General features: G+C 35.9%; 2 protein-coding genes across 4 annotated transcripts; one reads left to right on the forward strand and one right to left on the reverse strand.

The window, feature by feature from the left end:
- Window positions 1-34,025: 34,025 nt before the first annotated feature.
- On the reverse strand, window positions 34,026-46,425 carry LOC132547293 (arylacetamide deacetylase-like). Of its 3 annotated transcripts, none has more exons than XM_060211060.1 (7): window positions 46,397-46,425; window positions 41,500-41,653; window positions 41,192-41,302; window positions 38,096-38,216; window positions 36,849-36,912; window positions 36,340-36,461; window positions 34,026-35,515 (listed from the first exon to the last, which is right to left on the reverse strand). In XM_060211060.1, the coding sequence occupies exons 2-7, from the start codon at window positions 41,641-41,643 to the stop codon at window positions 34,875-34,877; spliced, it is 1,203 nt and encodes a 400-aa protein (XP_060067043.1). In that variant the 5' UTR covers window positions 41,644-41,653; window positions 46,397-46,425; the 3' UTR covers window positions 34,026-34,874. The 3 variants fall into 3 exon arrangements, with proteins under 3 accessions (XP_060067043.1, XP_060067041.1, XP_060067042.1); XM_060211058.1 differs by lacking the exon at window positions 46,397-46,425 and adding an exon at window positions 44,995-45,023; XM_060211059.1 differs by lacking the exon at window positions 46,397-46,425 and adding an exon at window positions 43,692-43,775.
- A 1,125-nt stretch (window positions 46,426-47,550) lies between these two features.
- LOC132547337 (arylacetamide deacetylase-like) lies at window positions 47,551-60,037 on the forward strand. The gene is made up of 6 exons (XM_060211102.1): window positions 47,551-47,694; window positions 48,743-48,859; window positions 56,528-56,651; window positions 57,540-57,603; window positions 57,901-58,022; window positions 59,397-60,037. Exons 1-6 carry the CDS (start codon window positions 47,551-47,553, stop codon window positions 60,035-60,037), a joined length of 1,212 nt encoding a protein of 403 aa, XP_060067085.1.
- Window positions 60,038-60,948: the final 911 nt, after the last annotated feature.

The following is a 60,948-nucleotide window of genomic DNA, read 5'->3' on the forward strand; positions in this document are numbered from 1 at the left end:
AAACTGATGCCAGAAACAGTACATCAAACTGATGCCAGAAACAGTACATCAAACATCTGATGCCAGAAACAGTACATCAAACATCTGATGCCAGAAACAGTACATCAAACTGATGCCAGAAACAGCACATCACACAACTGATGCCAGAAACAGTACATCAAACTGATGCCAGAAACAGTACATCAAACATCTGATGCCAGAAACAGTACATCAAACTGATGCCAGAAACAGCACATCACACAACTGATGCCAGAAACAGTACATCAAACAACTGATGCCAGAAACAGTACATCAAACTGATGCCAGAAACAGCACATCACACAACTGATGCCAGAAACAGTACATCAAACAACTGATGCCAGAAACAGTACATCAAACTGATGCCAGAAACAGTACATCAAACAACTGATGCCAGAAACAGTACATCAAACTGATGCCAGAAACAGTACATCAAACAACTGATGCCAGAAACAGTACATCAAACTGATGCCAGAAACAGTACATCAAACAACTGATGCCAGAAACAGTACATCAAACTGATGCCAGAAACAGTACATCAAACAGATGCCAGAAACAGAACATCAAACATTAGATGCCTGAAAAAGTACATCGAACAACTGATGCCTGAAACAATACATCAAACTGATGCCAGAAACAGTACATCAAATATTAGATGCCTGAAACAGTACATCAAATACCTGATGCCTGAAACAGTACATCACACAACTGATGCCAGAATCAGCACATCAAACAACTGATGCCAGAAACAGTACATCAAACAACTGATGCCAGAAACAGCACATCACACAACTGATGCCAGAAACAGCACATCACACAACTGATGCAAGAAACAGTACATCAAACAACTGATGCCAGAAACAGTACATCAAACATTTGATGCCAGAAACATCATATCAAACAACTGATGCCAGAAACAGTACATCACACAACTGATGCCAGAAACAGCACATCAAACTGATGCCAGAAACAGCACATCAAAGACCTGATGCCAGAAACAGTACATCAAACAACTGATGCCAGAAACAGTACATCAAACAACTGATGCCAGAAACAGTACATCAAACTGATGCCAGAAACAGCACATCAAACAACTGATGCCAGAAACAGTACATCAAACAACTGATGCCAGAAACAGTACATCAAACTGATGCCAGAAACAGTACATCAAACTGATGCCATAAACAGTACATCAAACATTAGATGCCTGAAACAGTACATCGAACAACTGATGCCGGAAACAATACATCAAACTGATGCCAGAAACAGTACATCAATCATTAGATGCCTGAAACAGTACATCAAATACCTGATGCCAGAAACAGTACATCAAACAACTGATGCCAGAAACAGTACATCAAACTGATGCCAGAAACAGTACATCAAACTGATGCCAGAAACAGTACATCAAACATTAGATGCCTGAAACAGTACATCGAACAACTGATGCCTGAAACAATACATCAAACTGATGCCAGAAACAGTACATCAAATATTAGATGCCTGAAACAGTACATCAAATACCTGATGCCTGAAACAGTACATCACACAACTGATGCCAGAATCAGCACATCAAACAACTGATGCCAGAAACAGTACATCAAACAACTGATGCCAGAAACAGCACATCACACAACTGATGCCAGAAACAGCACATCACACAACTGATGCAAGAAACAGTACATCAAACAACTGATGCCAGAAACAGTACATCAAACATTTGATGCCAGAAACATCATCTCAAACAACTGATGCCAGAAACAGTACATCACACAACTGATGCCAGAAACAGCACATCAAAGACTTGATGCCAGAAACAGTACATCAAACAACTGATGCCAGAAACAGCGCATCAAACAACTGATGCCAGAAACAATACATCAAACTGATGCCAGAAACAGTACATCAAATACCTGATGCCTGAAACAGTACATCAAACAACTGATGCCAGAAACAGTACATCAAACTGATGCCAGAAACAGTACATCAAACATTAGATGCCTGAAACAGTACATCGAACAACTGATGCCGGAAACAGTACATCAAACTGATGCCAGAAACAGTACATCAAACATTAGATGCCTGAAACAGTACATCAAACTGATGCCTGAAACAGTACATCAAACAACTGATGCCAGAAACAGTACATCAATCATTAGATGCCTGAAACAGTACATCGAACAACTGATGCCGGAAACAGTACATCAAACTGATGCCAGAAACAGTACATCAAACATTAGATGCCTGAAACAGTACATCACACAACTGATGCCTGAAACAGTACATCAAACAACTGATGCCGGAAACAGTACATCAAACTGATGCCAGAAACAGTACATCAAACTGATGCCAGAAACAGTACATCAAATATTAGATGCCTGAAACAGTACATCAAATACCTGATGCCTGAAACAGTACATCACACAACTGATGCTAGAATCAGCACATCAAACAACTGATGCCAGAAACAGTACATCAAACAACTGATGCCAGAAACAGCACATCACACAACTGATGCCAGAAACAGCACATCACACAACTGATGCAAGAAACAGTACATCAAACAACTGATGCCAGAAACAGTACATCAAACATTTGATGCCAGAAACATCATATCAAACAACTGATGCCAGAAACAGTACATCACACAACTGATGCCAGAAACAGCACATCAAACTGATGCCAGAAACAGCACATCAAAGACTTGATGCCAGAAACAGTACATCAAACAACTGATGCCAGAAACAGCGCATCAAACAACTGATGCCAGAAACAGCACATCAAACAACTGATGCCAGAAACAGCACATCAAACTGATGTAAGAAACCACAAAATTAACACAAATTTGGCATCAGGATATTAAGTAGAACACGGTTCTTGGGGTTTTGTAAAAAGAAGAGCAAAACATGAACTTCGAAGACATATAACTATGAAGACAGAATGAATACACAATTTTAGAGACAGTTTACAAGTAAATCTTTTTGAGATTAATGGGACACTGGGGTATGATCACAACAACAAGCCTGTAGTGACAGTAGTGAGAATATTTCATGGCACAAAGCTCGATGGAGACAAATCATTGAAAGTGTTTGGGACAACACAGCAGAGATTTGGAAATATCATATTACATTACTACATATGTTTAGAATCAGCACAAAAGACAAATTTATTGCAGGCTGCATAACCCAATTTGCAGACAACAAAATAACGAGTTTTCCCGATTTAAGAATAATCTGTACATATGTAATGGATCCAAGTCTTCATGACATTTTAGGAATCACAAAATGGTTTTATCCCATAATCGGTATTATTTGTATTAACACTAAGTATTTTCACTGTTACAAATACATAACAATACCATACTGTCCAGAGAATTCTACAATCTGTTAGTGGACACTATAATGAAATGAAAAGCACTTGAGAAATAATATGTGTATCCCACTATGGACCATAACACAAGATTGGTTTACATTTTATGGTCGTCCTGTCACCGACAATCGAGACATAAACAGAATCCATAAACTCGGAATTCCATCAACAGTGCAGAAAATTGGCTAAACCTCCGACAGAAGTAAAGGATCATCCGTCAGGCTATACATCTTCCTCCCATTTTTAGCCTATCGTCATAGTAATCAAATATAAGTGCCATCCTAATGTATTTCTTCTCTCATTCTCAACGCTACAAAGAAGACAAGAGTGAAGGACAGCTACATGTTGGGAAAGTTATACAGCAATGTAAATGATCTGTCACAATCAATACTGAGGCCAAATGTTCCTTCAAATAGAGGCTACACACAGTGAAGATTTTATCGTAATAATTTTTCTTTATCTCTGCATTTCTGAATACCCAGTTCACTGACAATCACATCTGAGAATTCCGATTGCAGACCTGCAAGGAAGAATTTCCAAAGATTTCCGACAGATCTAGGAATATCAGCGTATATTGAAACTCAATTTTCTGAGTATCAGATCGTATTGGTCCGGCAGAATCTCCTAAATTTATCCCTAAGGTTGCAGTGAAATCTGATGTTGGAATACCACACCATTCTTCACAATCATGGTGACAGATAGCACAAGATCAACCATTCAAATTAATCATTTATATTCAAAATGGCTCCAATTAAGCCCAATTCATAATATGATAGTGTTAATCTCATGGGCTTGCATTCAATAGATTTTACCATACCCATACAGAGAAGATGAACCCACAAATACGGAAACACTTTTGATGTTGAAATCCACAGAGACTCTTGCAATCACACTACAGTCATCATAAATGTTTGACTTCAAACTGAATATAAATAAATCTATTCCTAAAACAAATGTTATGATGGCAACTTAAGGATACAATTGCATTTAATTTTCTATTTAAATTGACTTTAAAACATTATCATATATTCTGGACATTCTGGAAGTTTATATTCTTCAACAATGAATTCCATAAGGCTCAATGAGACACTGCTTTAATCATTAGGTATCTAAATATATATAAATATTTCCTAAGATTCTACAAAAACAGGATAGTGATTAATGTTTTTCCAACACACGGATGTTCAACTTTTCCCCTTGGTACAATTTAAGTTTTTGTGGTGTTTGATTAAATCCAATTGGCAAGAACAACCTAAGGCCAGCTGAGCCACTGCACTAACAATTAAAGAAATTCAGAGAATTAGGAAAGCTGAATTTTTACATTTCTTTAAATAATTTCCAAGTGCCCATCCTTTTGGGACTCTTTGAGGCAGATTAATATCTTTTAATGAGTCTAGGAGACTTAAACACGTAACCTCTGACTCAATGGTGGGGAACTGGCTTAATACTAGACAGAATACAAGGTATATGTTGTAAACATCTCTGTAGAACTTAAATGATTTTGGTTGGACTAAATTGCTAGACAATTAAAAGTGTGTGTAAACAATTAATAAGGGCAAAGTTATTCGAGCTTATTTGGCACCTGGACATAGCTCTATATCAGTAACATTTGCATGACGTTTCGTCTAGACAACAGAGATTGCCAATACAATGCAACAGAGAAAAATACTTTGGCAAGTGGATACCTATAAAGCACAGATGATCCAAACTACCTACAGCTACTGTTAATGAAAAATACTATGATAGCAAATTAGCTTTCCCAAATTTGTGTGATTTACTTTTAATTTTTACTGAACAAGAAGATGATTTTAAACAAATGAAACTGACAGGAATTAACACTTTATTCCTCTAAGTTCCTGGCATGTAACGCCAACCAAATTATCGTTCATTACGTCGCAACATATATACAAGTACACAAAACATCAATGTCCCAGTATTGCACTATCAAAGACTCACTGTAACACACCATATTATCTTCAATTCCTGAAGCACTAATCATCTAACCAAAATATCTGGGTCTTTTATTTTCTTGATACTCTAAACAGAATGTCATTGTGACACAAAAGCTTTACTCTTTCCTGGCATTGCCCAACTCATAATTAACAGTTCACGCATCCAGCTGTCTTTAATAGTATTTATCACGTATAATATTGGGATTTATTTGAAGACCTATAAGCATATTAATCAGGTAACCCATTTGATGACATTCTGTAAAACTGATGTACCAGGTAACACATTTGAGGACATTCTGTAAAACAGGTATGCCAGGTAACACATTTGAGGGCATTCTGTAAAACAGGTATGCCAGGTGATCCATTTGATGACATTCTGTAAAACTGATGTACCAGGTAACACATTTGAGGACATTCTGTAAAACTGATGTACCAGGTAACACATTTGATGACATTCTGTAAAACTGATGTACCAGGTAACACATTTGAGGACATTCTGTAAAACTGATGTACCAGGTAACACATTTGAGGACATTCTATAAAACTGATGTACCAGGTAACACATTTGATGACATTCTGTAAAACAGATGTACCAGGTAACACATTTGATGACATTCTGTTAAACTGATGTACCAGGTAACACATTTGAGGGCATTCTGTAAAACTGATGTACCAGGTAACACATTTGTGTAAAACTGATGTACCAGGTAACACATTTGATGACATTCTGTAAAACTGATGTACCAGGTAACACATTTGAGGACATTCTGTAAAACTGATGTACCAGGTAACACATTTGAGGGCATTCTGTAAAACAGGTATGCCAGGTAACACATTTGATGACATTCTGTAAAACTGATGTACCAGGTAACACATTTGAGGACATTCTGTAAAACTGATGTACCAGGTAACACATTTGATGACATTCTGTAAAACTGATGTACCAGGTAACACATTTGAGGACATTCTATAAAACTGATGTACCAGGTAACACATTTGATGACATTCTGTAAAACTGATGTACCAGGTAACACATTTGAGGACATTCTGTAAAACTGATGTACCAGGTAACACATTTGATGACATTCTGTAAAACTGATGTACCAGGTAACACATTTGAGGACATTCTGTTCTGTAAAACTGATGTTCTGTAAAACTGATGTACCAGGTACACAGACATTTGTAAAACTGATGTAACTGGCATGTACATTTGATGACATTCTGTAAAACTGATGTACCAGGTAACACATTTGATTTGATGACATTCTGTAAAACTGATGTACCAGGTAACACATTTGAGGACATTCTGTAAAACTGATGTACCAGGTAACACATTTGATGACATTCTGTAAAACTGATGTACCAGGTAACACATTTGATGACATTCTGTAAAACTGATGTACCAGGTAACACATTTGAGGACATTCTGTAAAACAGGTATGCCAGGTAACACATTTGATGACATTCTGTAAAACAGGTACCAGGTAACACATTTGAGGACAGTAAAACTGTAACACATTTGATGACATTCTGTAAAACTGATGTACCAGGTAACACATTTGAGGACATTCTGTAAAACTGATGGTGAAGGTATCACATTTGATGTCATTCTGTAAAACTGATGTACCAGGTAACACATTTGAGGACATTCTGTAAAACATGTACCAGGTAACACATTTGATGACATTCTGTAAAACTGATGTACCAGGTAACACATTTGAGGACATTCTGTAAAACTGATGTACCAGGTAACACATTTGAGGACATTCTGACTGATGAGGTGACATTCTATAAAACTGATGTACCAGGTAACACATTTGATGACATTCTGTAAAACTGATGTACCAGATAACCCATTTGAGGACATTCTGTAAAACTGATGTACCAGGTTACACATTTGAGGACATTCTGTAAAACTGATGTACCAGGTAACACATTTGATGACATTCTGTAAAACTGATGTACCAGGTAACACATTTGACACATTTGAGGACATTCTGTAAAACTGATGTACCAGGTAACACATTTGATGACATTCTGTAAAACTGATGTACCAGGTAACACATTTGAGGACATTCTGTAAAAACAGGTAACACATTTGATGACATTCTGTAAAACTGATGTACCAGGTAACACATTTGATGACATTCTGTAAAACTGATGTACCAGGTAACACATTTGATGACATTCTGTAAAACTGATGTACCAGGTAACACATTTGAGGACATTCTATAAAAAGGTAACACATTTGAGACATTCTGTAAAACTGAAGGTAACACATTTGAGGACATTCTGTAAAACTGATGTACCAGGTAACACATGTGATGACAATCTGTAAAACTGATGTACCAGGTAACACATTTGAGGACATGTAAAACTGATGTACCAGGTAACACATTTGATGACATTCTGTAAAACTGATGTACCAGGTAACACATTTGAGGACATTCTGTAAAACTGATGTAACACATTGAACTGGCTTAAACTAGACAGATGACATTCTGTAAAACTGATGTACCAGGTAACACATTTGAGGACATTCTGTAAAACAGGTATGCCAGGTAACACATTTGATGACATTCTGTAAAACTGATGTACCAGGTAACACATTTGAGGACATTCTGTAAAACTGATGTACCAGGTAACACATTTGAGGACATTCTGTAAAACTGATGTACCAGGTAACACATTTGATGACATTCTGTAAAACTGATGTACCAGGTAACACATTTGAGGACATTTGATGTACCAGGTAACACATTTGAGGACATTCTGTAAAACTGATATAACAGGTAACAAATATGATGTCATACTGTAAAACAGGTATCACAGGTAACACATTTGATGACATTCTGTAAAACTGATGTACCAGGTAACACATTTGAGGACATTCTGTAAAACTGATGTACCAGGTAACACATTTGAGGACATTCTGTAAAACTGATGTACCAGGTAACACATTTGATGACATTCTGTAAAACTAACACATGTACCAGATAACCCATTTGAGGACATTCTGTAAAACTGATGTACCAGGTAACACATTTGATGACATTCTGTAAAACTGATGTACCAGGTAACACATTTGAGGACATTCTGTAAAACTGATGTACCAGGTAACACATTTGATGACATTCTGTAAAACTGATGTACCAGGTAACACATTTGAGGACATTCTGTAAAACTGATGTACCAGGTAACACATTTGAGGACATTCTGTACTGAAACAGGTATGTACCAGGTAACATTTGATGACATTCTGTAAAACTGATGTACCAGGTAACACATTTGATGACATTCTGTAAAACTGATGTACCAGGTAACACATTTGAGGACATTCTGTAAAACTGATGTACCAGGTAACACATTTGATGACATTCTGTAAAACTGATGTACCAGGTAACACATTTGAGGACATTCTGTAAAACAGGTATGCCAGGTTATCCATTTGATGACATTCTGTAAAACTGATGTACCAGGTTACACATTTGAGGACATTCTGTAAAACTGATGTACCAGGTAACACATTTGATGACATTCTGTAAAACTGATGTACCAGGTAACACATTTGAGGACATTCTATAAAACTGATGTACCAGGTAACACATTTGAACACATGATGTGATAACAGGTAACACATTTGACATTCTGTAAAACTGATGTACCAGGTAACACACATTCTGTAAAACTGATGTACCAGGTAACACATTTGATGACATTCTGTAAAACTGATGTACCAGGTAACACATTTGAGGACATTCTGTAAAACTGATGTACCAGGTAACACATTTGATGACATTAAAACTGATGTACCAGGTAACACATACATTCTGTAAAACTGATGTACCAGGTAACACATTTGAGGTCATTCTTTAAAACTGATGTACCAGGTAACACATTTGATGACATTCTGTAAAACTGATGTACCAGGTAACACATTTGAGGACATTCTGTAAAACTGATGTACCAGGTAACACATTTGATGACATTCTGTAAAACTGATGTACCAGGTAACACATTTGAGGACATTCTGTAAAACTGATGTACCAGGTAACACATTTGAGGACATTCTGTAAAACTGATGTACCAGGTAACACATTTGAGGACATTCTGTAAAACTGATGTACCAGGTAACACATTTGAGGACATTCTGTAAAACTGATGTACCAGGTAACACATTTGATGACATTCTGTAAAACTGATGTACCAGGTAACACATTTGAGGGCATTCTGTAAAACAGGTATGCCAGGTGATCCATTTGATGACATTCTGTAAAACTGATGTACCAGGTTACACATTTGAGGACATTCTGTAAAACTGATGTACCAGGTAACACATTTGATGACATTCTGTAAAACTGATGTACCAGGTAACACATTTGAGGACATTCTGTAAAACTGATGTACCAGGTAACACATTTGATGACATTCTGTAAAACTGATGTACCAGGTAACACATTTGAGGACATTCTGTAAAACTGATGTACCAGGTAACACATTTGATGACATTCTGTAAAACTGATGTACCAGGTAACACATTTGAGGACATTCTATAAAACTGATACCAGGTAACCAGACATTCTGTAAAACTGATGTACCAGATAACCCATTTGAGGACATTCTGTAAAACTGATGTACCAGGTAACACATTTGAGGGCATTCTGTAAAACAGGTATGCCAGGTGATCCATTTGATGACATTCTGTAAAACTGATGTACCAGGTAACACATTTGAGGACATTCTATAAAACTGATGTACCAGGTAACACATTTGATGACATTCTGTAAAACTGATGTACCAGATAACCCATTTGAGGACATTCTGTAAAACTGATGTACCAGGTAACACATTTGAGGGCATTCTGTAAAACTGATGTACCAGGTAACACATTTGAGGACATTCTGTAAAACTGATGTACCAGGTAACCTTTAAGTGGGCATGCAGTAAAACAGGTACACCAGATAAGCCTTCAGAAGGTATTCCATAGAAGTAGAACAGATAGGCCAGTTCATCTGTTTGAGAGCATTCAGCAGAACAGATAAACCAGTATACCTTTTGATAGCATTGCTTCATCAGATAAACAGTTAACCCTCTTGAGGGCATTAGAACAACCTGTTAACCATTTCAGATACATCAGAAGAATAGCCCTATTGAGGGCATTGATTGTATGGATCAACTTGTTAACATTTTTCAAGGCAATGGTAGAACAAACAAAGCCTTTTTACACAATAGGTAAGCTTTACTAATTAAGCATGAAATTTTTATGTTGTATATTCATATCTTAACTAAACTTGGCTGACAACATGACCATTTCTAGTTTTCACTGGCAAACCCCAAGAATTTTTCAGAACCTTCGGAAAATTTTCCTTAAGAAAATATTCACCAATTTGATTATACCAATAAACACCATCAACAAGAGATCCCAAAGTGATATTGGCACCCAGCATCATTTAATCAGTATTTTTTCTTTATAAGTTGGATCTTTTCCCTTTGTTCTTTTCTCTGTTTTTGCTCGTAATTATATGGAATTCAAATTCTCCTAAGAAATAGCAATGATTATCTTTAACTGCCAAATCTAAGATGGACATCAATCAGTAAGTCACATCTTTAGACCAAAGGGAACCTCCAAATGAAATATGAGAAAGATTCATTTAGAATTGGTTGATTGTCCGGGGACTGCTTGTAATTTTTGAGATTGATCAGACTAGGGAAATCAAGTTACTGAACGATATTTAAGTTTTGGTATTGAAATCAATTTTCTATCGATAGTAACAGTGACCTTGACCTTATTCATGGAATTTTTACTTGAAAAGCAATCTAAAAATAACAAGCACAGCTATCTAAGATAACAGCGTGTGAAGAGTGAGTCTGATTGATCCAAGGCAACTCGAGTGATTGAAAGGAAATAGATTTTCTATTTATAGTTACAGTGACCTTTTAAACTGTATCTTATCACATCAAAAAGAAATCCCAAACAATGTGTGCTGGTTGGGATGCACTATGTAAATTATGTGTTTATTCACTCAAAAAAAATTTGAGTTATTAGGCAAATCCCATGGAAACACTTCTGATAAGAAGCAATCCCATGGAAACACTTTTAATTAGTGCAGAGGAAGTTTTCTGGAATGGTGATATAGACAGATAAAATGACTGACAGATGCAATAATAGAAAGAAAGCAGAATTACAACAACTTAAAAAAAATGGAACAACAAACATCAAGAGACTAAATGAACCCTACAGGTGAATTTCAAGAAAAATTCTTACAATGGTGAGCTAATATTTATCTACTGGATCTTTGGGGATAATGAAAAAGTCACACTGAAATGTTCAAACCCCTTAAACCAAAGCTCAAGTTATTCAAGTAAAACTACATGGATAGTTTGATTCAGTCCCAATAACTAACCTCAAAGGTACATGTTGAATTTAATGACTCCCAGCAGTAAAAATGAAAGCGATGAAAAGCAGAAAAGATTAAGTTTGAAAGAAATAAAGCAATCATATATATTATCTGAAATGGACACAAAACCATAAACTACTTAATAAAACAGCTGGAAATAATTCAATATGGTTGGGTGTTAAAATTTGTAAAAGTTCAAGAGTGCAAGGAACAAGACAAAAATTTTTAAAAGTCCAGTGACTATTTCACCAGAAATCTGTACAGCATACACAACAGATGAAATTACATCTGTATTTATTGAATCAGTTCTTCAAAAGCTGTCTCCAGACAAATGACTTATTTTGAGAGAACCGCTAACAAAGTTATTACCAAAGTCTGGCTAATATCATTTCCAGAGCACTGCTACGACTTTTGTACATATCCCTGCTACAGAACATTAGGAGTCGACACACAGACTTGGTTGTATTATACTCTAACTTGAATGACCGTAGACAACATTGCAGATAATGAGAAACAATTCAATATGTTGCTGTTACAGATGGCTAGTCATGGTTAATCACGTTTTCTGAGCATATTTGCCTAACAACGTCAATTTCTCACAATGAATGTCAATAAAATCATATATGTTGACACATCCAATTGGCCTGGGTTGGTGAACTGTGAAACTTTCTTGCCACCAACCCACTAAGTTTTTCTACCTCCAGCTTTATTTTGGTAAAGGAATATATCTTCCATGATAGATACGGGTTGAATGTATGGCTCCAACACTTCCACACAAAAACGCTTTAACACTGGCTTAAAGTCTGCAACAATATCAAATAGTATGCCATCTTCCCTACCACTTTTTCGTTTCTGATAACATACAGTATAAATACATTGGTAAAGCCTATGGTACGGTACAATCGCTATAATTATTTCACCATCTTTTGCATCACATTTTGACTGTTATTCAGATAGGGTTTAATTCTATACAATTATACATAATTTTGTGTGGTAAATACTTCACATACCTTTGGCATAATATAAAGGTTTTATGTTTCCTGTCTTATGCCATACATATATTCAATATTTCACATCATGTCTCATGATGTTATGTATGTTACACGCTTTCAAACGTATCATCTCGACTGGTTTTTAAACCGCCCCACCATTTTTTTCAAGTTTTCACCTATCTTTTTCACAGCTTTTGTCATTACTAGTGTAAATGAAATGGCCAAGAATGTTGAAAATAAAGACTGATTAATAAATCTGAAGTGATCTACTACTTTGTTTTGTAACTTAAACGAAGTATATGTAAACTTTTCATTTCCTGGCTTAACTAACTTAAAGTTGAAAAAGGAATAATGTTTGAAGTATTCTCAGTGAGAAGATGAAGTAAGGTTATGTGATTTCTGTGAGGTAAGGTTTAATTGTGCATTGTAGTACAGTGGCCTTCTAGCCCTCACACTGGAAGGAATTTCCCTTTAGTCCGACCATCAAAGTGGTGGAGGGATAAGGGTTTGATACCTCCGGGGGAAGGAACACTATAACTTGCTTGTTACATCTGTTTTCTGCTTTTATAACATCATTATCAAGAACAAATTTGTCAACAAACAGTTTATTCATAGTAAATTTAAGTACAATAATTATCCAAGATGTTACAGCCCACTGGCTTTCAGAAAATGATCACCCTCCCTACTTTTGGTTGAGGGTTTATTTGCAGTATAAAATACAATACAGTTCTTTACCGTCCATATCTAAAGGATCACAACATTACCTATCCAGAGTTTCTAGCATCAGAGTTCTGTATTCTGGTATCAAAACTACATGATGTACAAATTGTATCCTGATTGCTGCTAGAACGTTACACACTGACATTTATATACAAGTGCAGTAAGGTGAAACAATGGTGAAAACAAACCACAAAAACTGGCTGTTTACAATCATGTTCTCAAAGAATTAAAGCCGCTTCCCTATATACATATAAGGTCACATCTTGTCATAATGATTGATCTACATCATTTTGGTTGTTGACTCACTCTTTGAATTGCAATTTAGAATTTTTAGAATATCTGATGATAAATGAACTGCACTGTTCTTCACTGCCCTTTAAATATCACATTCAACCCTTTCCCAATGTTTGAAATACCCGATGGACTTTATGTTTGATTTCAGCAAGCCACGGCCAAGAACTTTAATGTGAAATTGCTGAATATTTTCAAGTACAAAAACTATTGATACTTTGAAGAAAAATATACAGCACTCACAGAAGTGCCATGAAAATCACAGCAGATGTCTGTCATTGCTATTGAATGTCTGAAACTTTCCATGTAAGCAGCCAATGACAACAGCTGCATGTTATGGATGAAAGACAGATATAGCAGGAACAACCATTTCCTTACATCTGATCTGATATACCAGCCTGTAGTACAATAATCACTTTTTATTTCTCATAGACAGCAGATCATCATAATTTCATTTGATGCAGATCTCCCAAACTGTAATTTTTAAATCCAGATTTAACAACATACTTTTACAATCTAATTATCCACAGGAATTAAAACTTTACCATAACTGAGGAAAAATAAAGGACAGTTAACCTTAATTTGGCTATGCTTTTGCATGGAAACAAACAAGAGATCCCTGTGAGAGTGTTTTCTTGGCATCCATATTTTTAAATATTATCAGTATGATCTTTGGCTTCATTTCTCTCCATTTCAATCGCCTCCATTTAAACCTACTCAGCTATGGACCAAAAGGAACCTACACAGGGAAGCAAAATCCATGCAAAAAAGAAAAAGTGATACTGAACTGTAACGGTCAAAGATACATGACTGCCTGCTGACCACTTTGCTCTTCCTGTTAGTCCCTAAATACACGATGCACAACTATGTGGGAGCATTATCATTTAATGGCCCTAATGACCTTTTGTGTGTTGACGGGCCGTTAAGAATGTAATAATAATGATAATCTGGGAGCAAGAGGAACCTACATATTAATTTGAGAATGATCCATTCAATATTTCAATAATAATAAGATACTACAACTGGCATAATCCAAGAAAGCCACCTGTCAACCATTTTATTTTTCCCATAAGTCCAAAAATGAACAATGCACAACGCCAAGAGTCAAAAGAAACCTACATCTGAAATATGAAATGATCCATGCCATCCTTGTACAGAAATAGCAGTAACAAGAATTGTTTTAGGACATTGATGGACTACAAGGGAAGGACAATCTGAACTGAAATATTAAATATTTGACCTTCTATCCCATTTAGTCATATAATCTTTGCTGTTATTCCACCAAACAATTTCACCATATATCCATGTAGATTTTCAGTAAACAATTCTCCACTCATTCATACAATGGATTGCAGCAAATAAATGGTGACCTACCAATATAATATCATCAGCAGCAATAGTCATACATCATCCTTCTATCAAAGCTGGGATTATGCCTAGTGCATCATGTCCAAAGGACCGATCCTGAAACTGTTTTTGTTAAGTGACCATCAACAGTTCTTCTGCAATTGTTGTCATTGCTGTTATAGTTATTGTTTAAACCATCAATGTATTATAGCTCTTATAAAAGTAAGTATGGAGAAATGAAATTTAAAGAATCATTTTAGAATGAATTTATAACTAGTGGCATCCAGAAATTTATCACACTCCACAATTTTTTTATCAATTCATTACCGTAAGTCATTTGAAAACTTGGATCTTTTGAAAATGAGGATTATGTCCAAAAAGATCAAGAGCTATTGATGTTATAACCACTATAATCATTATATAAGTTGTTACAAAAATTGTCTCCTGTTTTGACTTCACCTTGAACTGAAGATCACATCAAACTAATTATCATGCTGTCATTTAGAGCTGAGAAAGCACAGGCAAATGTATCAGCACCAGCGGAATTGGAATACATTTATCAATCACCTCAATTAAAAAATATGTAATTTACCCTATTAGTGTCCATTTTACCATGGATTAATTTTCAGTTGCTAACATCCATTTTATTTTGGGATTAACATTAAGTGGTTAAAAAGAGTCATTCAGAAGATCAGAAACAGCACAGACCCATAAACACTACCAGTAAAGTTATATCTCCTTTTTTACAGCAACATCAGTCTTTATTAAGCTAGTTCTTAATGCAACATTATCTAGTTAAAGATTAAACAAAGAGTAAAAAAAGGACAACATCTCATAATTACTGTTAAAAGATTTGTCATATTGTTCTACGAGTCTGCTGTGGATCCAGAGGCAATTATTTCCCCATTTTCGAATTTATACGAGTAACTTTTTGGGTTGAAGCGGAGGGAAACTAAACATTCAGTGTCTTATTTTATTCAAGACGGCCAATAAGAAAAAAAAAAGATTAAATTCTTAAGAATTTAATTTCTGTTCACATCTGTATTTTTGTGGAGCTCAGTTTTTGTAGCCTTTCCAAATATAACTATTGCATGAACACTTGGTTTCGTGGATAAATACAGCTGATTAGATCTATAACTATGCTAGTTTTAACAGTTCAAAGGAATATGTGATTTTGTGGATTATCAGTGTATATGATAATGATGATAATTAATTCCACACCAAAATTCATGATCTTATTGTATTCAGCTTTAGAGAACTTCATTTTCAAATGTTTAGATTGAATTTTTCAAATAGAATTATTCTTAAGAACTGCTTAATCATAGTTTGTGAATCAATAGATTACTTTGTTGGTAGGCTTCTTATTCATACAGGTGATTTTTTTTTTCTTCAATATTTCCCAGATTTGACCTTGAAAAATCATCAAGGTCATTCAAAGGAACAAACTTGATTGCCCTGCCATGGATTAATTTAGAATCTGGTGAATAGTACGCATTGCAGAAGAAGAGGAATTTATGACTTATTTTGAAAAATTGAAGAATTTCTGACTGCCCTTATGGTCACAATTCAAACGAGGACTAGAGTAAACCTGTGATATACATGAAGATCACATGAAAAAAGTATAGTAATATTGAGGTTATATTGATGATTCTTTGTCTAGATAACATGACTTGAAAATATGTGAAGTAAAATATACTAATTAGTTCTGTTTTGGGGAAATTTTCCTATCTTTCCATTATATTTTCTTTATGGGGAAATTGTTTATATTCAGAGGGGAGACATACAATTGTACCTTTTGAGAAATATTGCCAATTTCTGTTAATAAAATTTGTCTAGATTAATCCCTGCCTGCTAATTATGTTACTTACTAAATTTGATCTGTCATGACATTTTTTTCTTGGTTATCCAGAAAAGGCCATCAACTGATTTTATACATTTACCCTATGTGACCTTGCAAGATTTTCAAAGTTCAGTTCAGTATTTGAACATCATAATAATCATTCACTAAAGCATGTTACCTGTCAATCTGTTACCTGTTACATGTTACCTGTCAATCTGTTACCTGTTACATGTTACCTGTCAATCTGTTACCTGTTACCTGTTACATGTTACCTGTCAATCTGGCCATGTTGTAAGCACTTTTAAGAGTTCTTCATCCAAGCATGCTAGTAGGCTATATCATAGTCCATAGTCTCTTTGTTATTTCGTGCAGATGGGACCTTAAGGTTAAGGTCATACAATGAACAATGTACACTACTATCCCTACCATCCTCTCAACATAATTCTGACCAATATCATGACCTAATTCCAGAAAACTGCCTCTCTGCTATAATCATAAGAAGATCTTTGAAGGTTTTAACAATCCCAATGATCTTGAAAGTAGATTATACAGAAAGTATACTCCTCAACCTGATCAGGAAATAGCCTACTTGATTTCATAACAGATTATATATACATCTGTTATTTTGATATGTAGTTTGTCATGAGCTTTGGCCCTTCCACTGTTATAGATGACACCTATTATGTATTCAATACGGCACCAAATAAGGGTTTGGGTAGTTTTTATGGACTGAATGTCCTGCCAACAATTAGAAACATATGAGGACAGATATCAAAGTGGACAACAAAAATGGAAAACAAACCACAGAAAGAAAGAGCAGTCAGGAGAGAAAAGAAAAATTTCAGAGGTGCCAACAATCTGAAAATGTAGAGGTGGATTAAAGGACACAAACACCCTGGAACATGTAGTCAAGGATGAAAGAGAACTATGCAACAACAAAGACTGGTACGTTGCTTTTGTCTTCTTATGACCGTTAACTTCATGTGATAAATATTGATGTTGGTGGGAAAGAAAATATTGTTACAAATGAAAATGATTGTGAATAATTTGAGGAATCCCACTCATCACTGTGTTAGAGGATAGTCAGTACCAACAACACAAATAGATGGCTGTGAATTAGAGGAAGCAGATCAATTTTTCTATGCCCTTTCCACACCAGTGTTCTCTCTCTTGAGGCCCTATTCAAACAAGTGAAAATCTGGTATCGGAATTTAATTTTGTTGCTTCAGGAACTTAATAAACAGGAATTCAATCCCTAGCAATCTAAACCCAAATTTTTCTTCTAAAAAAAAAACACAAGCCAGATCTTTTTACAAGACATTAAGGAATTGTAAGGAATTTGTTGTTACAGCCCCGCAATGATATTGCTTTCCTATTGAGATAGCCATAAAATCTAACATTAATAAACTTTGGACACCAATCACGGGGATTTATAGTGATCTCACAGAAGGTTATCGCAACGATGAGACAGAGAAGGTAAAGCTAGACGTTTATTTACTGTTGGAGGTCAAATCATCAACTTCTATAGCTATAAACTACTTCATCAGAAGCAATGATTATATATCCTGTTTGATTTCAACGACAGAAAAATAGTTTTGTTTATCTTGTATGCTGTGAAAGATACAATGTTAAAATTACATCACCGAATTGTGTTTCCTAAACTTTAATCAGAATGTACCATTACTACGTCCTCTACAACAAACTCTTCCAGATATTGAAAGTGATGAATCCTCAAAACTGCCAATGTATTAACAACCTTGAGGATTTCTAATTAGAAAAATTTGATAAAGTTAGAAATTTGTCTTCCAGATGTATAATTTTCATGTGTCATACATTGGTATGAACAGCCTAAGGCAAACAAAGAATGTGTTTAATTTCAGCATGTAATCAATATATCGCTAATAGCCAGTCTTAAGTAAATATTACAGGAGACTTCACTATAACCAAATCTCATTCCAATATTTACTCCTACCCCACTTGTCGGAATGCTGTTTGCTCATTTCGGTATATAATACTGCCACAGCTTCCTGTGGAATCTTACGTAAGTAAGTGATATTAAAAACTCCTACAAGTGGAAACTTGTGATTTCTAAAGTACCATATACACTTCAGTGTTAGAAATAACGACATTGCCTGATGGTGGTGTTTGTCATCACATTGCACTCACGATACAGTACAGAATTACCACTGTATCTCTGTTCCTCACATGACAATCATGTTTCTAGCATCGATTTGAATCTAATTTCATTAAATGTTTTCAATTTACTACTACACTAGTACCTCACCACAACAGGGACATGTTTAACAGTGACAATAATTTGAGGTGTTTTCTTCAATTGTTGTCCCCAGTAGAACAATCTAAAACTTCACCATATATTTTTGTAATTCACTTTAGCAAAATTTACAACTCTAATTATCCTCTTTATATACCGTATAGCTAGTAATTCATTTCACGGGTCAAAATTTTCTCAATTTTCTTTTAGAACCCCCAAATTATATTTCAACAAATCAAAATTTCCCAATCTGGATATAAAAGAATCTCTTATTCAAATGTGTGTTTTTATTTCAAAGACTTAATTTTCGCAATCACTTAAATGAACTACAAAATAGTAAAAATATCATACCCACAAAAATTACTGAATAGTACGGTACATGTAAATAAATTCATTGCCTGTATCATTAAGAAAAGAAAAAAAAAACAAAAAAAAAAGAACGAAAATTAAATTTCAATAAGATATGAAAGATTAAAATGAAATATTCCCTGAACTCAATGTTTCTTAGGTCTCTACATGAAATGAAAATTCACATATCCTAGATATATTTATGTATCAGGATTAAGAAAAGCGAAAATAATTATATAAAAAAAAACATGATTTCAAACCTTATATTTCAACACGATGGAAAACATCTTATATTTAATATTGTATTCTTAATTAAAGTTTTCTAGACAATTTTGCTGACAAGGACTTGGACCTCTTGATTTACACAACAAAACAACGTCGTTTTGTTCAGCTGTAATTACGCTCCATCATTTCAATGGCATTTTCAAAAGCCCTACAGAGATACACACGATATCCTATACAGAAAAATGAAAGGAGAGTTTTTAATAATTAATCTAAAGAAAGAATTTAATCTGAATTTCAAATTAACTCTTCCTTGGTTTTAACGAACACAACACGGTCAATGACAGACTCGTTTAATTAATCATCAAGGAAAAATCTTCCACGTAAAAGCTTTTGCTAAATCAGATCTATTGATGAAATCTTTTTTTTATCTTGCAAATCATATATCTCTTACATCATCGAGAAGGATTTGCATCATTCAACATGCTGATCCATAGAAGGTAACAAATGCATATTTTGTTTGCACAATTTTCTATGAAATCTAACATGGATTTCCACAAAAACAAGGGTATTATGAAAGAAACTGCTACCATACAAAACCTGCTGTTGCCTTTTTCAATAGTGAGAAAATAAGCAGAGAATGAGGAGAATGTGTTTAAATTAAATGCTACTTGTTTAGAAATGAAAATTAAACAACCTTCAAGGAAAATGGGAATTTAAGACATAATGTATGTACATGGTGAGAGGTGTAGGACAGTTACATCACTCTCAGAACAATGAAACAGTGAAAACTCACTGATATATGTTTTTCATAAATGCTAGAGAAAGTTTATATGTACATGGACTTGAATAAGTTGTATTTAGAAGAAGTAGACAGCAGGGCAGGATTGATGCCCTTCTCATGATATAAAGTTTCTATCAAAACACATAGAAATGTTGAAACCTAACAAGCAGAAAATACAACAAAATATCATCATATGTAATAAACCAATTTACAGAGCATCACGTCAATGACAATGGTAAAAATCTGACTAAGAGGGCTAATGATCAGATGAGAAAGGTGCAGTGACACTTTCAGGTCTCGAATTTAACAGTTTTTGTTGCTTGCTGAAAACAGCAAGTGCCTTAAATTTGTACTTGCTAAAATCACTTTGTACTTGCTTTATCACAAATCTCCATGTTCAAATAATATGTTTTGTTTTGTGATTTATAATGTATTGCCTTGCTTCATCCAATATATATCAACATTATAGAAGAACTGCTTTGTCCCAATATTTACACTTTGAAAATCAAAACAGTATGATTCTGTGAAATGTTAGGAATAGACAGGCACTCGCAGTTTGTATCTGATGAATCCACTTGCTGAAAAAAGCAAGTCATTATTTTTTCTACTTGCAATTCTTGGATTTCTACTTGCAAATAGCCAGAAAAAAGCCTTAAATTTGATGCCTGACTTTCAAATTTGGAAAAAAAAGAAACAAAGCTGAAAAGAAATTCAAGTGAAACAACTCTTTCAACCTAACTATTGTAGATTCCAGTTGTTAGGTGACTGACAGCATCAATTTAAGTTTCATGTTTTTAAGTGAATAAAGATGGCAATTGGAATTTTCTGTTTTTATGTGACTGACTGCATCAATTGAAGTTTCAAGTTTTTGGGTAAATAAATGTGACAATTTGGATTTTCTGTTTTTAGGTAACTAACCATGTCAATTAAAATTTCCTGTTGATAGGTAACTGAACGTAACAATTTAGATTTCCTGTTGCCAGGTAACTGACGTGCAACAATGCATTTCCTAGCATGTTGTTGGAGATAAAGTGATTTAAGATCATGATAGATTCCTGTTTTCTGTATTCGATAATTAATTGGACAATAGCAGGGCTCTTTCTGTCCGAGAGATTTTCTCTCACAAACACCAATTACGATAATCCAGGACAAGAAGAAGGATTGAAAGACATAGAGATTAGGGATGTCTGAGACATATTTTATGTAATTTACGATAAAATCAACTGCTGTTTATTGGCTTACTTAGGCCTTTTGTTGCTGAACTCAGTTGGAAATATCCACGACATTTATCCATCAATCGTTCCAATATCCCAAATAAGAACAATAAAATCATGATATATATGTAAAATGGAATTTCCAATTTTATTGATTTTTTGCTTTTATAGTGGGCTAGTCTTTCTGATGGTTAATCACTGTAATTTTCTATTGATCAATATGGCAAGAGCAAAGCCTGCAGAAACCTATAGCGAGAAAAATTGTAAGCACTCTTGAACCCTGATGATCGGTAATTGTAAATTATCCTTATAATGTAAAACAGGCAGATCAACATCACAAGAATTTCCTTAAAACTCACCTGGTCTCTCGTTAAGCTCGTTAGTCCAGCAATTTAATCAATATTCCTATTGAAAAGACAATTACAATGAGCACCAGCACTTAAGGTAAGTTATGACACAGGTAAATGATTACAAGGTACACAGATAGAATATTAGAATCTGAAACATTTTTGTGTCTGTGTCAGCATGATATATAAAAAATAACATAATTAACTTAAAAACAGAACCTTTATCGCAGAAATATCACAGAAATGGTTTCCATCAATTTCTTTTTCGTATGTTAACTCTGTAAATTAAAATTAATCTAATTTAAATATAGTTATTATTTAGAAAGTGCATATATACTGTATAGTTGTTATTTCAAATGGGTTAAATCTTTGCAGATGATTCAAAGATAAAACCAAAAACCAAATATATATTTTTTTTACAGAAATCAAGTAACAGCCTATTGTTTTTTTTTATATCTGTCTTACAGGTTGTTGCTTATCAATCTAACAGGTTGTTGTTTACTCTATCAATCTAACAGGTTGTTGTTTACTCTATCAATCTAACAGGTTGTTGTTTACTCTATCAATCTAACAGGTTGTTGTTTACTCTATCAATCTAGCAAGTTGTTGTTTACTCTATCAATCTAACAGGTTGTTGTTTACTCTATCAATCTAACAAGTTGTTGTTTATCAATCTGACAGGTTGTTGTTTACTCTATCAATCTAACAGGTTGTTGTTTATCAATATAATAGGCCGTTGTTTACTCTATTAATCTAACAGGTTGTTGTTGGTCAATCTAACAGGTTGTTGTTTACTCTATCAATCTAACAAGTTGTTGTTTACTCTATCAATCTAACAGGTTGTTGTTTACTCTATCAATCTAACAGGTTGTTGTTTATCAATCTAACAGGCCATTGTTTACTCTATCAATCTAACAGGTTGTTGTTTATCAATCTAATAGACCGTTGTTTACTCTATCAATCTAACAGGTTGTTGTCTACTCTATCAATCTAACAAGTTGTTGTTTACTCTATCAATCTAACAGGTTGTTGTCTACTCTATCAATCTAACAGGTTGTTGTCTACTCTATCAATCTAACAGGTTGTTGTCTACTCTATCAATCTAACAGGTTGTTGTTTATCAATCTGACAGGTTGTTGTTTACTCTATCAATCTAACAGGCCGTTGTTTACTCTATCAATCTAACAGGTTGTTGTTGGTCAATCTAACAGGTTGTTGTCTACACTATCAATCTAACAAGTTGTTGTTTACTCTATCAATCTAACAGGTTGTTGTTTACTCTATCAATCTAACAGGTTGTTGTCTACTCTATCAATCTAACAAGTTGTTGTTTACTCTATCAATCTAACAGGTTGTTGTTTATCAATCTAACAGGTTGTTGTCTACTCTATCAATCTAACAAGTTGTTGTTTACTCTATCAATCTAACAGGTTGTTGTTTATCAATCTAACAGGCCATTGTTTACTCTATCAATCTAACAGGTTGTTATTTATCAATCTAATAGACCGTTGTTTACTCTTTCAATCTAAGAGGTTGTTGTCTACTCTATCAATCTAACAGGTTATTGTCTACTCTATCAATCTAATAGGTTGTTGTTTACACTATCAATACAATAGGTTGTTGTTTACTCTTTCAATCTAACAGGTTGTTGGTTACTCTATCAATCTAACAGATTGTTGTCTACTCTATCAATCTAACAGGTTGTTGTTTACTCTATCAATCTAACAGGTTGTTGTTTATCAATCTAACAGGCTGTTGTTTACTCTATTAATCTAACAGGTTGTTGTTTATCAATCTAATAGGCCGTTGTTTACTCTATCAATCTAAGAGGTTGTTGTTTATCAATCTAACAGGTTGTTGTTTACTCTATCAATCTAACAGGTTGTTGTTTACACTATCAATACAATAGGTTGTTGTTTACTCTTTCAATCTAACAGGTTGTTGGTTACTCTATCAATCTAACAGGTTGTTGTTTACTCTATCAATCTAACAGGTTGTTGTTTATCAATCTAACAGGTTGTTGTTTATCAATCTAACAGGTTGTTGTTTATTCTATCAATCTAACAGGATGTTGTTTACTCTATCAATCTAACAGGTTGTTGTTTATCAATCTAACAGGTTGTTGCTTACTCTATCAATCTAACAGGTTGTTGTTTATCAATCTAACAGGTTGTTGTTTACTCTATCAATCTATCAGGTTGTTGGTTACTCTATCAATCTAACAGGTTGTTGTCTACTCTATCCATCTAACAAATCGTTGTTTACACTATCAATCTAACAGGTTGTTTACTCTATCAATCTAATAGGCTGTTGTTTACTCTATCAATCTAACAGGTTGTTGTTTATCAATCTGACAGGTTGTTGTTTACTCTATCAATCTAACAGGTTGTTGTTTATCAATCTAACAGGTTGTTGTTTACTCTATCAGTCTAACAGATTGTTGTTTATCAATCTAACAGGCAGTTGTTTACTCTATCAATCTAACAGGTTGTTGCTTACTCTATCAATCTAACAGGTTGTTGTTTATCAATCTAACAGGCCATTGTTTACTCTATCAATCTAACAGGTTGTTGTTTACTCTATCAATCTAACAGGTTGTTGTTTACTCTATCAATCTAACAGGTTGTTGTTTATCAATCTAATAGGCCATTGTTTACTCTATCAATCTAACAGGTTGTTGGTTACTTCATCAATCTAACAGGTTGTTGTCTACTCTATCAGTCTAACAGATTGTTGTTTACTCTATCAATCTAACAGGTTGTTGTTTACTCTATCAATCTAACAGGTTGTTGTTTACCCTATCAATCTAACAGGTTGTTGTTTACTCTATCAATCTAACAGGTTGTTGTTTACTCTATCAATCTAACAGGTTGTTGTTTACTCTATCAATCTATCAGGTTGTTGGTTACTCTATCAATTTAACAGGTTGTTGTTTACTCTATTAATCTAACAGGTTGTTGTTTACTCTATCAATCTAACAGGTTGTTGTTTATCAATTTAACAGGTTGTTGTTTACTCTATCAATCTAACAGGTTGTTGTTTATCAATCTAACAGGCCGTTGTTTACTCTATCAATCTAACAGTTTGTTGTTTACTCTATCAATCTAACAGGTTGTTGTTGATCAATCTAATAGGCCGTTGTTTACTATATCAATCTAACAGGTTGTTGTTTACTCTATCAATCTAACAGGTTGTTGTTTACGCTATCAATCTAACAGGTTGTTGTTTACTCTATCAATCTAACAGGTTGTTGTTTACTCTATCAATCTAACAGGTTGTTGTTTACTCTATCAATCTAACAGGTTGTTGTTTACTCTATCAATCTAACAGGTTGTTGTTTATCAATCTAACAGGCCGTTGTTTACTCTATCAATCTAACAGTTTGTTGTTTACTCTATCAATCTAACAGGTTGTTGTTGATCAATCTAATAGGCCGTTGTTTACTATATCAATCTAACAGGTTGTTGTTTACTCTATCAATCTAACAGGTTGTTGTTTACGCTATCAATCTAACAGGTTGTTGTTTACTCTATCAATCTAACAGGTTGTTGTTTACTCTATCAATCTAACAGGTTGTTGTTTACTCTATCAATCTAACAGGTTGTTGTTTACTCTATCAATCTAACAGGTTGTTGTTTATCAATCTAACAGGCCGTTGTTTACTCTATCAATCTAACAGTTTGTTGTTTACTCTATCAATCTAACAGGTTGTTGTTGATCAATCTAATAGGCCGTTGTTTACTCTATCAATCTAACAAGTTGTTGTTTACTCTATCAATCTATCATGTTGTTGGTTACTCTATCAATTTAACAGGTTGTTGTTTACTCTATTAATCTAACAGGTTGTTGTTTACTCTATCAATCTAACAGGTTATTGTTTACTCTATTAATCTTATTTTAATGGATTTTATTCCATCGTCAAAAATAGCAAGAGTTGTTTGATTAGAATGTTTGGTTCTAATTTGACAAGTATAAGAATGAACTGCAAATAGTAAAATCATGGATAACTTATGAAGGACAAATTAATTAAATACTATGCTTGATCAACAAAGTACAATGTTTGCCCATCTACTGTTTCTATGATGTTGCTGACAATTTTTACACAGTATAGTACATCATTCATTATTAATCCTCATCATTATCTTCTAATATCTTTCCATTAAGTGCAGAGAAAACATGATTAATTTTTTATAAACTTGACAGACATTTTGTCTGCACCACTTCCCACAAGAACATTGGTTAGTCTCTCTATAAGCTAGTTCCAATGAAGAATTCACAAAAAAGTAAATTATCAATTGTAGATATCGAACACAACATTATTCAATGTTACATTCTACAAATGTTTCAAAGCAAGATCACATGTTCAAATTAATGAACTTTGCTGATCAAATATATCATGTATTGTAGTGTTTTTAAATGTATTCTTCCTTAACTACTGCTTGAAACAATGAAAATAAGATAATCTGGAGTTATTTCCCCTTATTCAACATGTTCATAAAAATGTTTTATAAAATATATATGCATATTCGCAATTAAATAACTATCTAAACTACATGTGTGTGTTTGATGACTGCAAATATAGCCAATTTTTAATCTACAACAAGTATGATCAACTACACAGGTACAGTATATTATTGAAGGAAATATAACGATGACAATTGATTGACATAAATTCTCAAAATGTCAGGCACCATCCAGGAATCTAGGACTCAGATAAGAGAAACAATCTAGTTTATAAATTACTTCCTGAAGCATACAGCTACAATACAATTTACAACTCACACAAATAAGATGGAGACTGATGAACACATTCCAAAATGTGTTTTTCTTCATTCAGTTTCTGATTTATCATCTTACAAACCTATCAACTTCCAAACATCGTATAAACTATACTGACAGATAAAATCTAGGTTAAGATGAGGTTAGAAAGGCTGACAAAGGCAAGAATCTAGGCCGAGATAAGGTTAGAAAAGGCTGACATAGGCAAGAATCTAAGCCGAGATAAGGTTAGAAAAGGCTGACATAGGCAAGATCTAAGCTGAGATGAGGTAAGAAAGGCTGACATAGGCAAGAATCTAGGCCGAGATAAGGTTAGAAAAGGCTGACATAGGCAAGAATCTAGGCTGAGATAAGGTTAGAAAAGGCTGACATAGGCAAGAATCTAGACTGAGATAAGGTTAGAAAAGGCTGACATAGGCAAGATCTAAGCTGAGATGAGGTAAGAAAGGCTGACATAGGCAAGAATCTAGGCCGAGATAAGGTTAGAAAAGGCTGACATAGGCAAGAATCTAGGTTAAAATAAGGTAACAGGTAATGACAAGGGTGAAATGAGATTAGGCTATGCTGACATAGACTTAATTGATTATATATCATCATGTCAACAATATAGTTAATCCCATGATGTTAAATTTGCATATGCATATTCATTGAAGAAAGCCGACTAGTAAGGAATACATTGTTCCCCATGCGGTGGTGAGATACCAAGATCTCCGTTATCAATTGGAGATTCTGTTCTATCAACCCTTTCAGTACAGTATCTCCTTAACTTACACTATACTACACTATCTCTAATGCTGTGACACAGGTGTGTCTGGGTGACATTAAGGCGACATTCAGAATTAAGCTTGCCCTCGTAAAAATCAAATTACAGGCCAACGAACTCTCACCTATCAAAAGGTATCAGTGAATCTAGAATCAAATTGTGTATGGCAAGAAGGCATAGTGTGTATTTGTGAGCAGCAAAAGTTGTGTGTATTTGTGAGCAGCGAAGGTTAACAACCACAAGGATTTCTAGGATAATAAAGTTTCTATATAAACACTCTCCATGTATTGATGACATAACCATTGGTAAAATCTGATGGAAGATTTTTTTTTTTGTGACTTCAAAGGAATGAATTTCCTTAATAAGAGTTATTTTGGACTTGTAGCTGCTGCAGAGTTTGCATGTTTATAAAGATGACCCAATGACATTCATTCATCAACAATCACTCTCATTTTATTAGAGTTCCTAATTTCAATAACCACTATTTTGCAATCTTCTATTCCACATGCATAGGTCAGATAACAATCCATGTGACACTGATCAATAAGTTCTAATTTTTCTTAATGCATTTCAAGGGAAATAACTCATCATAATTATTTTTTTAAGCTATGAGCTTTTTTTGTAAAACTGGTTACCAGAAACATAACTTGCATCACATTGGGAATTCATGTTAACGTCAACACCTTACCTGCGACTTTATTCAGAATAGAAGGTCTAAAACTTTTCTCTAAATAATAAGACACACGGGAACAGAAATGAGGTATTGACTTACCTTGTGAACGATTAATGACAATTTGTAAATGTTCTATTGGGATTTTCTAAGCCGGGAATTGTCTATTTAAAGCGTGTTGTCAACTTACTTAACAATTTTGTGTCACAGGTGACTGGTCACATGAGAGTGATTCAAGCGAGAAAGTACTGTGTATCAGGTTATCAAAAGTCTCCAGGTACATACTGTCAGGTTCTGTATCCATTAAACATTGTCTTCTCCTATATCACAAAAACACCGAAGGACTCAGTTTGGCTCCCTCTGGTGACAGACCAAGGAACTTGGTACCACTAATGTCTCAAACTATCTGCAACATCCACTGTACTGAGCTCTGATGAAGGTTCTCCAGGACAAGGTACAATTGAACTGTTACAGATGATGTAGGTCATTCCTCAAACATCAGGTGTTGTGATAGATTTGTCAAGTGAAGATATGATCAAGGCCTATCACATTAATATTACATCTGTTGAAAATGGTTTGTATTCCAACTTACATTCAAAATGTGTGTTCCCTTTTACCTGAAGAATACAGTCCAGTTTTGGGAAAAAATATTTATCAATGTAAACCTTGTTCCCTGTTCTTAAAAAAAAATCAAATTTCAGAGTAAAGTTATCCTTGGTAACAAGGTCACAGAATGTAAGAACATGTTTACTTTTCAATTCTTTTCAGATTTGTGTTTTATGTGGAAGGATATGGTTTATCAAATTTCCTGGTTTATATTTGCTTTTAATTTGAACTCAGATTGTCTCTATATGGGAATAAATTATGAAATATCGCCCTGAAAGATACATTTTATGATAATTTTCCATTAGAGGGAAAATTAATCTGAATGCCAAAAAAAAACCATGAATCTTTGTCATCATGAGGAAGGATGCTGGTCTTGTCATTGGAGGAATGTGGGAAAATACAACCAATGAGCTATTACCAATCAATACAGACGTATGCTGGAAGTCGTCTTTCACTGGTTTACCTCTGGCAAAATGTGATATGAATGTTAAACGTGATACTTTTTTTACTTTTCACCTAGACACAGATGCGCCAAAACCTTCTGTTTGTGAAGTCAACTATAATGAAATTTCAAGTCTATGAATTTTTGCACGTTCTTCTGAGATAGAAGCTGTGTTAGAGCTAGTTTGTATGACTGACATGTATACAAAGAAAATCCAATATATACAAATGAAAAAAAAACAAAAAACTTTGACGACATATAAGGAACTCCATTTGTAAAGCGAATGTCATAAGAAAATTAGAATTTAGCAATAGACCATCACGGCAGACATCTCCACCACGACCTGTATACTCAATATACAATTTCCCAGTATGACACGTAATGACTGTTTCACATTGTAATTTGTTTTGAATCTGTGACCAGAATAATCAAATGCTTCATTAAACATTGACTGCCCCACAGCTATACGAGTCTGAGGGAATTTCTTCAAAATACCAATTACATGTTCTTCAAAGCCTGGCGACAAAGATCCTCATCGGAGGACAAAGCAACAACGCACGATGTGTATGGTAGCAATATTTCTTTACAGGCAAGAATCTTCGATATCTACACAGCTCACAGCTGGTCAGAACAGATTCTTATAAATAATACAACATTTTAAAAAACTGGCTATTTGATATTGTTTCTTTTTACCTCAGAAAACAAAACTTCAACACTGATCTAAAAATATATTATATTCCTAAAGTTTGTGCTAAATATCTAATATTTAATAAGAAATAAACAAATACAAAAAAAAGGAAAATTTCTCTTTGTTTATGTTCATTTTATATACATGATCATGTGTTTGTGTAAATCTACCTCAATATCTTTACATTGTGTATATCCTATTTGGCATCTAATGTTGTAACGGCTCTTCTTTCCTAATTAGTAGTTAGACTAACAATGAAGTAAAAATTAACATGTTCAACAATTTATTGCCTAGCTTGATTCTTCAATGAATTAATTAGAGCAAAGTTATTCACATTTGTCAAATACATATAATATTTCAGAATATCACCATACCACAAGCTAGACATACTCATCTGCATTTTTAATTGATTCTTTTTAGTACACTCATTAAGGGGGAGGGGGGAGCTTTTTAGTTCCCGGGGTTTGACATGTATGCCATATTGTAATTCATTTAAATAGTGGCACTGTTCAGGACATACACGTGTCTACTTGACATTCGCCTGATATTATCATATATATGAAAACAATAAAATTTATTGAATTACAGCTGGAATAGTATATGTCTCCTTCTGGATTTAGATATTTCTTTCTTTTGCTGTTTTTCTTTAGACGCCTCCTAGATTTCAAAGTTTCAAAATTAAAATCTAATGAGTATCACTGATATACATGTCATAACGGAAAAAGTCAGCCATAGGAAACAGTTTTATTTATAAATTGGTACTATTGTATCTAATTCTACATTTGTTTTCAATTTTGTACAACCTTTGATGTCCATGTACAAAACACTATCTGAAATACACTCAAGAACTTTTGATATGCTTTTTTTTCACTATTTATGGTCAAGGTCAAAGGTCATGTAGAAGTCACAGTCACAGTGACCTTGCCCATTTTAGTACATGTACTCTGTATACAAATTTGACATACTATATTCTTATGTTGTACTGCAGTTTGATGTCCACATCAATGTGTATCTGCAATATTCTGGGGAAACTGATTATGCTGTTTTAAGTATCTAAGGTCAGGGCTCTCGATCTGTCAGATTTGGGGCTGAATATCAGCCCCATTCCCAATGCAAAATAGTATCTTTTTTTCCCAATTTAGACCCGACGTTTCCCCAGTTCTAAGGAAAACACCATTATTTTTCCCAATTCTAAGGCCCCTGGGCCCCTGGGCCCCAGTCCCAAGCTGGGGTGTGAGAGCCCTGAACGTCAAGGTCAAAAGTCTAGTAGAGGTCGCAGTGACCTCACTTTTAAATATGCTATACACTAAACATCTATGTTGTATCATGTTGTACCTACTATATGTCCATACCTTAAAAATTAGCCGATATGTAATGCAATCAATTTGAGGTTTTTTAATGTAAAAACCAATTTTCATGATGTAATACTTACCATAACTTAAATTTTTAATTCGTCTTTAAATGGGTTAAATCATTTGTGACACTGTTGAATTTGTGGTAGAGGAATTCGGATGACTTTGTGTGACGTGCTGTTGCTAAGCCCGTCCCTAAAAGATGGGGCCAATCGGCATTATAGGCATTCTGTCAGAAGCTAAAGTTAGCAAATAACTGTAAAACATCTTAAAACCACATAACACATTTGATAGCCTACCTTCCATGGTGGTCGGTCTACCATCAGCATCCTGCATCGACAGTAACGTTCCGGAAGTGATCCCTTGGTTTGGTCTCGTTTTGGAAACCGCGCCAAACTTTTAAAGTCAATTTTCATCGGGCATAGGTTAATACTACGAAATGACATTGGAAATAAAATCCAGTGGGCCAGAAGTTTATCAGAAAAGTCTACTTTTAACTAAATGTCTAAAATACATTTATTTTTTCTGCAAAAGGCCAACTGTATTGATATACTTTTTTGTGTTTAACTTAGTTCTACTGTTGACTGTTACTGTAATAAAAAAAATTAAATCAGAGACAGGGATTATTTGAGTGTTTGTGCACTCCAATATTCTATATCATCAATGACAAATTAAATGTTTTAAAATGAATTAATGCAAAAACTGTTTTAAAAATTGCCGGATTCACTCTATTTTTATTTTATTTTTTTTTCACAATACCGGACAAAGTAATGAGATAGATATTAATGTGTCTAAACATCGATGTGTTGTTGACTTATAATATTACAATCAGTTGACACTCCATACTATATCGTCCATCCTCCACTTACTCCTCATTATATGATAATAAGGTGCGTGTTCATGGTTGTTAGCAGAACGTTTAAAAGTCAATAGTCTTTCTATATAAACCTAAACTGTCGTGTGTTCCATGGTGAGGATGCTATGCATGATACGATGAACTCGTGTCTAGTACCAGTTTCCTCTGACCTTTACACAAGACGTTAGATGGAAATGTTTGAAGTTTTGATTCCAGAGAAAACTCTGTCTTCTCCATAGCTTGATTACTATAACCGTCAGTGAGTGGGTGGAACATCTTTGCAGAAATACAGGAAACAAAATGCTGGGAACACCATGTATCGATCCTTACTTTATGGCTTGGAATGAAAAATAAAGACGGAAAACAAACAAATTTTGTCTTTGCTTCGTAATCCTTTAATAAAACCAAACAGTGTCTGATATAACAAATGCAGGGATTGAGGATTATAAAAAAGAACTCATCAGTTATGCTAAAGACCCTTTTACTTTTGAAACCCGGGAGGCGACAGACAGAAATCAAAATTGATCACACAAAGAGACCTACATAGGGGTACATGTACTTAGGCTTCAGTCTACCAACACGCTACAGAAACATTAATGATTAATTTGATCATTTTAAAAGGGAAAAAATAATTACATTATTGAGGTTCATGGTTATTTACAAAAAATAAATACCTAAAATAGCGTGTTAATGTCTCATATTCCCTATCTATATCGATGTTTCTTATTTTATTATTCTTTTTTTAAACTAGGTATAAACATCAAACATTACATTTTTTTTTAAAGTAACCAAACAGTTCAAACAAATCAAAAGCTCAACGTTTTCTCAAGCCCATACGATGGAAGGGAGGTAATCCACAATGAATACACTGACTAACTTTTATCTGTAAAGAAAAACGGCACTGAAAGTCCACATAGAGAGTGATATGGTTAGTTCCTATGCGTTGCTGGAAAGATCCACCCGTTTAAACAAAGATATTGTCAATCTCAGTTCTATCTATCAGGATTTCACTATTAGATTTCGTTTTATACTCTCTTCAACGATGGAACCGTCTTTTCACTTTTTTTTTTAGATTTTGTTTTAAAATTATTTAAATATAAACATAAATTGTTTGTTAAATGCAATATTCATCATATCATTCATCGTTGTTAAGTATCAAATGCCTTGGGCTACTTATGTACATAACTACCCGCCGGGAAACTGTCGACGAAAGGGTTTTAGTGGTCGTGATATGACACTAATTAGTTATTAGTTAATTGGACTGTGTGAGGTCAGTTTTACATGTATTACGTCAAAGAAATGAACTCTCGGCTCACATTTTGATAAGATATATAAAAATAATTAGTGATTAAAATTTTAAAAAAATCACTATACTCGCTATTTTATCGCCCGTTTTATTTTATCCCGAAATGTGATATTTTGTGTTATCTTGCTACATTTTTTACTTTTCGTATGTTTACTGGCGAATACTATGTTACATAAATATATTTCTATTTCAGATTACGGTTGGCTTTCATTCCTCGATATACATAATGTAAAGCTGTTTTGATTTGCTTCTGTAATTTCACCGTGCTGGGATATTTCATTTGTGTTTTGTTTATAACTGGTTATACATGTTTACTTGTATATAAGCTCTACAGAGCTAATGGTTTTTATCTGTACATAAACACTTGTCAAAAATAAATCTTAAATCAGCTTATACTCCCCGTACAGGAAATACAGAACGAAAGTCACAATAGAAAAACAAAGAAAAACAGAGAGCAGGACTTTATCTCCAGAGGATGTGTACAAATTTCACAGTAATACATACACACATGCTATATAATATCATCCACTTCCACACACGGGGCTATAATAATAATATGAAATATGAAAAAAATATCTATAACGGAGTGGGTCTAGCTTTTTAAACTTCAAAATCAGAGAATGAAAGCACACTGTGAGTTTGGACTGGGCTATGTTACTGTACAGAGAGGTAAAAAATCAAATTTATTTACGGAAAAGACGTTTCTTTCAGGAGCCAGTGTTCAAGACTGATAAACTGATTTTTATAGGAACTCGGTTAGAGTCAAGGGATCCTATAACATCGATTCGTTACTTGAATGAAGTTCATGTTTACTGAAGCATGATAAGCTAGGATTTCATCTTTGGTAATATGAGGTTTTTTGAAAACATGATTTCTAATGACAAAAATAGTTGTATTCTTGTCTCAGACAAAGTCAGCAGTTGTCTTTACTCCTACAAAATGCCGGTGATTATCATCCTTCCTTAAGTAAGGATTGTCCGCGTACACTAGGTTTAACAATTACTCTCGTGACACGGCCTTGTTAAACGTTTTCCCTTTCATACTCTCATAAAAGGTAAAATATCCAGAATTTGCAACATTCAAAATTACAAAATAGGATAGAGGGGTAGGGTGGGGGTTTCTAGAATTAAATCAATGACATTAAGTCATGCACATTTTTAACATAACAAACAAAAATTAAATGGCGATTTTGTACATCAAACGGCTTCCTTTACTGAAACAATCAGTATTGAAGTGGATTATTTATATAGATATTGAAATAACATATCCACCGTGAGTTCTGATTGTGTTTCAATATTCTAAAGTTCTTTTCTGAGATAATCAGTATAATCTGCCATAGCTTCATTTGCTCTGTTTATTTCGGTTATGGTGAAAAATCCGTGCTGAACTCCTTCCCAGTGCACGTGTTTTACCGGAAACCCCAGGTTTTTCCAACGCTTGGCTAACATCAAGCCGTCGTCCCTCAGTGGATCATATTCGCAGGTCAACAGGTACGTTTTCGGTAACTGTGACAACATTTCATCGTCCAGCATTAAAGGACACAGGTAGACATTATTAAAGAATTTGCCAACCTTTTCCGCCAAACTTTTATCAGCAGGTTTTAGATCTTCTGGTCGGGTCTGTAACTTGTGATATTTTCCCGGCAAAAGTTCTACATTTACTTCAGATGTGACACCATTCCGCATTTCCGCAGTTATATGTTGATTTTCCAAGAACTGGTCCACGTTACTTTCATTTCCAAAAATATACCGTAAGTAAAATCTAATCATTCTATCCGACTTTAATATAAACGGAAATGATCTATATGTATTATACGAAGGTGTTTTGAAGTCCATCATCTGCAGAGCCGGGTAAATCAGTCCGAGGAGTCGAGGGGGTTGCCGTTCCTGAGTTAGTTTGATTCCGACAGCCATCGCCAAGTTTCCTCCTGCACTGTCCCCTGTGTATTTTATGAACAGAAAACTATAAGAAAATACCAACATACCAAGATAATAATAATCCAGACACAAGTTCAATAAAAACCATGACAAAATATGAACAAAAGATTTACACGGAGACTCCTAAAAACAGTACAGGGAGAATAAGACCAGGTGTTCCGGAAGAGTAAGGGTCTTCTGCTTCACCGACAACACCCGCAATGTAAATCTTTGTCCTTTCGAGTAAGAAAAGATTACTCTCTGAACAAAGAAATTTAACTCGCCTAACGTTTCAAGTTAACATGAAGCCGAAATTAATGATGACAGTTATGAATAGTTTTTTTTCAACTCTGTAGAAAATAAAACCTGTGATATACTAAAAATAAGTAAAGAACTATTAAAGTAAGTATAAAATGAACATCTGAAGTTAATTCATGATGTTGTTATTATAGTAGTGTTGCCTTTCTGTTGTATACATACCAACAAACACAGTTCGAAAGGGTTCTCCCATTTATTATAGACTTTACTTTTACCCTTTCAAAATTTCATCTTGTCAGTCAAGTGTCTAAAGTCGGAGTGCCAAATAACGCGCCAAAATGACCAAAAATACAATACAAACAAAGAAAACACTGACCATTGGCTAAAGAAAGAGGTACCAGCAGGATTGCTATAAACCAACCAATCGAATAAATAGAAATACTCTGAACATATATCAAGGCCAAACTAAAGGGAAATACGTATTTCAATTAATAGACGGACGCTATAATGTATACATGGATTGAAATAATAAAAACATAAAATAACGAAATATCGTCTCTGCCACATTACGACGTGTTACGATAAGTACCTGACAACGCTATCCGGGTGGCATCTACCCCGTACATCTTGGCGTTTTTCATGAAGTATTTGGTCGCTGTCAGACAGTCTTGGAATGGTATAGGAAATGTATATTCTGGGGCTAATCTGTATCTACAACAACAAAAGTACTGTTGTTTATGTTACGATTGTTCCGGAACTGGATCCATTGTATGATGTAATATTTGAAATGGGTACATTTAAACTCATAAGTAGAGTTAAACTGAGTGTACGTCGCCCAGGACCAGCTGGCCAAACCGGATGAAGCGACGTTATTGAAGAAAAAAAGTTAGGATAAGCCGACACAGAAAGCGAAATAAAGCAAATGGCTATTTTGTATCATTTCATCCAAGTGTATGGTTAATCTTCTTTAGAACTAAGTCATCAGATACACTTTGGTGTAAAAGAATGATAATCGATATCTAGTTTTCCGAATCATGGTTTGAAAACACTAATGGGGAAGGTGTTTCTTTTTTAATTATTAACTGTTCATGTACTTACTCGACCGAAACAACAACAGCCGGAAGTGACGTTGCCAAGGTCCTGGTGAAGGCATCATACTGTTCTGAAATTCATTGATATTAACTTGTATTTCTATGTATGTTGATTGGTCAGATTAATTAGATCTCGACTTCATTGCTTGTGGTTGTTCAGCTCACAGGAACGTTTGTCTTTCAATAAACTGATTAGAAAAGGCAAAAGCTGGCTTGAAGCATTAAACAAGAGGCGAAATGGGCCTGCATGGCTCAGCTGGTAAGCATACAAACAATGTTCATAACAAATACATAAACACGTAGATCACTGACATTCAAAGTGTACACATCCAACCAACAATAACCGTCTTAGTTTTGCCGGGTTTTATTTCGGGGAGGTTTCAATCATATATCATGCTTTTTGGCATTTAGGTTAACCAACACACGTCGTTTAAAAGTTTTCATAAGTTTAACCCCTGTGTGCTTGAATATAGGCCAAAATCATTTCGTTTTTGCAAAATTTGTCGCACATTATCTTAGAGACCTAACTGCCGAACATCATGGTACTAGACATTTTGTTTAATCAGAAGAAGTCGTTTTCAATGTTTTGACTAATTTGACCTTAAATACGCATCAAAGTCATTTATTTCTGCAAACTTTGTCCAGTTTTATTTCAGAGAACTCTCAGTCAAATATCATTCTTCTGGGCCATTAAGCTAATTAGAAGAAGTCGTTTAAAGATTTTAACCATTTGACCCCTGTGACCTTGAATATGGGTCTAAACAGTTTCTTTCACAAACTTTATTGGGCTACATCCGAGGGACCTTACGGCTAAATATCAAACTTCCAGGCCTTTCTGTCTGTCATTTAAAGGTTTTGACAAATCAGACCCCTGTGACCTTGAATATGGGTTAAAATATTTCCTGTTCGCACACGTCAAGTTAGTAACGTTGTTGGACTTCTTATGAGAAATCTACTAGTCAAAATCTAGGTCGGTTGGTTATTTAGAAGATGTCGTTTAAAGGGAGAAAGTTGACGCCGGACGGACGCCGCGCTACGGTATAAGCTGGAAGGGCAAATGAGCAAGGAACACATATATATCTGTAACGAAGGAGTAACATTTCATGACTTATCCAATAAAACAGGTAGAAAATCTAGTGGCGAAATGAGTAAATACTATTTTGAACCTGAGGACGTTCTTCAACTTTTGCGGTAATTACCAGTCTCTACCACGAACAAGGACACGTGGTTTAATCATATCCTTTGAATACCAACCTACAGATCCTAGCACCCAGCCACCACCATGGTAAAACACCACTGCTCGCAGAGGTTTCACTCCGCTGTCACGTGGTACAAACAGCCTCACTTTGACACCATCAAAAATATCTTCCGTCACCTAATTGTTTACAAGTTTTTGTTGATTTAAACATATTATGTTATTATTATTAGATAAATGGATCAGAGACAAGTTCTAGCAACTTATGAAATCTTCTCCATAGATTAAATTACAAATAATTGATATACTGCACGTGACACATATTTATATTATAAATATGAAGATAAGTAATTCGTAGGCGTACAATTGTAAGTTTACATCATTTTGTCAAAAGAAGGAAAAGATGAGATGATAGGACAGAAAGGAAAGAAGCGAAAAAGAGATAGTCTAGATTTTATATCAATTCTATATCAATTCAGTGCCAATTACAAACAGTTTTTGTTATTTCGTTTATAGAAAATGTGAACATCATTATAAATGTTCCAGTTTATTTTGTATTGATGATAATTCTACTAAAATGATATCTGTGTATACATGGTATATTCAAATATCTTACAATAGACGAGATTACTGTAAAACACTGGACTAAATTATTATAATACATTTTCCTCATGTGAAGTAATAATAATCTTAAATCGAAGGAAAATTAACTGTAATGAAAGATTAAGTGATCTTTCCCTATATATGACATAGAAAATATCGTAACATTCACACATTCTCACCCGACGCTTCAAACTACAAATGAAATGAGTATACCCTATTAGATAAAATTGTGACGTGACATTGGTTAGTGACATAATGATCACGAGGAAGACCGAGAGTCCTGGAAGTTAAGGAAGTTACCAGATTGGAACAGAAACAGTGTGAGTCTGCGCAATTACAGATCAATTATATTATCGACTGGGACATTTCCAGAGTGATAAATATTGTTTTGAAGCGCCAACTGGATGCGCCGTAGCAGGTCGGCGCTGAAATTTGATAAATGGACCCATTTATTGTCGCACATCTATTATCTGGTTTTAGATCAAGCGTAACCAAATCAAATTTTGCAACTTGTTCAGATATGGGAAATTATAGTCAATCAGTTATGTCCATAATTTAACACTATGACTCGGCTAAAATGTATGCACGTGCATTGCTCACTTCCAGTAGAACTCGGATATTTGGTTTACTGCACTATTGAGAGTTTTTCTGCTGCCAAGTCGGTAAAAAGCTGACGAATAATTTTGCGCTGGTTATGTAAATCACAACCAGTGTAAACTTACCTGGACTACCAGTAAATCACAACCAGTGTAAACTTACCTGGACTACCAGTAAATCACACAACCAGTGTAAACTTACCTGGACTACCAGTAAATCACAACCAGTGTAAACTTACCTGGACTACCAGTAAATCACAACCAGTGTAAACTTACCTGGACTACCAGTAAATCACAACCAGTGTAAACTTACCTGGACTACCAGTAAATCACACAACCAGTGTAAACTTACCTGGACTACCAGTAAATCACAACCAGTGTAAACTTACCTGGACTACCAGTAAATCACAACCAGTGTAAACTTACCTGGACTACCAGTAAATCACAACCAGTGTAAACTTACCTGGACATCTCTATCGTTACATTTATGTTACCAGTAAATCACAACCAGTGTAAACTTACCTGGACATCTCTATCGTTACATTTATGTTACCAGTAAATCACAACCAGTGTAAATTTACCTGGACTACCAGTAAATCACAACCAGTGTTAACTTACCTGGACTACCAGTAAATCACAACCAGTGTAAACTTACCTGTACTGCCAGTAAATCACAACCAGTGTTAACTTACCTGGTACACGAGTAAATCAGACCGATCTTTATATTACCTGGACTACCAGTAAATCACAACCAGTGTTAACTTACCTGGACTACCAGTAAATCACAACCAGTGTAAACTTACCTGGACATCTCTATCGTTACATTTATGTTACCAGTAAATCACAACCAGTGTAAACTTACCTGGACTACCAGTAAATCACAACCAGTGTAAACTTACCTGGACATCGATATCGTTACATTTATGTTACCAGTAAATCACAACCAGTGTAAACTTACCTGGACTACCAGTAAATCACAACCAGTGTAAACTTACCTGGACTACCAGTAAATCACAACCAGTGTAAACTTACCTGGACTACCAGTAAATCACAACCAGTGTTAACTTACCTGGACTACCAGTAAATCACAACCAGTGTAAATTTACCTGGACTACCAGTAAATCACAACCAGTGTAAACTTACCTGTACTACCAGTAAATCACAACCAGTGTAAACTTACCTGGACTACCAGTAAATCACAACCAGTGTTAACTTACCTGGACTACCAGTAAATCACAACCAGTGTAAACTTACCTGGACTACCAGTAAATCACAACCAGTGTAAACTTACCTGGACTACCAGTAAATCACAACCAGTGTAAACTTACCTGGACTACCAGTAAATCACAACCAGTGTTAACTTACCTGGACTACCAGTAAATCACAACCAGTGTTAACTTACCTGGACTACCAGTAAATCACAACCAGTGTAAACTTACCTGGACTACCAGTAAATCACAACCAGTGTAAACTTACCTGGACTACCAGTAAATCACAACCAGTGTTAACTTACCTGGACTACCAGTAAATCACAACCAGTGTTAACTTACCTGGACTACCAGTAAATCACAACCAGTGTAAACTTACCTGGACATCGATATCGTTACATTTATGTTACCAGTAAATCACAACCAGTGTTAACTTACCTGGAAATCTCTATCGTTACATTTATGTTACCAGTAAATCACAACCAGTGTTAACTTACCTGGACATCTCTATCGTTACATTTATGTTACCAGTAAATCACAACCAGTGTAAACTTACCTGGACATCGATATCGTTACATTTATGTTACCAGTAAATCACAACCAGTGTAAACTTACCTGGACATCGATATCGTTACATTTATGTTACCAGTAAATCACAACCAGTGTAAACTTACCTGGACTACCAGTAAATTACAACCAGTGTAAACTTACCTGGACTACCAGTAAATCACAACCAGTGTAAACTTACCTTGACATCGCTATCGGATAGTTCTTGGGAAGTGTGGACAGTTTCCGGATTGTGTGATCCCCTTGCACACCTTTGAAATGTTGAATACCCGATGTACTCTTGAAAATCGCACTAGTGAATGAAAATAAAGATAATGGTGAAGAAACTGTAGTGGCAAAATTGTCTGCATAGTTTAGGTATCTATGTTAACCAGAAACCATCAATGTATAGATTTTGTCCATAAGGTCCCCTAGGTTGTTTGGGGTTACATGTACTTTCATAAATAAAAGGATATTTTATCGTTAAACTACAAAGAAGCTAATTCTCACCATCATTAATTTTGCTCCGGATTCAATAGAATGTTTCATTTGTACACTCGAGTCAACAGCGTCATCTGGAAAGGGTGTGTACAGGAAATATGCCACGCCCACCATCATTAGTGCTAAAATCAGGAGGAATCCCGCACAACTCATCTTGTTACTGCTGGAATGGCAAAGATGGAAAACAGCATCAGCACAGGAGAAAAATGTAACGTTTAGATAAAGTCACTTATAGATAAACATTGTCGGGAATTGATCGTGAAAACAGGAATTTATAATAAATGAAACATATCATATAAGCCTAATAAAACTAAAGAGTCGAAAGCTTGTGTCTCCGAGGGAGGAACAGCGTAGCCATGGAGACGGAATATTGTGTTTTGGAATGAAAAGGAACCGTGTTTTGGAAGAAAAGAGAACCATGCAGGTCGGGGGAGTGGCACATGCGAGATTCCACGTGCCCAGGAAGAGAGTGGAACAAGGCAAATACTTATTAATAATTAAATATTTTAAAATATGATGTGGTCAAAACTTCCAGAGCCTCGCAAAATTATGACAATTAGTGAAAAAACAATGAGCCATTTCCTTTCTGTATCACATCTACTGCAGTTTTCGCTATATACCAGACTCCGGTTGTTCAAAAACAGGTTCGAGGTAACCAGTGGTTTGTGAAAATTTTCAGACATGAAGTAAATAAATTGGGAATATCATTTATAATGCGCGTGAAATTTAGATATTTTAGATTGAAATTTGTTTTTATATCATTTTCCTCTACAGTGGAAACAATCGAATTTTCCACTAACTAATGGTTACTTTCTACTAACCTCGGAGCAACCGGAGGATATTTATTGGGTTTAGTATGACGTAATGTTATCTTGGGTAGTATGACGTAATGTTATCCTGGTTGGTATGACGTAATGTTATCCTGGTTAGTATGACGTAATGTTATCCTGATAAGTATGACGTATTGTTATCCTGGTTAGTATAACGTAATGTTTGTCCTGGTAAGTATCACGTAATGTTATCCTGGTTAGTATCACGTAATGTTATCCTGGTTAGTATGACGTAATGTTTTCCTGGTTAGTATGACGTAATGTTATCCTGATAAGTATGACGTATTGTTATCCTGGTTAGTATAACGTAATGTTTGTCCTGGTAAGTATCACGTAATGTTATCCTGGTTAGTATCACGTAATGTTATCCTGGTTAGTATGACGTAATGTTTTCCTGGTTATTATGACGTAATGTTATCCTGGTTAGTATGCCGTAATGTTTTCATGGTAAGTATCACGTAATGTTATCCTGGTTAGTATGACGTACTGTTATCCTAGTTAGTATGACGTAATGTTATCCTGGTTAGTATCACGTAATGCTTATCCTGAAGGGCAGATATGTAATTCATCCAATGAAAAAAAATCAATAATTTCTCTCGGTCGTTCACCAGAAGGATATCGCGGATACGAAAGTAACAATAATTAAGAGTATGATAAATTTTTTTATTTGATTGATTTTAAATATTGTCATTTATGTGCTTGTCCATGTACGTGCGTGTGTGAGAATCTATATATGTACTTGTGTATGTATGTGAGAATGCGTGTTTGTTTATATCATGTAATCGTGTTGTTTTATGAACATGATACAAAACCAGGTTATAATCTGTTGATATGGTTGTTCGTTTCTACATGTGGCACTGTACACAACTATGACACAAGACGTCTAACAACTTCATCGAAGCAACATAGTGGATTATAAGCAAACAGTCGAATAATGGCAGGCAACTGACTAGCAGACATTGAAACACTCTGAAATAAACATAAAAAGCTACACTTAACACTGGGCATCATTTCAAGGGTGGGGGGAGGGGGGCACTTAATGTGTAGAATGAATAATATGTTTGAATACATATTGACAATCTATTAAAGGTTATCTCAGCATGCAGAACACTGAATGCAAAGTACCACACAGCAGCTAACAGCCTGTGACCATGAGATGCCCTAATTAATAATATACATAGTCACATGCAGTGTAGCTGTGGGAGTCTTAGTAAAAAACATGAAACTAAGACTTTTTCATTCATATTTTAATACATAACAATATGCAGGGTGAATCTGTAAAATGACACAAGAAAATCAGGTGCACAATAAAAGTATGCCTTGATATTTATATGAGTAAACATAAATAATATAATCCCACTGGCTACTTACTTGAATTTTGGTGCATTAGGAATGAGGAGACCATAGCAAAACAATGTAAGGTAATATACAATCGGATCTCGCTTACAGGCGTTTCTAATGAAGTAGCATGTTGTTTGCCTTCACACTGAACATACATGTGCAGAGAAGGTAAACCTATACTCCAACAACTGTTTGAAATTGATGCAACAACAATTATATCATTCATGACAATAATGAAAACAAGTACAGTGTGACCTTGCTTGAAGTGTAAAATATTTTATCTTAAGTCCCATATTGCACCAGTCAAATACAAAGTATACACTCTCTACATATGCATCACTGATACCATAAACCAGTCAACAAATCATGTCTTCTGTCTACATGTTTTGTATTCATCACTAAACCCAAGATAACTATGTATTGTACAAGTTATAGGCTAGTTGCTTATTTTGTGACCCAAATGAAACTACTGTCAAACTCAAAAGTTAACTGTAATCAATCACACTACTTTGCACACATGTCAGTGCACAACAACATGTTACAGCAAAATAAAAAAAAAATACTCCTTACATCAGGCGAATGACCATCTCTTAGTATAGCTGCTCAAATACTTAATGATAGTTCTCCAAAAAAAACCTTTCATCATTACTTGAAACACTGCCTACTACAATGACATCCACTACTCAGAACTATATATATGTTTACAAGTCAAAATGAATAGGCCCTATCATACAAAGGTAAATCGGATAAGGCACACAATCTGTAGAACATCAATTTGTGCATGGTAGCAACTTGACAGCTTGTGCAATACCCTCCCAATATGGCGGACCGCTAGACACGCCGCGCGGCATTTAAGATTACATATCTATGACTTACACAGAGATTCAATCCTTATAAAGGGGCGTAACTCTTGATCAACACATCAACCCATAAGATGGACTATTAAATAAGAGGATATCATTAACTTTCCATTAAGCATGAAATTACATATAAATGGAACGGGGTGGGGATTTGGGCGGAGGCACGACGCAACTCAATATCTCCAATGCACAGGTTTATTCAGTCCAGAAAAAATAACACCCTAAAAGAAATAAAATAGACAACATTCACTATATGTTTCACATGGACATCAAGACTTTCTTTAACAATACATTATTACTCTAACAATATTTTAAAATATGACATATAGACAACCTGAATTACCTCGATAAAAACTAAGGATATTGGCACAGAGATAAATTACAATTTATCTATTCCACATCTCAGAATGAATCTTTAACGTAGATAATGATGAAAACGTTATCATAATTTCATATTTCATATACAAACTTACTCTATCAAAGCGACAAGGGTTCTTTTCCCTACTGGCTTAGGTAACGGTCTCACTATTGTACCTGATCTACTCAACCTAACAAAAATAGGAAAAAATACCTCATTGTTACTACAGTAACACATCATGATAAGTAATATGATATTAGATACTTGTATAATAGCAACATACCACTTTACAGCGTTACATTGGTTTCAAATAGTTAGTTAATAGACAATTCTCAATATGTCTGACAGACTGAGTATATCTCACTGAGTTTTTAGATACAGAAAAACATAATCTGAATAATATAATTACACATATATTACTACTAATTGTATAGATGTATACAATTACTATTAATTAAATATATAAATAAAATAAACTAATTTACAGCTACTATAACAATATGTACCTGATATGGAATATAACGATATACAGGAGGTGGAAAGGACTGTGTCCATGTGAGTAGTCTGGGCGGTAAATGCCCCAACTGCATGTACCAGGTGTTAAACAGGTTTCAGGAATGTGTTCTCATGACAGGTAGAGGTTAATGTAAAAGGTCACAGGTGACAGGACATAAACACAAGCGCATGACACTTCACAATTGACAAAACAAATATAGACAGTGACACGGGACTTGGCTAATAGGATAATTAACGCAGACTAGACTAATTACAATAATTTATGACTTACTGAACACGACTTACAAAACTACTACTTATCATTGCTGGTGCATAATCCTGGACAGTCTGTCTCTGCCACATCAACCATAACGTTACAATTACTTAGCCACGCAAACAACAACAAGTTATCGTATTGAACTAAATTATTTATAATTTAAAAATCAGGATTTCGTATACACAAGTATCTATTTTGACACCTGCCACAAAAATGATCAACAATGACCAACAAAGAATGTAACTCCCGTCAAATCGAGTGACCAATCACAAGACCATGTGAACAACCAATGAAATACAGACTGACCACATTATACTTTAGATCATAACCACAAGACACAACCAGGTATACATGCATTTATGTAACAAAAAACATGTACAAATTACAGAAATGTTAGCTTTAATAATAGGAGTTACTTCCCTTGTAATGCAGCATGCACAAAAGCCTGTATAATAATTATAATACATTCATGATCAGAAATATGCACATAGATCTGACATTGAGAAAATAAATGTTGAGAAACAGAATATAAAAGTGAAAAATTCTTCCAGAGATTACTAGACGTATGAGAGCACACAAAGCATTTACGCTCCCAGGCTAAAGTAGTGATAAGTCACCTTACAAATGATCTTCGCGAACATATTTCTGGTTTTGCAAACAAATCCTTTTTAAACCTGGTTCTCGTGTAGAAATAATTCCGTTTGAATGAACACGTAATGATGAAATATCACGCATATATACCTACAGCCACAGATATTCTCAGACAATGGCACACTTTGTAGTAGATCACTACGTGTATACATTATAAAGTCTCGTGACCTTACTTTCGGTTTGACATTAGACGAGATTTTGAGCATGTTACAGTCCCTGTTATCTGAATCACACCGTCATAAGGTAAGCATACATGTAGATACCTAATGCATTCATATGGTATACTCAATTACAGACACTACACTCTGAACCATAGGTGCCAGACTCGTCTGTCTATACACTATACTGATTACAAGGTTTTAACTCAATGTGTGATGAAGGTTTATGGTATAGAGTACACCAGCACAATGCGTCATACACCAATATAAAATCATGTTATCTGTCGATTCAGACCACTCACTCTCAGCGACATGATCTCGAACGATTTTGTGTTAGCAGAGACGTATATATCACATATATATGTGTTATATATGTCTCTGGTGATAGCCACAAGTTTCCCAAAATTGGGTCGTTTCGCTTGGTCAATTGTGTTACAAACGTTTAACAGTATGAGTGTATTTTTTAGCTCGGCCACATCCTTACGTATACAGGTCAGTCATAATATAGGTCTATTAGAAAAAAAAGTAACCACACACTATGAATGAGCAAGACATATATGTCATAAACTACGTGCTGTCTAACGTGTAAACTATTCAAACTGGATATTTATTTAAATAGGCAGATTGACAAGCATGCACAGGTAAATAATAAGTGAATCTATTTTTAGAATGTACTCGCCTGTGCTTTACTGATATCATCTTTCCGGCAAGAAATGGCCGCAGAACAGCCCTGACTGGTAACCCTGGTAACCATTCAAAGCCAGACATTCTTCATAAAGTGTGGGGTTCGAACCAAGGTCTTTGGGATCAACATAACATTCCCTAGGCATGCGTTGTGATGATCACATCAGAAAACATCAGAAATTTGTTCAAGAGAGAATGCAGAAAAATACATCACATAGATATTTCGGTATCAGTACATACTTGTCGGTGTCCTTTAAAGAATCGAACACTAGCCTTCTTGTTTAAAGGATATGGAAAACGACACCGCCCGAACTCCGAGGTGTTTCTAGTTTTGTTCCAAAGTTGGGTGCTGATGTTTGTCGATGAAATTGTAGGCTTTTATATATTTTTTTTCAGTCCAGACAAGATGAGATGTACACGTGTCCTATTGGTTTTAGCAATACTGGTTGTGGGATTGGCATATTTCCTGTATACTCCCTTCCCAGACGATGCGGTTGAAACACTATATCAGATGAGCATCTCCTTACTAACCGCTACAGTAATGGCGATGGTAAGAACCGATATCTCTGTACACTACAGTAATGGTAAGAACCGATATCTGTACACTACAGTGATGGTAAGAACCGATATCTGTACACTACAGTGATGGTAAGAACCGATATCTGTACACCACAGTAATGGTAAGAACCCATATCTCTGTACACTACAGTGATGGTAAGAACCGATATCTCTCTACACTACAGTAATGGTAAGAACCGATATCTCTGTACACTACAGTAATGGTAAGAACCGATATCTCTGTACACTACAGTAATGGTAAGAACCGATATCTCTGTACACTACAGTGATGGTAAGAACCGATATCTCTGTACACTACAGTAATGGTGATGCTAAGAACCGATATCTCTGTACACTACAGTAATGGTAAGAACCGATATCTCTGTACACTACAGTAATGGTAAGAACCGATATCTGTACACTACAGTGATGGTAAGAACCGATATCTGTACACCACAGTAATGGTAAGAACCCATATCTCTGTACACTACAGTGATGGTAAGAACCGATATCTCTGTACATTACAGTAATGGTGAGAACCGATATCTCTGTACACTACAGTAATGGTGAAAACCGATATATATGTACACTACAGTAATGGTAAGAACCGATATCTGTACACTACAGTGATGGTAAGAACCGATATCTCTGTGCACTACAGTAATGGTGAGAACCGATATCTCTGTACACTACAGTAATGGTGATGGTAAGAACTGATATCTCTGTACACTACAGTAATAGTAAGTACTGATATCTCTGTACACTACAGTAATGGTGTTGATATGGCTACATGTTAATATCTCTCTACACTTCGAATTCGGTAATGCTGATTGGTACGACTTAATATCTCTATGCTACTATAATGGTAATGAAAAGACTTGATACTTCTGATGGGCCGTCCTCAAGAAGTATCATTGAGGGAAATATATGGTACAGGAATGTAATCAAAATTCTATCCAAGACAAGAAAAACACACCACGACGAGTTTTATTTTCCGTGACAAATCTGTAACACATGTACCCTTGTTTATAATTTACTAGTGCGATTTTCAAGAATACATCGGATACTCGAGTTTCACGAAGTGTGTGCTGAATCCTTTAAATCTTCGAACTACAACCACTTACACCACTGAGGAACTCTCGGATAGCAGTGTCCAGGTAAGAATCGGATAGCAGTGTCCAGGTAAGAATCGGATAGCAGTGTCCAGGTAAGAATCGGATAGCAGTGTCCAGGTAAGAATCGGATAGCAGTGTCCAGGTAAGAATCGGATAGCAGTGTCCAGGTAAGAATCGGATAGCAGTGTCCAGGTAAGAATCGGATAGCAGTGTCCAGGTAAGAATCGGATAGCAGTGTCCAGGTAAGAATCGGATAGCAGTGTCCAGGTAAGAATCGGATAGCAGTGTCCAGGTAAGAATCGGATAGCAGTGTCCAGGTAAGAATCGGATAGCAGTGTCCAGGTAAGAATCGGATAGCAGTGTCCAGGTAAGAATCGGATAGCAGTGTCCAGGTAAGAATCGGATAGCAGTGTCCAGGTAAGAATCGGATAGCAGTGTCCAGGTAAGAATCGGATAGCAGTGTCCAGGTAAGAATCGGATAGCAGTGTCCAGGTAAGAATCGGATAGCAGTGTCCAGGTAAGAATCGGATAGCAGTGTCCAGGTAAGAATCGGATAGCAGTGTCCAGGTAAGAATCGGATAGCAGTGTCCAGGTAAGAATCGGATAGCAGTGTCCAGGTAAGAATCGGATAGCAGTGTCCAGGTAAGAATCGGATAGCAGTGTCCAGGTAAGAATCGGATAGCAGTGTCCAGGTAAGAATCGGATAGCAGTGTCCAGGTAAGAATCGGATAGCAGTGTCCAGGTAAGAATCGGATAGCAGTGTCCAGGTAAGAATCGGATAGCAGTGTCCAGGTAAGAATCGGATAGCAGTGTCCAGGTAAGAATCGGATAGCAGTGTCCAGGTAAGAATCGGATAGCAGTGTCCAGGTAAGAATCGGATAGCAGTGTCCAGGTAAGAATCGGATAGCAGTGTCCAGGTAAGAATCGGATAGCAGTGTCCAGGTAAGAATCGGATAGCAGTGTCCAGGTAAGAATCGGATAGCAGTGTCCAGGTAAGAATCGGATAGCAGTGTCCAGGTAAGAATCGGATAGCAGTGTCCAGGTAAGAATCGGATAGCAGTGTCCAGGTAAGAATCGGATAGCAGTGTCCAGGTAAGAACATATACTGAAAGGATAAAGAAACGCAGGGTAATATTTATTCCAATATTTTGAAAACGCGTTCTCCAAATAAAGTGAATTACACCTTGCCATGTATCGAAAATTTAGTCACGGTACAGTGCGCAACTCTGGTAAATGGAGGAAGGAAAAAACAAGAATCTCGTACACCGTGTTGTTCTGGTCTCATGCAGCGTTGGTTAAGTCACTCTTCGTTAGTCTTTATACAGACCAACTGCTTCCCTAAAATTAATTGAGAATCTGATTTGTTTTAAGAATGACACGACTCACAGAAGTTCAGAGAGGTCAGGCCATTCAGATGCTGATGCAAGGACTGCTGCAAAATCAGGTTGCTAGGCACTTTGGTGTTAATGTTTCCACCATAGAACGTCTTGTAAGACGTCTTCGGGAAACTGGGCGATTGGCCGATCGACCTAGGTCAGGACGTCCGCGCGTAACGTCACGACGTCAGGATCGCTATATCGTCGTCTCTCATGTGCGTAATCGGCGCCTTACTGCCGTTGAGAGTGCACTTAATGTTCGTGGAAATCATTGGCGTCCTATAAGTTCAAAAACTAAGGAATCGATTACGAGAAGTTGGTGTAAGAACACGTCGCCCCTACGTAGGTCCACACCTTACCCCTGCTCGACGTCAGTGTCGTATGGCCTGGGTCGCTGCACATGCTCCACGACGGTTTCCACTGAGGCAGTGGAGACAAGTTCTCTTCACGGACGAGTCTCGATTCTGTCTTTATCGATCTGACGGCCGTCAACGTGTCTACCGACGTCGTGGCGAACGTTTTACGGACGCTTGCGTTGTAGAGAGGGATAGGTTTGGGGGCGGTTCAGTAATGGTGTGGGGAGGAATCTCACACGGTTTAAAATCACAATTGGTTGTTATTGATGGCAATTTAACAGCAGCTAAGTATAGAGATGAGATCATCCGACCCCATGTTATCACTTTCTTACAGCAGCATAATCTAACCCTCCAGTAGGATAATGCTAGGCCCCACGTAGCAAGCATTTGCCAAGTCTTTCTGGCCAACAACAACATTCAACCACTTGATTGGCCGCCATATAGCCCTGATTTGTCCCCGATCGAGCATCTTTGGGACCAGTTGGATAGACAGGTTCGAAAGCGCCAGCCACCCCCTGCTACTCGAGAGCAGTTGACCAGAGCTCTGATTGAAGAGTGGGACAACATCCCCATAAGACGGATTAACGCTCTCATCAACTCTATGACCAGAAGAGTAAGGGCCGTGACCACAGCAAACGGCGGACACACAAGATATTGATGACTCAGTTCAATTTCAATTTCAAAACCTATGGGTCCATTCAATTTAATCGTTAGTACCTCTAAACCAATTGTCAGATGCAAAATAGAGACTTTGGAAATTTTTAAGCTTTAATTTATCTGTAAGTATACAAAATTTCGTTTTAAATGAAGCCCGATATCATACTTAATTTCTGGTTTAAAGTTCACCCTGCGTTTCTTTATCCTTTTAGTATATATTAGACCGTTGACCTCTCTAAGTTTAAATTATTGTTTGACGAACATGGGTAAATATGTTAGTTTTTGAAAGACTACCCCTTCCCCGCACCCAAACGCGGAATCACGGAGAGGGATACCTATTTACACATCCAGTCTCTTGTGCACTCGTCGTACAGCTGACATAGAATTTCGAGTGGGTAAAGATATTTGGACGGAGATCCAGTTTCCAAGGAAGAACTACCTATTATTTTGTTTGCATAGACCTCCTAGTATTACACATTCATTTTGGAACCACTTTCGACTTTCTCTAGAATCTGCTTTTCACGACACATAGTGATTGTTGGTAATTTAAATGTTGATCTCCTAACCGTAGAAAACGTGCATGTCATTTCTGATATCATCCAATCGTTTCACCTGACTAATGTAATAGACAGCACGACACGTATTGGACGTACGAGCGTTACACTGCATGACCCTATACTACACTTTGACACGTGCATTTCTAAGTTCTCTGACGTAATTGACATAGAAAACAACCTTTCAGACCACAAATTGACTGATGGGACTGCTCTTACAAGGGCATAAGAAGGAAAAATAACGTGTTATAATTAAGCTAATTTGGAACTTTTTAACAACAGACTTGACGATACTTGAGAAGGGAATAGTGACCGGATGCACATTATCACCTATCCTGTTTGTGATGGGAATGAACATCATCTTGAAAGCTACTGAGAGAGAGACTAGAGGGCCGAAAATGAACTCAGGAATTTATCAACCATCAAGCAGAGGGTTTATGGATGACCTGACGATCACAACAACAACCCATGTTCAGGCACGTTGGACACTGTCGGCACTAGACGAAGTGGTCAACTGGGCCCGTATGAAATTTAAACCGAAGAAATCCCGGTGTATGATCATCAAGAAAGGCCGGTTGACAAAGCAGTTCATCCTTCGGGTCCAGGGGGAGGAGCTACCATCAATCATTGACAACCCAGAGAAATGTCTAGCGAGATGTTACGACGACACCCTGTCTGAAAAGAAGAATGTGAGCAAGGTTGAGGAGCAAGTAACTGAATGGCTGCAGAGGATCGACAAGTCAGGACTACAAGGGAAATTCAAAGCTTGGCTATATCAACATGGTGTTCTTCCTAGACTGTCTTGGAACCTGATGCTGTATGAGCCACCACTGACAGCAGTTGAAGCCTTGGAGAGATGTACCAGCAGGGAGTTACGATCATGGCTGGAGTATCACCTAGTTTCCCGGTAGTTGGCCTGTACAGCAAGACATCTCGGTTGCAGTTACCATTGTCCTCCATGGTGGAAGAATTCAAGGTGGCCACGTGTAGGTTGGTTATGACCCTGAAGGACTCCAAAGACATCAAGGTACAGAAAGCTTGAGTGGTCACAAGGACAGGCCGGAAATGGTCAGCTGGTGCTACAGTCCGCAAAGCTGAGAGTACGCTGGATTTACAATACATCGTGGGAAACATCTGTGTTGGTAGACGAGGATTGGGAGTCGATCACTTTCAGCAGTGGAGCAAAGCAGAAGGCAGGGAAAAGAGAGACAGAATTGTATCTGTGGTGAGATCAGAGGAGGAACAGCAGCGCAAAAGTAGAGTAGTTGAGTTAGGACAGCAAGGATCATAGACACGGTGGAATCTTCCTGAACGCAAGATTACATGGACAGACTTGTGGAAAATGGAACCTCTCAGGATATCCTTCATACTCAGGTCTGTGTATGACACACTGCCATCTCCAAGCAACTTGTGTAGGTGGGGCCTTCTGGAAGATCCAGCTTGTTCCTTGTGCAGTGGAAGAGGCACACTTGCACATATCCTATCAGGCTGTAGAGTAGCCCACCAGCAGGGACGGTACAGATGGCGTCATGACCAGGTTCTAGCTGCCCTTGCAGATATTCTGGAAAAGGAGCGGCGTCAGAAGAGGTCACTGATAGAACCTCATAAACCTCACATACAGTTTGTGAGAGCTGGAGAGAAGGGACCACCAACTGCCACTGCATATCGTGTGAGTGTACTCAGCCAAGCAGCATCCTGGGAAATGAGAGTAGACCTCAACATGCGTCTCGTCTTTCCTGATGTAGTGCATACCACTCTGAGACCAGACATTGTCATATGGTCGCAACAGCGCCAGAAGGTCATTTTGGTGGAGCTGACAGTTCCATGGGAAGATGGGTGTGATGAGGCACATGAGAAGAAAGCTGGCAAATACCAAGAGCTAGCAGAGCAGTGCAGACAAAAGGGATGGAACACATGGCTGTTTCCAGTAGAGGTCGGTGCCAGAGGAGTCCCTGCAGTCACACACAAAGAGGAAAGCAGCTATTAAGACCTTGGCTGAAAGGGCCGAGCGAGCATCATGCTGGCTATGGCGTGGACGAGATGAGCCAAACTGGAGCCCAGACAACAGCAAGCAGTGATTGATCACCACTTCTGACCCGCCAACCAGAGGACGTCGTGGAATAGGGGTCGAAACGCCCGATGTTGGTTGGAATCCACCTGACGATGCTGACAACAGAAGGCTCCAGAGCTCCATGTCATCAGTGCCTAACCGAAGCAGCGGTTGGGTTACTGTTAGCAGAGAAATCTGTAAGTTCACACTGACTGGTTAGATTTGTTTTCGACGAAGCGTTTCCCGGACGAAGTATGTGAATTTTTTACAGATAAATACTTGTCCTTTGCCGTGGAGTGCATACCGACAGAAAGTGCGACCGAATGTCAAGTTCAATTCAGACTTACGACGAGAAATTAGGAAAAGAAACAGACTACTCAATAAATCCAAAATTAATCGCTGTCCAGGCAATCCGACTAATTTCCGGAAACAACGTGATCATGTAAATACTCTATAGAAAGGTATAAAAGAAAAACTTTTATGCGGACATAAATGGTATTTTAGATCGTTATTCCGTTTCGAACCCAGAAACTTTAAGAAAATAGTCTGCTGACTATTAAAAACGTCTGACATTACCAATACTTTACCTCCCCTTATTAACAATTTTGGTAATCTTGAAATTTCAAATGAAGGTAAAGCTAATATTCCAAATGATTACAGTGTTTCCGTCTCTACTATTGACGATACTGACAACGGCATTCTAGAAATAAAGTTAAGGACGGACGCTACTTTGACAGACATGCTTTTTCAATTAGACGACATTTCTGACATTCTTAAATCACTACATGCTTATAATGCGGTAGACAGTGATACAATTACTCACGTTATGTTACAAATACCGCAGAATCTATAGCTTACCCATTGTCTATAATGTTTAGAGCTTCCTTTGGAACTGTTATATTCCCGCCACAATCGAAATTAGCTCTAATAATGCCTTTATTTAAAAAAGTGGATAAACATGAATATTGTATCTACAGACATATATCGCTTCTTAGTACTCTTAGTATTTTTTTTGAACGTTTAATTGTGAAATATCTAAATAACTATTTACTTGATAATTCATTAATCTATAAATACCAATCAGGTTTCCAGCCTGGTCATTCTACTGTCCATCAACTTATAGATATATATCATACATTATGCGAAAATATTGAAATGGACATGTTTAGGTTTTGGTGATATTTCCAAAGCGTTCGATAGTGTGTGACACAAGATACTGGGTGTAAAATTAGCAAATTATGGTATCGTGGAAAACTTCTAGTCTGGTAAAATAATTCTATCAGTAATAGAAAGCAACAAGTCTTTGTAGTAAGTTGTAAGTCTTCCGTTGAATCTATTAATACAGGTGTTCCACAAGGTTCGGTATTAGATCCATTGCATTTTATTATATACATTAACGATATATCTGATTACCTCGAAAGTCTCTCTAAGCTGTTTGCCGAAGATACTTCATTATTATGTTCCGGAAGTTTTCCTTATTTCAAACATTAAACATGATCATGTCATTCACATCCAATTTAGTAATGTGAATGTTGACTTTGTTGGTCATCCTAAGCATCTAGGAGTAATTTTAGATGAAAATTGTAAATAGGAAATAGGGTAGACGAAGTCTGAAATGGATGTTCTCTCAGTGACGCAGAAAATCTGGAAATAATTTTAGTACTTTAAGCAATGACCTTTTCAGATCCAGTTTAATAGCTTACTGTCACTGCCAATGCGGACATCTTCTTGAAGGCACTTACCAATACTTTTTCGCTTGTAATAATTATGCGGACCAGAGAGCAATTCTATACCGAGAACTAAATGATTTTATCCCACTAGACCTGTAGTTACTACTACACAGTAATGATAACTACTCTAATGAAGATAATGTCAAAGTATGTCAAATCACTCTGCAATATATACTTAACTCTAACATATATATATATCTATATCCTTCTCTCTCACTCTCTCCCTAATGTAAAACGTTAAATGTCTCTCCTCACTCCGGCCAACTAATGGCGAAAATTTACAAGAAGGATCTGGATGACAGGAGAATGGAATAGCACGGGATATGATGAACTTTGGAATAGCTCGAGGGCATTGAAAAGTGTACAGTGTAACTTAAACTAGTGTTATCCGGTTAGGAGACTGCATTATTCGAAATTAAATAAATTATATATATATCACACACACACACACACACTCTCACTCTCTCTCTCTCTCTCTCTCTCTCTCTCTCTCTCTCTCTCTCTCTCTCTCTCTCTCTCTCTCTCTCTCTCTCTCTCTCTCTCTATATATATATATATATATATATATATATGTGTGTGTGTGTGTGTGTGTGTGCGTGTGTGATATATATATATGTATTTCCCCCCCCCCTCTCTCTCTCTCTCTCTCTCTCTCTCTCTCTCTCTCTCTCTCTCTCTCTCTCTCTCTCTCTCTCTCTGTCTCTGTCTCTCTCTTGCTCTCCGTAAGCGTATTTTGTCAGACTTTATGGGAGATAGCTCAAATCCCATTAAAACTGTTTAAGGATTATGTTTAAATAAAAAAAAACAGTGGATCAGTATGTCTAAAACACTGATTAAGCAGTAGCAATTTGGTGTTTTAGAGTAACAAGATTGAAAGAATTGTACTTTGAATATGCGATTGTTATATAGCTTGTTCATACATACATATATATAATATCATGCTTGAGAAAGTGAGATATATTTTGTTGTAAAATCAACGTGATTTAGGTATCTGAAGAGTTATTTGACGGAGTCAAAGTGAGGCTGTTTGTACCACGTGACACAAGTATGAAGGACCCTCTACCGGCAGTGATATTTTTTCACGGTGGGGGCTGGATAATAGGATCTGTAGGTCAGTATTAAATCTCTAATTTTTGTTGAAGTATAATTGTACCGATATGTATCGTTTGTAGACAATGGGAAAGGGGGATAACTCAGTCGGTCAGAGTGTTAACTTGCGTAACGTGATGTGAAGATCCGAAGTGCATGGTTGGACGCTCTCAATTCGTGGCAGTCTGTTTTTCGGGAATCTGAGAGACGAACCGGTCAGAGCTGATGTAGTTGTTCCCTTAAGCAAGACACTCTACCCTTCTTGTTCTGAATGTATACCCAACAACTTCAAACCCTAATTGTTGTAACAATTTCAGTTCTGTTTCACCATATGAATGAACCGCTTGTCCCATGTCGGTCCCTGCACACGGCGGAGAAGCCCTGCTGATTTCTCTAACCTGGTTTTTCTTCACTTCCTCCTCTAGTTTTCTTTTCATCTTCATACTTTGTCATCTTTATGTGTACTGTAGAAAATTTTGGTTGTTTATCATATTTTGCTTGTTTCCAATGTTTTCCTTTGTATCTAGTGAGTACAAAGTGACAAGAATGGATCTAACTTTATCCTCTTCATGAACTTCCCGTCTTTTTTCAAGTCCTGGTCTTATCACCTTTTGACGTTCTCATTGCCTACCGATGTTACTCAAAATGTCGTTAACAGGTCACTTATTTCTTCTTTATCGGATTTCAACCGATCTTGTCCATTCTATTGTTGCTGATCCATGATTCCAATAATAATTGAATTGAAGAAACTGATGTTCGAATTTTGACCTGATCAACTTACATACAGTTTTTATTTTGTATTTAAAACATTTACCTGATCACCTTGAATACATTTTTTCATTTTGTATTTAAAAACATTTATATCATTTCGACAATTATACAAGTCTATTTAAGGAAATCTTCATTTCAGCCCAGTATGACTCATTCACACGAATGATATCCAGGACAACTCCCATCATGGTAGTGTCTGTTGAGTGAGTATTTACAGATATATAGACAGATTTGTGTTTGTGTTTCACAAACGATTATCTTGAAGTGTCTCTCACAAGTCAGAGCTTGTATCATTTTAGATCCATGAAATGTTAAACCGATAAAATGACAATTGATAACTGATATATTTATGTTTCTAACTTATCATGCTATGTATGTATTCAGTTGGTTAGTACAGTGTGCAAATGCAATTAATGTGATTCTCTTTTACCATATCAAGTATAGGGAAACCTATTGATGGTCTGACAGCAATGGTTAAATAGGTACTTTTATTGTTGTAGATACAGATTAGCCCCAGAATATACATTTCCTATACCATTCCAAGACTGTCTGACAGCGACCAAATATTTCATGAAAAACGCCAAGATGTACGGGGTAGATGCCAACCGGATAGCGTTGTCAGGTATAATTATTCGTGTCATGTCTTGAGAACCTCCAAATTAATTGGTTCATATTTACCCCATAGTAGCATACCATCATGTTCTACATCTGATGAAGGTGTTGTTAAATGTAGGTCAAGGTAAAAGATCAAAGGTCACATTCAACAACTTCTATAAACCCAGCAAAATGATACTTATGCACATAGGAACGGGTACATTGATATATGATAATAATTTACACGTGATTAATTGTTTATCAATTATTAACAACAAAAACAAAATCACATTAGGCATTCTAATAAAGCATGTTATGAATTATTTTGTGGTAAGTTTTGATATATAAATTACTATATGTAGGTCTTCGTTTTCATTAATACCTTACTATAATTCGATGGGTATCTTTGTATATAATGACAGACTTTGGAGTGCAGAAGCGTTTTGATTTGTATTAAATGTTAGGAAAAGGAGATGAAAAAACAATAGCCATTCCAATCTTCTGATCGGTCACACAGATAAAACCACAAGTCTCAGTAATCTCAGAGGATTAGAGACACGGATTTGTACTTATGTACATGTACATATATTTACAAGAATTTTGATGTTTTTAAGACTGAAGACATTTTCTGATTTATTTAGATGTATATTACAGTTATTTACAACATTAATCCAGTCCCTAATATTAGCTGCATTTACTTTAGCTTTTCATTTCAGTCCTACGTTGCCTTGATATCGTGTTTAAGTCAGTATACCGGCATTTTAATCATGACTTACAGAAGTGTTTAGACTATAATTACTGTCTGTACAAATGATGATAACTTCTCATTTTATAAATTAGATTTAACGTCAGAAAATGTGGGCAAGTCATATTCTTTCATGGTCTGGTGAGCAGCAGAGTTAAATTAATCATCATCAGATATATATGGTACAATGGAGTTTTTAACATGTACACATAATTGTATGTAGTCAACATACCTTTACAAAGACACGGAATAAGTAGCCGGTGTTACCAGTGATTATTTAGGCAATCTTGTGAAACACCATACAGCCAGCCTCCAAAACGAACTTTGTTAGGTCCTTAAACAGGGTTGTCATTTGATGTCTAAGTTCAGCTTCGGTGAGTTTGTGAAACAAAGATTCTACTTGGGTTTCCTGTGTTTCAATTTGTCCTTCCTCGCACTAAAGCAGAAAACATTTCGAGATAAAAAAGGGGGGATGTCCTTGAGTAAACTGAAATGATAATGCTGGTCCCCAGATAAACTAAAACCGATAACAGTTGTCCTACACAGGTGTATGTGTCTGCTGAAATGATAACAGTAATCTCACTATGGTTTTCATAAAGAAGAAAATAGTATAAAATTAATTTGTGTTATAATATATGCTGACATGTCAAATTGAAGGAGACAGTGCAGGAGGAAACATGGCGATGGCTGTCGGAATCAAACTAACTCAGGAACGGCAACCCCCTCGACTTCTCGGACTGATCTACCCGGCTCTGCAGATAGCGGATTTTAAAACTCCGTCATATAAGACATATACATCTTCACCATTTCTATTGCAGACAGATAGAATGATTCAATTTTACTTACGGTACATTTTTGGAAATGACAGTTACTTGGATCAGTTCTTAGAAAATCAACATATAACTGCGGAAATGCGGAATGGTGTCACATCTAAAGTAAGTGTAGAACTTTTGCCGGAAAAATATCACAAGTTACAGACCCGACCAGAAGATCTCAAACCTGCTGATAAAAGTTTGGCGGAAAAAGTTGGCAAATTCTTTACAAATGTCTACCTGTGTCCTTTAATGCTGGACGATGAAATGTTGTCACAGTTACCGAAAACGTACCTGTTGACCTGCGAATATGATCCACTGAGGGACGACGGCTTGATGTTAGCCAAGCGTTGGAAAAACCTGGGGTTTCCGGTAAAACACGTGCACTGGGAAGGAGTTCAGCACGGATTTATGCCCCTTGTTAAAATGAACCGATCGAGAGAAGCAGTAGCAGATTTCATCAGTTATCTGAGGGCAGAACTTTAGAAAACAGGTTATCGGAGAGATAAAATAAAGAATAAGTTGATTATCTCAGGGCAGAACTCTAAAAGAGAGATAAAGAAATGTAGAATGTATTGATTATCACAGAGCAAATGTATATTGATTATTTAAGAGAAACTGTGAAAAACGTTGACTATCTGAGGAAAATGTAAAATATATTGATTATCTGATCATTATATAGAATGTGTTGATTATCCCAGAAAAAAAACTGTAGATATCGGGGAAAATTGTAGAATATATTGATTATTTCAAAGAAAAAAGTGTGACGCCATGTATTTTCATCGAGGTTGCAGGTAGTAGACAAAGGTGTTGGATTTTAAGTCGCCGAGGTTAACTGTAACCTAAAAGTCAGGTTTTAATACATTTGAATAGTGGCTTGACGGTATTCTAAAATAATCAGATATATGAAAATTACGAAATCCTGGGGTTAGTGCCCCTTCCTATTTGAATTTTGATATCTCTTTCGATCTCTGGATTTTCCCCAGTCGTCTCTTAGACTTCAAAAATAGAAATACTTAGGAGTCTTAGAAGTGACGAAACAGTTATAAGGTACAGTTTACTTCATTGTTTTGTTCTACTGTAATTTGTATTAAACGGTCCGATTCGCATGTGTGTCTTTTGTATAATCTTGATTGTCTGGAAAAATGTAGAATATGTTGATTATCTGAGAAAACATGTAGAGAAAATTGAAGAAAGCATTGCTTATATGAGAACAGATATATGATATGTGATATGTTGATTATCTGAAAACAAAACTAAATTATCGGTGATAAAAAAATGTAAGATATGTGGATTATCTGAAATTAAAACTAAATTATCAGTGAGAAAAAATGTAATACATGTTGATTATCAAAGAGAAAAATGAAGGATATGTTGCCTGAGTGGAAGTGAAGAAT

This window comes from Ylistrum balloti, unplaced genomic scaffold, assembly GCF_031769215.1.
Source record: "Ylistrum balloti isolate Yb309-2 unplaced genomic scaffold, AGI_CSIRO_Ybal_v1 Utg369946, whole genome shotgun sequence".
Classification (NCBI taxonomy): Eukaryota; Metazoa; Mollusca; class Bivalvia; order Pectinida; family Pectinidae; genus Ylistrum; species Ylistrum balloti.

Excerpts from the sequence above, each read along its gene's own strand:
- LOC132547337 (XM_060211102.1), top strand. The coding sequence starts at position 47,551 with ATGAGATGTACACGTGTCCTATTGGTTTTAGCAATACTGGTTGTGGGA. Across the intron at positions 47,695-48,742 it reads CCGCTACAGTAATGGCGATG|TGCGATTTTCAAGAATACAT; the intron begins GTAAGAACCGAT and ends ATAATTTACTAG. Across the intron at positions 57,604-57,900 it reads ATCATGGTAGTGTCTGTTGA|ATACAGATTAGCCCCAGAAT; the intron begins GTGAGTATTTAC and ends TTATTGTTGTAG.
- LOC132547293 (XM_060211060.1), bottom strand. The coding sequence starts at position 41,643 with ATGAGTTGTGCGGGATTCCTCCTGATTTTAGCACTAATGATGGTGGGC. Across the intron at positions 41,303-41,499 it reads CCGGAGCAAAATTAATGATG|TGCGATTTTCAAGAGTACAT; the intron begins GTGAGAATTAGC and ends TTCATTCACTAG. Across the intron at positions 35,516-36,339 it reads CACCCGGATAGCGTTGTCAG|GGGACAGTGCAGGAGGAAAC; the intron begins GTACTTATCGTA and ends TAAAATACACAG.